The following is a 57613-nucleotide window of genomic DNA, read 5'->3' as shown; positions in this document are numbered from 1 at the left end:
GCTAGGTAATGTACCATCTCACTGATAATGAGAAAGGCTTAAGTTTAAAATTTGAGCTTTCTAGATCCGGTAGTTTCTCTGTACGAGCTTCTGCAGTGCAGACGAAGGAAAATAAGAAAATACAGGATTTTTGGCGATTTTTGCACTTTTAAATGGCTTATATATTTATTGTGTTAAAATAATAATAATAATAATAATAATTTTTATTTTTACTTAAATTTGATTAATTTATTTATCAAATAAATTCATTCATTAATTATCATTTATAATAATTTAAACTAAAAAAATAATTACATATCATTTAAATTTTCTTAGCATATTTTCTTGTTCTTGAATCAGACGAAAATTATATACATTTATTATTCTTGCTCACAAGTGAAAATTTTTCGCACGAATTACAAACAAATTACGTGAATTTCCTAAATACATCAGCAAATACAATAGAAAATGTCACGCGTAACGGCTTGGGATGACTTCTCGCGTGTGACGTAACGGGTGTGGCAAGAGATGAATCATTTGAAAATGTCAATTTATGGTGAAATCATTACATACGTCATTGCTGATAATATTAAACAAACCCAGCTGGTGGTATTTCGTGCATACACTGATATAAAAGTAGGCGTATAAAGTATAATATAAACAACGCTTTCTTTGCCTTTCTAATGTGTAAATACAGACTTTAAGTTTCTTTCAAATAGATTAGTTATGTTTGATTGTATTTTAATGCTCAACTAATAATTTTACAATTAAAGCTATGATTGTATCGTAAATTATTTTCTTAAATTTGTATATAGTCACGATGTAATAAATACTGTAAATGTACTTGAATATCAACAGCGGTTTAACTCATTACGTAGAGAAAAATTTCCATTTCACTTTCCCAGTTATAATAATAAAGGAAAATATTGCAATCGTGTCAAGTTTGACCGCAAATCTCGACGTTTTGAGATGATTTTAAAGTTTCAGGGATCAATGATCCCGCTAAGCACCACCGTCGGTTACCTAAACAAGGGCCTTGGGTGGTGCCCGCAGCTGCAAAAATAAGCCGTCAGACGCTTTAGCCACTGACCCCGATCAAATGGTGTGCTCCGACATGTCCCCACAACAGATAGGTGGGAACCAGATACACACGTTTGATCCGAAGGCCTGAACCCAAAAAGTCAAAAGAAACGGGGAAAAAATTCCGGGCTGTGTGTTGTGTTTGCGCATCTATTTCGTTTAATATCTGGGGAGGTAATATCGTGTCATATCTCGAGTGGGACCGGACTTAATGAAGATTTTACTCGTTATTAATATTTACATTTTTTTTAATTATAAAACTCATCTGTATCCCCTAAATTAAGCTTTTTACCATTTTATAATAATTAAAAATATGATCCACCGTAAACAATTTTAACTTTGAGTTAGTGTCATAGTGTTTTTTAAATTTGAATACTTTTTGAATAGCGATATTCTCATAATTCAACGAAAATACTCTTTTTATGCTTTCGCTATTACTTCGCTATTACTAGACTTTATATGAAAGCATAATTGAAAATTATCGGACTTCCTAATGGTTTCCTTAACTTTCTGTTTGAGTGCCGGAAAAAAAACCGCTTGTTTAAATAATCAAAGTCTAAATTATCTGTGAACTAAAAATGTATATTCTTTAGATCTGTAAAGTTAAAGAATCTCTTACAAACAAAACTGTACGAAATATAAAATAGTCTTATTTTTAGAAAGATAATTAAAGCAATGTGTAAGTCAACTATTGTTAAACCATAGATAACTTTGTATATGTTAATAATATCTATAATTGAATTGATAGATCCCTCTCAGCTATTTGTAGTATAGTGTAATGAAAAGGAACACAGTATTGTGATTTGTTTAATTTTATTTATTATTATTATTATTATTATTATTGGGATGGAGCTCAAAAGAAGTCTGCTATAATCCGTGTATATATATATATACATACACGGAGTATACATATACTTTAATATATATATATTAAAGTATATATGTTACCGCGCTAAAGCTCGAAAGTCGTTAATGTGTATATTACCTAGCTAACCTGCAGATTAACTAAGGTGATCCGTTAATTTAAAGTTGCTAAAATTGTTCTATTTCTCAAATTACCTAGGTAATGTGCAGATTATCTAGGTAATCTGCAAATTATTTACTAGGCACTCGGTAAAGTGAAAATAAGATCTTTGCTGGAACAACAGCAACGTTTCTGTACGCTTAAATTAACATAATGTTCTTTATTTAATTTTCGATATCTAAAGAATCAAGTTAATACAATCAAACAATAAACAAATTACTTGATAGAATCAATCATCAACCAATTAAAAAACATACAAAAAATCAAACGATTTAAAATATTAATACAATTAGGGAAATTATTGGTGACACTTTGAATTTGACAGAAATTGGTTTTCGCGACAAGCACACCTATTTGTGGCAAAGATCTTATTTTCACTTTACCGAGTGTCTAGTAGGTAATGTGCGGATTACCTACTAGACACTTTGAGAAATGGAACAATTTTCACAACTTTGACGGATCACCCTAGTTAATCTGCAGATTAGCTAGGTAATGTACACATTAACGACTTTCGAGCTTTAGCGGTAACATATATACATATACTTTAATATTGTTTTCTTTTGACGAGTAAACAACTATAGATCTCAAACCGAGTTAATGGCGACAAAAAGAAATCCCGGAAAACAATTCCAGGAATTTTTCGGAGGATGGGCTGTTCCGTTTCTCACCAATCGGCCACCTAATCGTAGGCCTGACTGAACCTACAATGGATATATTTTTTATTATTATTATTTAAGTTAAAGCTTTCCTCCCTGTAGGCATTAAGAGAGCATCGATAACAAGTATGAAAAAAAGCTTCATAACCGTTGTGGATGTGACTTGTTACTACCCGGGGGGGCCTGATGGCCGAACGGTTAAGGTAGCAGCCTACCGCTCTGGGGGATCCGGGATCAAATCCGAACGGGTCGAAATATCTCCAGAATTTTTTGGGGAGTGGTCCGTCCCTCATTACTCGGCCACCCCATTGTGGGCTTGCCAAAAGAGGCTTTTTTAGTGCCCACAAGGCGGAAAGAGTTTAAAAAAAACTACTTGCAGGACAGAAGGAAATAAATTTTTTTTTAATTTAATTGGTTTTTCAGCATCTTTAATAATTTTATTTTACTTTATATAAATTTTGGTATCAAAAATATAAATATCTTTTGCTTTTAATCGCATTAGAAATAATTATAAATTTATGTTAAAATTTCAAGAATTACAGTTTTAATTTACATTTAATATACATAAAGATAACAGAATTATAACTAAAAACTGATATTTTTAATTAATAATTCTTATATGATGTTTTTATAAAAATACGTAACTTTTATTATGCTGTGTTTAGATATTTCTTTTGATCGATGATTGATGGTTAATTAAAGGCAACGTAATATGTGGATGATCTGCCAAGGAGGAATGTTCCCAAAACTTTCTATGCTAAATTGGCCTCTATTTAGCTGTTAAACATATGAAGAAAACCGGGAAACTCCACCTGGCCAGCCTGTTGGACAGGTGGCATCAAATAATCAACGCACAGAGGTACTGTCCAGTACGTTGAATAATTTACATATGCCAGAGTGATATCATTGCAAGGTCTGTTTCTGACACACAGAGAAAGAAAAGAAACCAAAATCATTATATAACATATGTGTAGAAATGATAGCATGCTAACTGTTGATGTAAGACTACGCTAAACAGATACAAGTGAGGGAATTTTCTGACCAGACAGCCAAAAAGATCTAAACAACAGATAACCCGCGATAACATTAAAACATTGAAACATTTATCGCTCGCAACTTGGTTTCTCGTTCATCACTTCGATTCATTTAGTTTTTATTTAATATTTTAGAAACATTCATTTTCTAATTGTTAGCATGATATTCTTGTTATTATCGCAAATTTTGTTATTTCTGTGTTAACAAGTTGCCGTTTTGATTTTCAATAGCAATTTTTTTAAAAATTTAATTCAATTATTTGAAAAAATAAGCGAAAAACNTTCCGTTTTATATGAATTCCATGTTGTACGAGTCACTTAGATTTTACAAATACCTGTGCCGGGCTGTGAACGGCTCACGTATTTGTAAAATCTAAGTGACTCGTACAACATGGAATTCATATAAAACGGAAAAATCAACAGTGTTATGGGGGTCGACTGTATATATTTTAAACAGGGCTGTGGAGTCGGAGTCGGAATCGTGGAGTTTTGGTGTTTTAGTAGAAGTTGGAGTCGTCAAAAATCCGCCGACTCCGACTCCTTTTTACCTTCTCAATTTGTTATGTACAGTACAGTATATAAAACAGAAAAGTATTGGAATCGTGTCAAATTTGACCCTCCGAGTTTTTTGCAAATTTACGTTTGGCGATCTCCTAAACCCAAAAAATGTCAAATAAAGGAGCAAAAGCTGTACATCTTTTGCTGTTGTATGTGTTGGCGTCTAATTTGTTGAATTTCTTTATTCTCTGTTCTGAGATATTAAACAATATCTCAGAATGGGTAAAGTTTAAAAAACGAAATTTGGCACGGTAGATTGTGTATAAAGGGGCATTAATGCTATTAAATTTTAGTTCTTAATTAAAGGTCGACAGGGTAGAGACATAGAAGGGGTCGTGTGACATATCTCCTGTGTGGTCGGACTTAAGCACTGTCCTTAATTAATGGGCATGAAAAAGAGTCTCGTAGTGCCCACAGTGCAGAGAGATTAATTTAAAACAAGAACCAATAAAGTGATTATATGTATTTAACGTCACAATAGAATCTATCCATGCTCAAAAGTGTGGCTCTTAGTACAGTCACAGACGTTACCATTTTCAATGGTATAAGGTAGCCTGTTTTGATTTGCGTACTCCTTGGCAGCCCATTTTCTTAAGTTTTATTTTTATTTTCATTAACTTTTATTTAGCGTGTTAGTCAAACGGAGGCGCCATGGTCAATTATACAGCGCTGTACAATTACATGTAAAAAAGTGTTTTTCTTTTAGTTGGAGAAAGGACACAGATAAATATAATAAAAATGTAATTATGTTTTTATTTAAAACTAAGCATCGAGTACCGTGACGCTGCCAAAGGCTTTAACACAAAATCCAAATATTCTTACAGAACATCCGCCAGCGATGGCCGTATGGCCGACCGTTCAAATGGCAGCCTACCACTCTAGGTGACCCGGGATCGAATCCAGACGGATCAAATAATCTCCAGGAATTTCTCGGGGGTGGTCCGTTCGGATATGTTGGGCCCCGTCCCTCACCACCCGGCCACTCCATTGTGGGCCTGGCCGAACACATAATGGGCTTGCAAAAAGAGGCCCTCTTAGTGCCCACAGGGCGGAAAGAGTTTTAAAAAAGTATCTACTGAGAGGAAAAAGTTTTAAAAAAAAATTATTCTGATAATGCGGGCATGGTGGGGTCTGGCATATCCGGAACAGACTACAGTAGAACCTCGATTATCCGCCCTAATTGGGGACTGGGGTTGGTCGGATAATTGAAAAGTCGGATAACCGAAAAGTATGAAAAAATCCATTATTAGTGTAGTATATTATTATATCCCATGTAATTAGTANTTAAGAGAGCATCGATAACAAGTATGAAAAAAAGCTTCATAACCGTTGTGGATGTGACTTGTTACTACCCGGGGGGGCCTGATGGCCGAACGGTTAAGGTAGCAGCCTACCGCTCTGGGGGATCCGGGATCAAATCCGAACGGGTCGAAATATCTCCAGAATTTTTTGGGGAGTGGTCCGTCCCTCATTACTCGGCCACCCCATTGTGGGCTTGCCAAAAGAGGCTTTTTTAGTGCCCACAAGGCGGAAAGAGTTTAAAAAAAACTACTTGCAGGACAGAAGGAAATAAATTTTTTTTTAATTTAATTGGTTTTTCAGCATCTTTAATAATTTTATTTTACTTTATATAAATTTTGGTATCAAAAATATAAATATCTTTTGCTTTTAATCGCATTAGAAATAATTATAAATTTATGTTAAAATTTCAAGAATTACAGTTTTAATTTACATTTAATATACATAAAGATAACAGAATTATAACTAAAAACTGATATTTTTAATTAATAATTCTTATATGATGTTTTTATAAAAATACGTAACTTTTATTATGCTGTGTTTAGATATTTCTTTTGATCGATGATTGATGGTTAATTAAAGGCAACGTAATATGTGGATGATCTGCCAAGGAGGAATGTTCCCAAAACTTTCTATGCTAAATTGGCCTCTATTTAGCTGTTAAACATATGAAGAAAACCGGGAAACTCCACCTGGCCAGCCTGTTGGACAGGCGGCATCAAATAATCAACGCACAGAGGTACTGTCCAGTACGTTGAATAATTTACATATGCCAGAGTGATATCATTGCAAGGTCTGTTTCTGACACACAGAGAAAGAAAAGAAACCAAAATCATTATATAACATATATGTAGAAATGATAGCATGCTAACTGTTGATGTAAGACTACGCTAAACAGATACAAGTGAGGGAATTTTCTGACCAGACAGCCAAAAAGATCTAAACAACAGATAACCCGCGATAACATTAAAACATTGAAACATTTATCGCTCGCAACTTGGTTTCTCGTTCATCACTTCGATTCATTTAGTTTTTATTTAATATTTTAGAAACATTCATTTTCTAATTGTTAGCATGATATTCTTGTTATTATCGCAAATTTTGTTATTTCTGTGTTAACAAGTTGCCGTTTTGATTTTCAATAGCAATTTTTTTAAAAATTTAATTGAATTATTTGAAAAAATAAGCGAAAAACTAAACAATTTGAACTTTCTGTGCAATTCTATTAAAATTAATTATTGGTTAACCTTCATCATTTTTTTTTTGTAAAAACTTCACGGAAATTATGCGATAAATTTCCCCATCACATTTATTGTTATATCGCAATAACATAAAGACTTAATCACCACAGAATTTATGCTTATAATTACAAAGAAATTTTATATTATTTTCTCTTTAGATGAAATTTTGTGTATTTCCTGTACGTACAATATAATCAAACGAATAAAAAGATATCGCAACTAAAAAGGCCTACCGAATGGCCGGTGCGACTAAGGTGTCAGCCTATCACTTTTGAGGATCCAGGATCAAATATTCCAGGAGGCAAAGCTTAGAAACAAATAATTACATCAATAAACTTTTATTTAATTTTTTGGGGTTATTTTCCATAAGTAGATTGTAGAATACAGTATTACATCAGTGTCCCACGATCGAAATTGTAAAGTTACATATCTCAATCACTTTTGCGATTCTAATTCGTAGAATTTTTTACTGAATCAAGGGACACGTGCCTTATTTGCATATGTCGAATATGTCGTATCCGTTCTCCACCATTCAGCCGTTCTCATTAGTGTATCATAACCAGAAGGTTAATCCTTCATTAATAGCAGTAGTGACTGCATCCACAGTGGTACAGAGTGAATGTAGGTTTGCACGTTCTAATTCGGGCCAGGGTGTATTCAGGAAGATGCTTATGGTGCTACAGCACTCTCTCGATACTAAAGTAATCAGTTTTATTACTTTAAAATAAGAATAAATACAATAACGCCTATCACATTATTATATTTATTACCTTATTATTTTTATGACCGATTTTTATGATAAAAATACCGCGATCGGGAGAATTTAGAGGGTGAGAAGGGCGCTACTGTACCTCTCACCCGGTGTTTTTCCGAGTAAAGCCTTGTACAGTACAGTACAGTACCTAAAGTGGTAAAAATTTTGCAAGGCATATTGTTTACTTTCTTCACCCCCTCTAAAGATTTCTGGATCCGCTATTGAAGGTAACTGAATAACATTCTCTGCAAAACGGCAGAGACTCGTGTCTCGGATCTCCGAATCTATCTCGAGCAGCACACATAATCTCAAAATTCAGATTACACCACCGATTAGGGCTCTCTTAATACCAGTTCAAGTTACTTTACTGCCTGGTTGTGAACCTAGCCGAAACCCACGATGGGTGTGGAAAAATGATAGTATTCCTCTCAAAATTCACAAGTGAAAAGAACTAAAAATAAAAAGCGGAAAATAGATACACGAATTCGCTTAAATCGTTCTAATAAAAATAAATAATAATCTATTACAATATTTAAATTTGTTACGGAGATTTGTTAATTATAAAATAAAATTAATTTAGTTAAAAAATATTTCTACTTTATCTAAAAAAGAGAGTGTATACCGGAAATTACAGACAGAACACCTCCCGTATCTTTTATAGAGGCAATCTGGAGATTTTAGTTCACACCAACAGGGGGCAAAAGTGTCAAACGATCGTGTCGAGACCATAATTCTGTGCGTTCGGTAAATGAGGCGGGTTCATTAGTTAGTTACTGAAAATATTCCGAAATAGAAAATTAACAAGAAAGAACATCGATCAGCAAATGTCCTCGCTCTTCTAGCTACACAAAGCAGCTATTTAAAACATCACGTTTCTAGCTCAACTCATTCTCACTAATTGGTAAGCCTAACTCAAAACAATATTTTCCTTATTTAGATTGATAAATATTTGAACATGTTACTTTCTGGTTATTTCTCTACGCGATAATCATCTAAAATACAAAATATTTAAGTAATGTGTGTTCATAAACCAATTCAATACGAATATGAAGTGAGTTATTGTAATTGTGAATCGATGATAACTTCATCGTTATGTCTAACTGATTAATTAAACACCAATTAGCCTGAATTATATTGGATTATGAAAGATATTTGAGTCCCTTTTACATTCTGTATTACATCATCTCTATCAGTTCTAGATAAATTTTTTTTTTTTTCCCCCTACAACACAACTTTTCAAAATTATGAAAAATATTTTGATATTATTCATTGAAAATAGTTATAACTAAGATAACTTATCAATATTTGCATTTTGAGAAGAATTTACGGCTGTAGAAGTAATATATTAAGATTTATGGTTTTAGTTAATTATTAAATTGCTATATACTTCTTGCTATAATTCTTACACTAATTGCTATATGTGGCATGAAGTAACTTGCCGTATTGTGATTTTAAATACGGAATTTTGTTTTGGAATTTTACTTTGTAATTTATCTCTTTTCCGTAGAGCCAAAGACTCGGTTCTCGTAGATTTGTATTATCTCTATCGGTTTAAAGTAAGTAAATATAAGTATAGATAACTTTCCGAGTTAAATATTAATTTTTCTTTATCGGTATGCGTTTTTGTATGTTTTTACTGTATCGTTTGGATTTTCAAATCGTTTCTAAATTCTAATTTTAGATAATAGATATACTATATATATTATTTTAGCTATATTTAGATTATGTATTTATGAGTAATGATAATTTCGATTTTTATTAGAACAAAATGTCAACATGATGTTCTAGTGCAGTGTTTCTCAACCTCGAACGAATCGTCGCCCCCTTCAATAAAACCATTACGTAGTATCGCCCCCTTCACTTCAAAATTCCGATGCCAGAAGCCAAGGCTAGCGCCAAATTCGTACTGCATTGAATAGACTAGTGACTAGTATAATGTTATTTGCTTAATTATTGTACGTTTATAACGAATAAAATATCTAATTATTCTTAATATAATGTTTTACTATATGACCCAGAAAATTGTTTTTCGCCCCCCAAATATAAATTGTTACTAATCGCCCCCTGAACATGAAAAACGCCCACTTGGTGGCGATATCGCCCCCGTTGAGAAACACTGTTCTAGTGTTTCTTATAACTTGTCAACACTTTTATTTTTGAGATTTTCAAAAAACGTTATTCTTGGTTATAGATTTGTTTAATATTTTTTAATTATCTGAAAATAAGATCCTTTCACACTGATTTGTGGTTGTAGATACCAACACATTAAATACTACAGGTCATACATAATTATTTTTTGATGAATAGAACTATATTGGGATTAACTGATATAAGTGAGAAATGATTAAAAATGCTGTAACTATCTATAATTATGAGTAGAGATCAGATTTGAACTTAAATCTTGTGATGTATACTAATATCTTACTGGTTGTCATTAATGTATTGTTAGATATATTATAAATTTAATCACTTATTAAATGTTAAAAGAAATAATAGATATTGACTGAAAAAGCTAACATAGTTAATAAACATTTCCTAAAATATATAAATCACATATAAAAGGTCCTACCTACTTGACTAGTCATCGTAATTTCACACTTTTTTTAAAACTAAGGACAACTTTTAAACCATCTTTTAAGTTTATTATTCTAATTCTTAAATATCCTTCTAGAAAGAATACTTGAAACTCTACAATATTTGTTCAAATTTGACAGATTTTGTCATTTGATTTCTTAAAACATCCAAGAGTTTTTGAATTTCACTGCACTACTTCCTCTCATTCTTGATGACCCATTTCCTTGCTGGTCACGGTTTCAACATTTTTGATGTTAATAACTTCCCATTCTCTGCTTTTTCAACAATCTTTACTTTTTCCATCATGAACTACTTGTTATCTCATTTGAAGAAGATATAAAATTTGAAGTATGACATTCTGGTTATTTGAAAAAATAGGCCTAATAACAACATTGGCAGATTAGTAGTCTTATGTTCTGATGAAAGTTTCGGTTTGATGCTGTGAAGTTCAAAAATCAGGAAAGCAACTACAATCAATATATTGCAAAAGTTTATTGTGAGGAAACGTTTAAGTTGATTTACATCCCATCAGATTCATGTAATTCATGACAGTACACTAGAGTGACCTTTAAAGAAATTAGTGCATTGTGCAAATAATGTCACCACACAACAAAAAGATATAAAGGAAGAAATTAAAGTCATTAATAACATAGCACATACATATGTTGTTAACAGATGGTAAGGGTACGTCCTACGTGGCAGCATCCAGCGACTACGGGTGTGAATGTGCTTCCGAGTGGACAAACTGATTCAAGCAAATGTGCATGTCTGGAGTAATTGTGTTTAGTGTTCAGCAACCACCAGAGGGCGATTCTACATGTGCGTACAGGAAGCAGCTACCAAGCAAGTTTGATCGTCGCTTCCACTACTCATGCTTCCAAAGAAGAAAATGGTTGATTTTATAGATAAATAAAAACAGAATGACAAATTGTGTATATATGTTGTATGTACTAATAATCTTTTACATAATTTAATAATTTCTGATTTTGTATAAATGTAATGTTTTAAAAATAAAACTTTTTTTAACTTATTCTATAAAGAGTCTTTTATATTTGTTGTGTATCTATTTGAATACTTTTTGAATAGCGATATTCTCATAATTCAACGAAAATACTCTTTTTATGCTTTCGCTATTACTTCGCTATTACTAGACTTTATATGAAAGCATAATTGANTACATGTGCGTACAGGAAGCAGCTACCAAGCAAGTTTGATCGTCGCTTCCACTACTCATGCTTCCAAAGAAGAAAATGGTTGATTTTATAGATAAATAAAAACAGAATGACAAATTGTGTATATATGTTGTATGTACTAATAATCTTTTACATAATTTAAATGTAATGTTTTAAAAATAAAACTTTTTTTAACTTATTCTATAAAGAGTCTTTTATATTTGTTGTGTATCTAGTTAGTGATAACATTTACCTTTCAAATTTACCATTTTAATGCTAGTCATATTTTTCATAGTAGCATTCAACAAAGTCATCTCACCACCACCTTGTAAACAACATGCGTTCACTCTGGACAGAAGTCTCTTATGGATTGGAAACATGTACAAAAATTCTATCCACCCGCAGTCACTGGAAGCTGCCATGTAGGACATAGCCTAAGTTAATAAGATGGTTAAAGTTGGGAAATTCAAATTGGATTTGAATTGGGTATAATAGACAAATGGGTTCTGGTCCATTTTATAAAATGGAAAAGAACTAATCTTTGGAAAGTAATTGAAAGAAAATTGTCTTTAGGAGGAATAAAACTATTTGAGACCTTGCTGGATGAAAAAGATAGAAATAGGAAAGTGGATAGAGTGGATATATACTGAACATAGTACAAAAATTCCAGAAATGAGTTGCATAACTTTCCCTGCAAAAAATTTAAATTGGTGTTACCATCTGTTATGATATTTTATTTAAAAAACTTTATTTCTGTATATTAATTGAAAGAGAATTTCAGCTTTCTGACTTAGTTTGAGTAATGACAAATGTATTTTGCCTTTAATTGAGGTCTCATCAGTGGAATTTGGAGAATGTTTTAAAGGTTTAAATAAATTACTTATTGTGAATTTTTAAGTCAGTGTTTTTAGTCCTCAAAATTGGTAAAGATTGAGTGTTTTAACTCAGGAAACTTTTCTTCTATACATTTTTTAATACTAAATAACTAATTCCATTGAGAATTTTTATAAAATTAATTTTGTCAATATTGACCACAGTAATTCATCACACAAAAAAACCTTTGTAACTCCAGTGATTAGTGTTTACAAAACAGCAAACATTTTCGACCCCATCCAGGTCTTCATCAGGCTATAGTTATGAAGAATTCAAATGTGTGTGGAATGGAACAATTTGTTCCATTCCACACGCATTTGAATTCTTCATAAATTTTTTTTGTGATGAATTATATTTCCTCCAGTATTTGTTAAGAGGTTCATTTGTTTATTGACCACAGTGTCATCTATCAACTTTTAGCATCAGTTTGTTTTTACTTTACTGTTACCAGGGATGCACAACCTTTTGTGAAGAAGGGCCAAATTAGGATTAAGTTTATTGACTGGGGGCCGGACCTCCAAGCGATTAATGCGATGGCTGAGATTGGATGCTGGCTGCAATCTTCTTGATGTCTGGTGTAATGACAGATGTTGAAACAACCAGCAGATTTTCCAAATTCTCGTTCGTTAACCTGTTCCATGTTTTGCACTTGTTTAAATTCATAAGCGAAAATGCTTGTTTGCATACATAGGTACTGCCAAACATGCTTGCACAAAATCGAGCATTGTCTTTCAGTTTTGGAAATGATGTATCTGGCAGTTCTTTGTAGAATGTGAGGAGATTAGAATTTTTGAACTGTGATTTCAATTCATCACTGCACTGGATGTCTATCAACTCAAGTTGGACATCTGGAGGGGCATCTTCCACTTTCACATCAAATGGAGTTGAAAAAAGTTGCAGGTAGATCTTGTATTTCTGGAATTCACCAAACCTCTCATTGAATGATGTAAGGAGGGTGTTAACTTGGTCAGAGTAATCCATCTTCATATGTGGGTATTTCTCTTTCATGGCCTTGCAATGTGGAAAGTGTGTAAAGTTCTCTGATTGCATGTGGGACTTGAAAAGTGATAGTTTGGTCATAAATGCATTGATGTTACTTGTCAACTGAGAAACAAGTTGCATCTTTCCCTGCAATCTCAAATTAAGGTCGTTTAGATAAGCAGTAATGTCAGCAAGGAAAGCTAAATCACACTGCCATCTTTGTCCCTCCAAATTCCTTGTAGTGTTCCCCCGTTCTTTGAGGAAAGTGATAATAGGCCCCAATAGCTCCACAAATCTCTTGAGGACTGTTGCCTTGCTCAGCCAACGAACTTCAGTATACGTGGGCAGGTCAGCATAATCAGCATCTATTTCTTCAAGAAATGATGTGAAGAGTCGATGGTTGAGTCCATGACGGCGGATTAAGTTCACAGTATCATAGACATCTTTCAGCAGACGTTCAAATCCCAGCTTCTTTGCACAAAGTTGCTGTTGGTGAATTATGCAATGATACTGGACTAACTCCTTTTGCCTGTCCCCAAGGTGGTTTTTCAGCAAGGTGACCATGCCATTCTCACATCCAACCATAGATGGTGCTCCATCGGTGGCAATGCTGGATAGCTTGTCAAAGTCCAGTGCTGATTTGTTGCAAACGCTCAATAAACTAGTAAATAAGTCAGCACCAGTTGTATGTCCAGAAAGTGATGCCATGCCAAGAAATTCTTCATTCACAATAAAATCTAGTGAAACACTTCTAATAAACACAATCACTTGTGCTGTTGATGATATGTCAGTGGATTCTTCCACAGCCAAAGAAAAATAAGCACAGTTTGCAACTAAAATATTAAGTTGGCCAGAAATGTCTGATGCAATTTGCGAGATTCTTTGTTGTATCGTCATGTGGTTAAGACTGATTGTTTGAAAACACTGTCTTCTCAGGACACATCTCACTTGCGATGATAAGACACTTTTTTATCATATCGCCATCTGTGAAAGGTTTCCCATTCTTGGCTATTAAAGCAGATATTTCTAGGCTGGCTTCAACAGCCGCATCCAATTCTCCAGATTGTTTCTTGAACACATTTTGTTGGCTGATTAGTGATCGTCGTAACGATTCGATTTTCCGTTTGCGTTCCGTACCTTGCAGAAGGAAATCCTTGTGTTGGCTTTCATGATGTCGCTTCAGGTTGAATTCTTTTGGCACTGCTATTGTTCCATTGCACAAAAGGCAAATAATGCTGTTGTTCTGTTGCACAAAACAGTACTTGTTAGTCCACACTTCCACTTCTTGAAACTGATGATTCTCGCGATTGACCTTGCGTTTAATGCCCGGCGCCATACTGTTCACTCTGCAAAACAATGTCTCATTGTGCCGAAAATTCTGAGGCCCGCAACAAATCATGTTTGAGATAAGGCAAGCTAGACTACCACGTGCTTTGTTCTGTATCCACTCTGACCAAAGACTAAAGAGGCAGGGACAGAAGACTATTACGCACACGTGACAAATGGCCAGGCAGGTCTTAATTCGTTCGACCCCTGTCCGGGCGTCTCCACCATTTCTCAGAATTTGTGAGTCAGATCGTCAACATGCCAGGTGCAGGACACTAATCCATCATAAATGTGGTTACCATTCTTACCTAAATTATATTTATGGCCCGTCAGTTTTACCCCCGTGTTCAGAAATGAATCAAAAGTGATTAACGCGGTGCAGCGGAAAATCTGAATATTTTAAATATAATTATTAAAATTGCGATATCTCGTTTCAAATTGGCGCTAGAATCAATCTGTTTTTTGTTTTCTGTCACAAATATATCACAGTTTACGACTGTTAAATTTCAAATAAAATAAAAATTAAAAATAATAATTTAATTTTAAATTTACGAAAAAAAGAATGTAAAAATAAAAGTAAATAAAAAGTTCCAATTAATTTACTACTTAAATAACCTAAATATATCTGTTTTCTTTCAAACAAAAAAAACCGCAGCTTTCTAGCTACACGGAATCATTTTACAACCCTCTTTGTTGACAAGTTTATGGCTTGACGCGGTTTGTAATAATTATTAAATCCAAAATATTTTAATGCAAATGGCTTCCTTTTAGTCGTAATGACTCTATTCCAACTACAGTATTAATTTTCTTGGTCCAACTTAATAATAATAAATTTGATGTGAAAAATTTTTTTTCTATTCTTAGTCTATGGAGAGATATTGTTGTAAATTATTGGTTTTATAGCTTTTTGTACATTCCTTTTTGAACTCTGGTTAGTTTTTTTCTAGTTTGAATGACATTAGGTTGACGAATAAGCGTCTTTTCAGAAAAGATTGATTCAAATTCGACTATACCAATCAGAATCTAGAATGTAAACAAATGCTAAAAAATCGTTATTTTCATGGTTTTTCAGCGCTATTTTCACTTATTTTTGTTATTTGACGCTATTTAGACCAATAAGCAAGTTTTCCGAAGCATAAAATTGAAAATTTCCCGCCAAAATAGAAACTTCCTAATAACATCGGAAATGATGTTCTAACATCATTTTATTCTATTTGATTCTTCGAAAAATCGCTATAATACGATGTATTAAACTTAAAATATTCGATATCTAAACCAGAAAGTGTTAGCTAGAAATAGACTTATTTATAGAACAACCCCCCATTTCTCACCTCAGGGAAAGTCATAAAACAGTTGGGTGCTAATGACTTTGTGAAAGGAAAAAAGTTCTACACTTAGAAACTTCCAAAGAAGGGATTTGGCCTGTACCGTCCGCGGGCCGCATAAACATTGATAAGGGGCCGTATGTGGCCCACGGGCCACAGGTTGTGCACCCCTGCTGTTACTTTTAAAATTTGATTCTAACCATCCAATTCATTATATAATACTGATTGATGGTTTAACAAATCTACCAACTAAAAGAAAAATGAACTTGAACATACAATTGTTGGTACGTTAAGAGTTTTATAACAGGCAAGGAGATTGCCATGAGGTGGGGTGACACCACTTTTACTGTTAATCTAAACCCTGCTAATTGAAGTTGGTCAGTTTTAGGAATGCTAGATTGCCACACTGGAACTTGGATGCAAAATTGAAAATGCCATTGAGATAGATGATTGATGTTACTAGAGAACAGGTAGATGCAAATCACCTGCAAATAGCCCATAAAACACTTTCTGTATTGATGATTTTTGTGTAGAATGCTTAATTTTAAATGATCTCCTTGTGTTGTAATTGAATAAAACTGTTATTTTCAACAGGTTCCAGGTAGTTATTATTATAAAATGGCATAAAACTTAATTTTGATGATAGAAATGAGTTTTATAAAAAATTGTAAATGTTAATAATAAGTGAAATCTCCATTAATTAAATCAGATGCCACTCAAGACAGGACATGTGATTCCTTCTATCTGTTGACCTTTTCTTTCAAAAGATAAAATATGAGACACTGGGAGGTGAAATGGAGATGCCCATTATAATACCATAAGGACTTGCCTATGCCAACAGGGACATTAATAATGAGATACTGCAGGGACATTAATAATGAGATACTGCAGGATACAAGACATTTTTGTATAAAACATTGCTCCATGATATTTAGTTCCCAAGATATATAATTTTTAAAAGATTTTTTGTACAGCCTATTTTCTTGACATTTTTATATGAAATTTTTTAATTGAAGTATTAGTTAAGATTAAATATTCATCGTTGAAAATTACTCTAGTTGTGTACAATGTAAAAGTGTAAAATAAAACAAAATTTTAAAGACAGATCTAGGTTTAAGTGATTTTATTAATCTTTGTGAACAAAGTATACAGTAGAGTGTCGATTATCCGAAAGTCAATCATCCGAAAGAATTCCAGTCCGCAAATTTAAATTTTTGCCAGTGCTGTGGCGCTGCAATCTTTGGCTATGTCTTGGGCTACTCAAATATTTTACGTTTTTGATACTAAATTGACTTCTGAAGTATAATTTTTTTATTGTTTTTATATTTTTCAATATATTTATTTTGTTCGTACAAAATAAAAAAAATAATTTTTTACGATACAATAGTCTTCGTTAGGCTTAACATCGATGAAAATTCAACGCGAAGCGACATGCAATGGAGAAAAATGTCAAGATGGGATAAATTAATATATTTTTTCATACGTAACCGGTTATTCGAAACATCGAATAACCGGTCCTTTCGAATAATCTTCCGAACAACCCCAGTCCCCAATTGATTCGAATAATCGACACTCTATTGTATTAGGATACCAACCATTTTATATTACTAATAGTAAATACATATGTATAGGCCTAAATTAAATGTGTAAAGAATAAAAAGATAACTAAACTGGGTTAATAATTCAGTAGGCTATAGGAAAGGAGAGAAGTAAAAGGGAAAAATACAGTATAACACAAATTAGTAAATACACTTTTTCACAAATATTTCAAATACACTGTGCCCTCCTTCAGCAGAAGACAAACTAATACTCTTTCTCCTTTCCTATAATGAATTATTAATAAGAAACACACAAATCTTTATTCAATGGCCTGATAAAAATAATGGCCTATTAAAAGAGATATTTATATAGAAAAAGTGATAAGCCTACCACTAATTACAGAAAATTTACATAACTAGCCTAATCTAAATAAAATAGGCCTACACCAAAATAAAACATTGTAGGAACAATTGATTATTTATTTAATTAGCATGGAATAAAAATAATGAAGAAAATAAAACTATAGTCCTGCTGTTTTCTGTGTATTAACATTAAGGTTAAATTAGATATAGACCTATTACATTTCAAAAATGTTAACAGGCTGAACTTAAAAAAAGTTTCATGGAAATTAATGGTTGGTAAATAAAATCTGGTGTGTCATTTTTTACCTATGATGTGTGCCATTTTTTGCCTAAAGTGTGTGTCATTTTCTATCTCATTTTGAAATGCACAAAACTCAGACAAAAGATGATATATGCCAGGGCTTCTTAAACCAGGGGTCACGACCCCATTTGGGGTTGCGAGAATTTAATGCGAAATATTGAAAATAATTTGTGAGAGTTTGAAAATGGCATGCTTTGTGTCATAGGTTTCGTGAGTTGCACTTTGTGTCACTTCTGGTGCAGCGATACAACGATTCAGCAACACTGATTGTAGTGTGAACTAGTGTAGCGTTGTTGCTTTTCAGTGTATTCAGTTTTCTCTGTTCCATTGTAACACAAGAATGAACTGTGGTAAAACATCATTATTGTTTTTGCAAATTTGTATATATCTTTATTTTATATATTTTGGGTTGCGAAAAAAATCACAATCATAAATGGGGTCATCAATAAAAAAGTTTAAGCCCTGATATATGCAATAAAAACAACTAGCAGCTGAAAGCTGCATTTATATACTACATACAAAGTTCTAATTAAATATCCATGTCTTTTGCAGACATATACAGAGCAAAAGTTAGTTGAACTGACAGAAAAGTTTTTGCACCTATTTTTGTAGTGTTTCTTAAAAATTAAAAAGTCTCAATGAAACCATAGTCATTTTTATTCAGAAAAGTTATATGTTAAAAGCACTAAATAAACTTTATTTTGTATTAGTACAGGACAGATCAGACATAGATTAAGTCAAATTTCACAACTGTCTCATACTGTATTTGCAATTTTTCAGGCTCACATATTTACCCACATTACCCTATATAATGAAGTGTACAATTCAGCAGAACTTTCTGTCTACAATAAGCTTTGTCAGCAGCAACTTGTGATACATTGCAGCACTCCAAAAAAAATAAAACCAAAACATTTTATTATATATTTGTAGTAATCATATAAATTATTATACATGATTAAAATGAATGTTTTTTAAATCAAAATTAGTGCTGATACCACCAAATATAGGTTTACATAACCCAAAAAAAATAACTAGCTAAATCATAAAAATAACATTTTTAATTTTTCAAACTGGCTACAAGTGACTCAACTTGGCAAACTTGATTGTGTTTCATAGGAAGTCAGTCTTAAGTGTTAAATAGCTTAAGTAAGAAAGCCACTGGTACAATCAGTTAAATATGAAATTGGTTTGCTTACTTAGCTGCTTGCCATTGTTTATTCTGGGAACCTTCTATAACAGAATTACTATGTCCTGTTGAGTTCAAACTGCTTTGGGTAAATGAACCAGGGGCCGTATTCTGATCCCTTATCTCTTGTCTCGTCTTTCAGAAATGAATGATGTCAAAATGAGAGACGAAATTTGTCTGAGACAGGCAATTCTAGTCATTCATAACAATCTCATTTTTGTTCTTGATGTCACACTGTTCTATTAGGTTAATTATACGTGTTTGGGTTATCTGCATGCACAACACAATATAGAATTTTAATCAATGAAATTATAAAAATTTTGAAAATGCAGCATATGAAATTATAGATTGCATGGTAAGGAAAGTACACAGTTCAAATAAAGTGCATAATTTTTAGAAATATGTTTTTGTTTGATAACATTTTTACATATTGCAATGTCAAAAATGTCTTGAGTAATGTTCTTTTAACAAATAGAAATTTTAATAACTTAAGTTAGTTAGGAAAGTGCATACTTAGTTAAAAAGAAATTAGATGGTAATATTTCAAAAACTATTTAGAGAGACAGATGGCTGGAAGTAACATATAAGATTAGCAGCATATTCAATTGTTCAGTAATTGATGTAGAATAATTATTAAAAAAAATGGAGTCTGTGGCATTTCTGAGTAGCTGCTTAAAAAAAATCATAAGCATTATCTCTATCTCAAAATATCCTTTTCTGAAATAGTGTGTGTGACCGAAGGGTTGGTACCTCTTTGGTGCCCTGTCAGGATGACACCACCGCGTCTTGGACGACACAGAAGCCGCGTTATTTAGGTCACGTGAGCAGTCGCGTAACGGAGCAGAGTCGAGATAGAAGGGAGAGACAGCACAGGTTAACTTAACAACTGTTTAATGGGTAACAAGAGGCCATACATGTCGATTTTAAATAGACTAGTTTTTTGATAATTTCTATAATTTAATAAATATTGGCTTTATGTGATATTTCGTTTTTCCCCGATTTGTGAGAGAGAGAGTTTACATAAGTTGCGCATGGCGATAAATACCTTGTTTGTGGTCTTGCTGGAGATTCTCGAGCGTTCTTGGTGAAGGAAATAAAGTTTGAGATATCAGTTCGGGTATCCAGTAGAGGAAGTATCTGTAAGAATGATAGAATGTACAGTATTCGCAAAGGTGTTAGACAATGGTACGATGTTTTCCAATGATATTTTCTGATATTTTAGTAGGATATAAAAACGTAGAATAAAATGATAGATTCACAGATATCCTAATATTCAGGCACTTAGGACAAGGTACAGGTGAAACTTCTCTTCCAAAAGACGGGCGACGACTGCGTTACGTTGTTGTCCTGTTCTTCATGTTGGATTGTTGAAAAGGAGATATTAGGTCGAAAGGTGCTGAGAAAGCGTCGTTATTAAGCCTGAGAACTTAGCAGATGTTTAGCTCCCAGGTGTAAAAGTTGACAGTTATGGAATGAAAGTATGGCTACAATGTGATCTTATGATGTAATGATATAAACACACGGAAAGTCCGAATTCGGATCCTCACATGTGTGTTTTCTAATACATTTGTGTAATGTGAGTAACATTCAGTTGTCCATATTAGATATAACAGAAATTGAGGGTACAGTTGAAAGACAATCATATACTAGTCTCTGGGAGATGAGAGAATCTTCAAGAGAAAGTCATCCAGAATTGCATTTGGAGAGATGCAATGATCTCTCAAGACTAAACAAATGACTAGCCAATCAATGACTGGCTTGTGATGTAGACACTCTCTCTCAAAGATGAGAGATGATGACCAGAATACAACCCCAGATCAGTCAGAATCAAAATTGCTTTGTTTCTGTTCAGCCTAACTTCTTTTTAGACCTAGAAAATTTGAGACTAATATCTGTAGATTATCATTTTCTGCTTTAAACCCTTTCTACAACTCAACTGTGTCGTACAAAGAACATTACTCAATATATATATATGCCAGTTTTGATGATATTATCACTGAAAGTACTTTTAAAATAATGAACAGTCTCTATTTTATCTGAAATCACGATAAATGTGGCAATGGTAGGCTGAAATAACAAAACTCTTTATATGGTTTTCATTTTAATATTTGTTATATCATACTGTAGTATTTGATTTATATAACTATGAAGGTTATCTTACATAAAGGTTTATCATACCAAATGACCAATCTAATACATTTAAAAAATTTTTTCTTCTACCATACACAATTTAAAGAATTTTTTTAAATCTGTTAGATTGGTCACTTGGTGTAATAAATCCTTATCTAAGATAACCTTTATACTTATAGTATTTTATTTATATAATATATAAGGATTAGAAGTATGAAATAATCTAATAATTTTAATGCCTAAGCAAAAAATAAGTACAAACAATGCCAGGCTTACCTGCTTGTATGTATGTATATGTGTGTAGTGACAATGTAAAAACTGAAAAAATATAGGTCAAAATATAAAACAACTGCTTTCATTTCTGGTGCATTATGTCAGAAAAAGAAACTGAAAATGTGTATATTTAGTCATTTTAAGTGACTTAAAAGTGTAGTTAAATTGCTTTCTGCTTACAAAAGTTTGAGTGTATAAATTTCTAATGCATCAATAAAAATATAGAACAACAGAATAGAATAGAGTAATTTAAATTTATATATATATATGATATTGCAGAATAAAGAGCAATGTAAAATATATATATATATTTTACATTGCTCTCTATTCTGCAATATCTTAGACGTCAATATGCATTTTGGGCATTTGCCCTCATCTGTCAACTTTAACATATAGACATTTAGCATTTAGCTTAGTGGTATAAACCATTATATACTGTTTTTTATTTATTGTTAGTTATTACAGTACAGTGCACTAAATAGCACTCTGCTGTTTAAGTGACAAAAAGACAATAAATTTTTACATAATTGTTATATAGTATATAGGTACAACATTATCAAATTTCAAGAATTTATCACACATGGATAAGCAATAGTGATGTCATCTTTTATCTAGGTACTCAAGCTATTTATTGAAGACATTTGGTCTTTTGGATTGTATTTACAGCATAAAGTTTTGTGATAAGATTTTGTTAAGTAATATTTTATAACTTTCTGGCCATTGAGTTTGAAATTGCCAGGCTGCTAATTTTAGCAGTCTAAATGGTTGTTATGAATCAATTATATATGTATGTACTTGATATATGGTCAAAAATTAAAAAAAAAATTGATTTACAGCTGCTGTGTAGAGTAACAAACACACCAAAACAACCTTAAAACACAGCAAAAACTTTACTAATTTAAAAAAAAAAAAAAAAAAAACTTATCTGCTTTAAATAGCCTAAAATTTCAATGAGTATGAGAATGGAAAAATATTAATGTTTTTTTTCTTATATCATCAGTAATCATTAAGATATTAATTTAAAAAATACTATTTCATAATCAGACATAATTCATATTTTTTGGTTATTAAAAATTACTTGCTTTGATGAAAGCTATATTTTAGAATAGTATTGAGAAAAAGATTTCATTTTTGAGTTATTCAGCATGAATCATGCATTTTGCAATCTTCAAATACTTTGTAGGCAATATAGCTATTTAAGTTTTCATATTTATTGATTTTAAACTTTTTATTTCATTATAAATTCACTAAATAAAACAGATTTTTATCAGAAACATTTAGTTCCAATAAAAAATTTTCTCAGCTGAAATTATTTAATAAAAAAGATATTTATAAATTTTCAGATATAATATTTACTGTATATAAATGCAAATACAGGTAACCCCCGTATAACACGGTAGTTACGTTCCAAAAAATTGCCGTGTTATGCGAATCCGTGTTATACGAAACAAAGAACTAATACGAAAAGGAGGGTTAGGTTCCAAAAATTAAAAAACATGCTAGTATATTTTCATAATTAAGATAAATATCTNCTAGCTCAGAATTTTTCATTACTTATTCTGTGACAAAACTGAATTTTAGTCTTTTAAATTGAGATACCTAAATAAGGGGATGGCGAAATTTTCCTTTGCCCCTGGCGGCTGACACCCACGCTACATCACTGCTTCAATCTCTACTTTCTCATTGAAAGTAGTCTGTCATGCTTGATGGGGGAATTTTTAGTGTGTGTGTGTGTGTGTGTATATTTGGTCAATTTTTCAAAATGTGAATTATGAATGCATTAATTATTGATTTCAGCTGATTATCAGAAGTTTTAAACTTAAATTGGCTGATATTTAATAATTATAAAATGTTAATTTTTAAAACTGAGATGCAGTTATCTTCAATTTTCTATTGGATATTTTTTGTTGTTTTTATAGAATTTAAAATTGAAATATTAAGTGAATTAATTGTAAAAAAATTTAATATTTTAATGAAGTTTTATATTAAAAATAATCAAATAGCATTAATTATTGATTAAATATGAAAATTTTGGAATACTTGTGTACACATGTACACTAGATACCGTGTGTGTGCAGGGGTGTGAACCAACTTAATATTACTCAGATCAATTATAAAATTTATGAAATAGTAGTGTTAATTTTTAGTAGTATTATTTTTAATTTTGGACATTGATCTTGGTTTTTTCTTAAATGGATCTTTTGAAGTGTTTCTCAGATCAATAATGATTCACAATCATTTGAACTGTGATCTTCCTTCAGTGTTCCTACAACGATTTTTTATCAGGTTCAAAATTACATTTTTCTGGCTGCAATTAAAATGCCTGTTTACAGTTAGGCTGTGTTAATGACCACTTTCTTATTTTGCATAAGCCGGACATTGTCCTTTTATCATTAAGCTGCAAGTTGTTATTTCACATGATCAGTACTTTGTTAGTAAATGCTATGTATATGTAAAGGCCATGACAGACTAGGTGATTTCTTGCCCTGGAGACATGTCTCTAAGTAACAAAAACCTGTTGATGTTTGGTGATGATCAGACACAAGGAGATAAATTGTCGGAGTCATATACTTGACATTTTGTAAAATCGTCAATGCAAAAATTCTTTACGCTCAAAACAAGTGTTTGTTTGCAAACAAAAACAGACTATGATGTTTGCATTGCCCTAGATGTCATTGAAAGTCATACCAAATGGCAAAAAAAAAAAATGACAACAATACTCTCTTGCCCATACACAATTTAAATGAATTACTGTATTCCTGATAGTTTTTGATCACAGTAGTGTGTGTGTGTGAATTTTTGTAACCCCTGCAATTTTTTTTCAACCCAAATGTAATTTTGATTATATTTGATTTGTGTTCAGATGGAAAGTATAGGCTACTTATTTTGTGGACATATTAGCTATAGAATAAATATTTTATTGATTTCAGATTGGTGATAGCACTTATGTTACAGTGACGTCAGTGGCCTCATGTAGTTCGTGCTTGACAATGGAATTTCCCTTAAGTTTAAAATTTTTAAATATTTTAGCAAATTGTGTATTTTAAACTTCTTTAAATTTAAATTAAAAAAAAAATAGCTGCATCATGTCGCTTCTATGATAATTAATTAAAAGAAAAAAATTTTTATAGTGGCCACACGACATTCTACCAGGTTGTTCAATAAGTTTTGTCGTTCGATAAGAAAAACACGATTTTATGGTTTGAAATACATTTTATTATTCAATATAATCTCCCTGAACTTCAATACACTTGTTCCAGTGATCTTCTAATTTATGGATTCCATCCCTAAAGTGAGAATCCGGAAGACTGTCGAAATACGCATCCACGGCTGCTATTACCTCTTTGTTCGATGAAAATCGTTTCCCACGCATGAATTTTTTTAGATGTGAGAACAGCCAGAAGTCAGAGGGAGCTAAATCTGGCGAATAGGGAGGATGTTGCAACAATTCGTATTTTAATTTACTGATTTTCGCAATGGTTTTTTGAGCTGTGTGAGAGGGGGCGTTGTCTTGATGAAAAATGATTTTTTTCTTTTTTAAACCAGGTCTTTTCTCACGAATTTTTACATCTAGCTGGTCCAAAAGGTTACAATAATAATCTGAGTTTATTGTTTTACCAGTTTGGAGGTAATCCACAAACAAAATTCCTTTTGCATCCCAAAAAACTGATGCTAACACCTTCTTGGCCGATTTCTGGACCCTAACACGCTTCGGAGCCGAAGTACCGGGTTCACACCACTCTTTAGCCTCTTGTTTTGATTCAGGATCATGGTGGTAGACCCATGTCTCATCCATAGTGATGAAACGACGCACAAAATCCTTTTTATCCTTTCTAAAACGCTCCAAATGTTGCTGAGAAAGTTGCATTCGAATGTGTTTTTGTTCCATAGTTAACGAATGCGGCACCCATTGTGCACACAGCTTTCTGTAACCCAAAACTTCGGCCAAAATATTGCTCACACTGCCTAACGAAATCCCTAGGGCTTCTACTAAATCTCTCTCGGTTAATCGACGATCTTCCAAAACCATATGCTGTATTTTTGCTACGATTTCTGGTGTTGATGCACTTTTTGGACGCCCTTCACGTGGATCGTCTTCAAGACTCGTACGACCACGTTTAAATTCAGCAACCCATCTTTCTACTGTTCTGATTGAAGGTGAAGAGTCCTTATACACTTTTAACAATCGTTCATGAATTTGTTTTGGTGCTACACCTTCCAAAAATAAGAATTTTATCACTGCACGATATTCGATTTTTTCCATCGTAAAAAAATACAATGACACGTCGACTTTGAACAGCTGCAAATATACAATGAGTTGACGGATCTACTTGAAACTTGACACATGTTTATGAAATAGTAGTACTATTTATAGAATAATAAAGTGACGCTCCTAGTAGCGCCACCTCTTATCGAATGACAAAACTTATTGAACAACCTGGTATTATCCAATCAGAAGAAATGATCTAATGAGACTGTTATTTAAAATGTATTATCACACTTTAACTATGCTATAGGCTACTTAATTTATAGAAACATCAGCTACTCTTCCTGAATTTCTTGAAATTTGTACTCTTCTCAATTCTTCAATCCAGTGGTGTAGCATAGTGGGGCGGCCCACCTCGGGCTGCACTTTTAGGGGGCAGCAAAATTTCACAATAAATAATAATAATAATAATAATATCTTGTAAAAATTTGAACCAGTTCATTTAATAGTTTTGTCGCACCTACAATTTGGACTGATTAAAATGAGCACAGAATAGTGTTACCACCCGGACAGTTTGGAAATTGACTCACTGTCCAGGTGAACTGTTAATTTTTGTCCGAGTATATCATGCGCGACCTGTCGATCTTTTTTTTTATTTTTATTATTTTGCTTGTAAGATTCATTTATATTCGTATAAAGCTCCAATATCCAATAGAGCTAAGTCATCTAGGTTACTTATGTTACTCCTACCCAAGTCTCCCTAGTCCTTAACTGTAACTGATTTAGAACCAGCATGCACTGCACATTATTCTTTGCATTGCAAAATGACATTACGCATGTGTCAGGAACTTCTGTTCGAACAAACCTCACCTGCCCTCCAGGTCAGCGATTTTAAAAAGGTGCAACACTAGCTCAGAATTTTTCATTACTTATTCTGTGACAAAACTGAATTTTAGTCTTTTAAATTGAGATACCTAAATAAGGGGATGGCGAAATTTTCCTTTGCCCCTGGCGGCTGACACCCACGCTACATCACTGCTTCAATCTCTACTTTCTCATTGAAAGTAGTCTGTCATGCTTGATGGGGGAATTTTTAGTGTGTGTGTGTGTGTGTGTATATTTGGTCAATTTTTCAAAATGTGAATTATGAATGCATTAATTATTGATTTCAGCTGATTATCAGAAGTTTTAAACTTAAATTGGCTGATATTTAATAATTATAAAATGTTAATTTTTAAAACTGAGATGCAGTTATCTTCAATTTTCTATTGGATATTTTTTGTTGTTTTTATAGAATTTAAAATTGAAATATTAAGTGAATTAATTGTAAAAAATTTTAATATTTTAATGAAGTTTTATATTAAAAATAATCAAATAGCATTAATTATTGATTAAATATGAAAATTTTGGAATACTTGTGTACACATGTACACTAGATACCGTGTGTGTGCAGGGGTGTGAACCAACTTAATATTACTCAGATCAATTATAAAATTTATGAAATAGTAGTGTTAATTTTTAGTAGTATTATTTTTAATTTTGGACATTGATCTTGGTTTTTTCTTAAATGGATCTTTTGAAGTGTTTCTCACATCAATAATGATTCACAATCATTTGAACTGTGATCTTCCTTCAGTGTTATGAATCATAATGCTAAAAGTGAATGGATAATTAAAACAAACAGAAAATAATGTAATCAACAATATATGAATTTTAAATAAAATATAATATATTACTTTTTATTTTAATCTAATTTAATTTTTTGTAAACCAGCATTTTAATATTAACATCAGAGGAAATTCTTTTAAAAGATTGATGTAGTAATCCTAAATAAAAAGATTGAAATTTATTTTTGACAATGGTTGAATTTTAGTATTCAGAGACAACACTTAAGAGTTAATATTATAGATTGAAATTGTATATTTAATTTCAATATATTTTTTAAAAATCTAACTTAAAAAACTTTTGTAATGTAAGTTATATTTTTAAGTAATAAAAACTAAAATATTAGATTTTAATCAGGCTATTATATGGCTAATTAATTAGCTATGCAGTGTTAAAATCGGGCACTGAATACACACTGCCAGATTTTAACAATGCAGTATGTAACAAAAGTATGTTGTTCAATAGGAATTCAAATTTTTAATATACAGTGAAGATAGATAGAAGAAAAAGAATAGGTTGGGAATTTTAGAAGTAATTTCTTTTGCCAAAGGCTAATAGTTCTCTTGCTGTGTGTTTTGAGTTTTCTTTGGGACACCTCTACCAAATGATATCATTATAACTAGTGCAATAACGTTTTTATGTACAGTTTATTTACAGAAGAGATCTGTAAAAACACATCAGTAAATGCAAAAACACCATATCGCACAAGTCCGTACTGAACCTTGTAGCAAGATTTAAGAAGGGTTTTAATTTTATTACTAATAGCTGTTTTAAATTGAATTAAAGAAATTTTTTAATTAAAAAAAGGAAATAAATAGTATTGTTGTGCAAACAAACTAAAGTTTGAAGTCTGAAAAAACCAAAATTACTTGGATTTATATATTTGGCTTAGATATGCATATATGTATATACAAATGCATGCACTTCCACATACACAGTATATAGATATACAGAATATCACGGAAAGGTTGTGCCTAGTTTTTCTGGTCATATTAGATGTAGTTTAAAACTTTTGGTATACTAAAAACTGCTTTTTCACATGATATTTTTATTATTTAATCTTTTGAATTTTTAAGATCAAACAGTTGTAATTTTAAAATTTCAAATGACAACCCTTAACTCATAGCACACAGGATTTTTAATGTAGAATCTGATGGTACTATCAGATTGAAATTGAATGAATGGATTTAGATAACTAAATGAAACACGGAAATTGAAGAGAATTAGGGAATGAGCAAACAAATTTTTTTTTCATTCCTTAATTAACTCAATTTAGTCAATTAGAATCTCATATAGTTTTTTTCAATTATAACTTTTGAATGTTTCATTTGAATTCAAATTTGATAGCACTGTTGGATTATGGGTTGCCATTTGAAATTGTAAAGTTATCAAAATAGTATGTGAAAATGCAGCTTTTAGAACTATTAGTATACCAAAATTTCAAACTCTTGTATCTATTATATTTACTCAAATGTAAGATGCAAATATTAAATAACTTGAGACAAATTTGTCTCAAGTTGTCTATTTAAAAAAAATCTGAGTGAACATGTAGAAATTAATGTGTCTTAGATTTGAGTAAATATGGTATTACAACCAGAGATAAGTCTGGCATTGGGACACATTGTATAACTCCAAAAAATTCCATATTTGGTTGCCATGTTAGTCTTTTTCTAGATTTTATATTATTTTAATAATTGTTTTTTAGTTTATTATTGTTTATTTTATGAATAAAATATAAACATTCATTGCAGAAGTTTGATAAAATATGACTGTTCTCTCATATAAAGTTTGTTTATATAGACTAATATCTATTCTTATTGCTTATAGACCAGCCATTTTTTGGTAAAACTCATATTACATTAACTTAATTTGTTCTTTATAATTCTTGGCTTTGTAAATTGTAATATTGCTACATTTATATGAACTTTCTCTTTTTTCCAGGATTTCTGCATTTGAATATTTAAAAATATAAAATGTCAAAAGTGAAAAATGCTCAACCTGCATTGCATAAAGTTATTATGGTTGGAAGTGGTGGTGTTGGAAAATCAGCATTAACCTTACAGTTTATGTACGATGAGGTAAGACATTTGAAAATGGTTAGTTTAAAATATCGGAAGGTTTAATTGTACATGAATTTATTTTTAAGGAAAATTCATCAAATAAGCTTTTGTGGTTAAAAATATTTATCTGTAAAAGTATCTCATATTCAAGTAAATACAATTTTATATGTTAACAAAATCCTAATTTTAAGATTAGGGTATGCATGTTCAAATCTATTTATCTAGAAAGATCTTGACTTGATTTCTTAGTGGAAAGTTTTTCCTACTTAAAATTATTATATATTCAACTGTATATAAAACTCCTTTCCAAAAGTTTAGAAACACTTTGATCAACAATTGCATTGCCATAAAGTTAAGAATAAAAGCTTTTTGTGAAATTGTTAGTTTTATTGAAACTATTGATACATGCAAAATACTTTATCAAAATTTGTCATAAGTGTTACTCTTGAATTAATTAAATTTATTGCTATTAATATAATTCAGGGGTTGGCAACCTTAAATGCTCAGAGCCATTTGGAGCTATTTTCCATAGAAAAGAAAACACTGGGAGCCAGAAAACCTTTTTGACGTCTAAAATGAAGCTAACATTTTATATACTTTTTTTTACTTTTATACTATGCTTTTAAAAACTATTGTGCTGCCTTTATGAAATAAACTGCTAAAGAGAAAACAAAACTTTATTTCTGCATGCAATAAAACATTTTGAACTCAAAAAAGACATTGGTTTGAAGATTACTGTCAAATAAAATCCTTTGAGTTTACGTTGTATTTATGAAATAAAAAATGAACTTAAATTATCCACCTGTAGTGAACAAAACTGGCATATGTAGTTGAATTTGCAGACTGGATTCACTTTTTGAAATGATATTTGATCTGATCAATCCTCTGTATCAGTTTGAAACAGCTTCTTTTCCTCTCATCTCCATTCTGATATTTTTCAGCAAAGACTGTGTTTATTGTGGAAATGTCTTGCAACATTTGACTTTTGGTTATTTGACAACTTCTCACCACATATCAAGCATACTGGTAAGCCATTGTCATCAGCACTAAAAGCAAATAAATCTGCCACGTAGCATTAAATGTTCTGTTTTCTTCAGAACATTTAATGCTACGTGGCATTAAGAAATTTTCCTTTTTTATGATTTATCATAGTTTGCCTACCTGGAGTTTAAAAGCTCTACAAATTGCACATTGCCAGTTGTGATGCATATTTTGAGTGACCAAAAAAATTAAATATGCTTTATTTTAATGCTACAAGAGCACAATACTCTTCAAATTTAGAATTACATTTAAAAAAACTAATGAATTAAAATTAAATAAATTCAAATTAAATATTTGCTATTTATTTTCTAAAGCCACAGGGAGTTGCAGCAGATGGATGAAAATATTACATGTGACTCCAGAGCTGCAGGTTGTCAACTCCTTGTATAATCTGATCGAGTACAGTACATGTATCAAAAGTACAGAAATACAAGTAATGTGTTGAAAACTTTAGAAACATGGGAATAAAACATTTGGAGTTCAACTGTGAAAAAATGTACTCGAAGTATACTTCTGTTACACACCGATGTCTGTTACTTTTGTGTCATGATCATGTGTTTTCTGTGCTTTTTTTGCTTTATTTTTGGTGTTTTTGTTATATATATTGTCTGTTAATTTTAAATAAGTTCTTCCTATAATTTTTTTTTTTTTTGCTGACAGCTTTTGTACACCCCATACATTTTGTATCATTTAGTTTAAAATTTCCTAAACAGAACTTTTCAAACTACATTTTGACATAAATAAGAGCAGAGGGGTCGGGCATCCACACACCTGTTTTCTGTAAACCAGGTTTGATGTCCGTGTACATACCGGTGGGGTCATGTGACCCTTTTCTGTATAAGATTGCAGCATACAGCACTTTAATTAAGAGGGCATTTACACATTTGTCTACTCCACTAGCTCTTGCCACTGAATTAATGCTTATACAGCGCATAGCCTCCACACGTGGGTATCCCAAGCTTACCCATAAATTGATTGAACGGTATCACCACACATGCTCAGAACTCACCATCATGGTTGACATGTGGAGGGACAACCAGCCCGATGAGGAAGAATGGGTCCCTATCACATTTTATCGATACATAAAATCATTATGTACTGAGATCACCAAGAAATGCCGCATTCAGATCATGTTCAGGAGTGTCTGACCATCTTAGATATCTTCTGCAATGGGAAGGACCTCCCAACCAGAACAGACTCCCTGGCATATACAGTATCCCTATTAGGGACAACAGGTTTGGTAGGGACCTCATTTACATCGGCTCGACTAAGCACTCCTTGGGAGTCAAATTACAGGAGCACCTCGCGGACATACAACATGTGAGAAATACCACTGCCCTTGCCACATACACCGCGGATCCAGACATTGTGAAGCTTGTCCTCACTTCACCCCGCATGGAACACCTAAGATTGTTGGAGTCTGTTCACATATATAAATCTAGCCTTATCGCCACTTGCATCAATTATAAAGAGGAATTGGTTTTGTTGGTAGCCTGGTAGGCACTGATTGACATTGATCCTTAAATTCAAGATCTGCTAGCCATATGAATGCGCATGCGCGACATGACAAATATTTTTTCAGCATCGGATTTGAACGAATCTTCAAATGCTCGTATTCCAAGTGTTTTATGTTTTATCAGAAATTCCATTTAACACCTAAAGAACAACTTGGGAGTTCGAAAACGTTAGTGGTAAATTTTCTCTTTTGTTTTTTTTCTCTGCACACATGTCATCTGTTTATAGAGTACATTTTTTACTACACCCCGGTGTTGTGTGTTGCTTAAAATGAGTATTGTTTGGCATCTGGAAATGGATTAATTCACTTTCCATTATTTCTAATTGAAAAATTGATTCAGATTTCAAATGATTTCATAGTTTGAACAGCCTCCTGATATGTATTAGATTTGAAATATGAGGTGCCACTGTAGTTACTTTTTACTTATTATAACATTAATAGTTTTAATTTCACTTTCTTTTCTAGCAAATGACAGCTCTTCATGTATCCAAGCTAGACCACACAAAAATTTTGAGAATCTAATTAATTTCATCAGTGTAGTGTTAGATGTCTAAGCTTTATTTATCTGTCAATTTTGTTCATGGTTGCTTAACATGCTAACTAATTCAATTGCATATCAAGCTCAATCATAATCAATCAAATAATGATTACATAGTTCAAGTAATATTGTTGTCAGAAAATCCAATTTATCCATTATGAGTAAAATTACTATCAACATGATCAGCATTTAATTGATGAACAAAAGTTGATAATGAAGTGTTAAGATTGATTATTGTCTTAATTTTTGTGTTTTTGTATATAAGTTGCATATTTTGTTTTATGTCATTATGTATTACATTTGTGTTTTCCCCAGGCTTGTTTTGCCAGGTGCCTGGATGATTTTTCTTCAAAAATTTTTAAGAAGTGTGTGTTTGGAAAAGTTGACTTTTCTTGAGTGTAGTTCAATCCAAACTTTAATGTATCTTTACCAGAACACATTCAAACTTTAAATAAATACATGTTCTTTCAAACAGATCAATTAACACCTCTGTGAATATCTTTAAAATATTTTCACCCATGTACAGTAAATTAAAATTTTTAAAAAATGTGAATTCTGACATGTCATATAATTTTTCTTTTGGAATACGATTTGAAAAACATTAAAAAATTTAATTTTTAGAAAATTGTACTGATGAATTTTTTCAAATATTGCATAATTGATAAAGCCTTAAATAGGCAAAAGTGCTTTTTTTAACATAAAAATAATATAGCATTGTTCTGTTTGTACTTGCATAATGTGAACAATTTTTTTATTGAAAATTAATAAAAATTCCTAAATAAGCAACATCAAAATCAATTCAGAATAATTTACTTTGTTTTAAAAAAAAGTAGCCAAAATGATAACATTTCACCAACATCAAAGCTGTTGACAATAATCTTGTTCAAGATAGAATAATGTTATTTATTTAAGGAGAGAGATCCACCTGGCAGTTTTTATTGACCATCTGGCAAAAAATTCTGGCAAGAATACTATTTTGTACACTCAAATATTTTGTAATATTTTAATGTAGTATTGTTTACAAAAAAAAATTGAGTTTAATTTGGTTTTGTAGTGGGTAATCAACAAATGCAAACTGTTACACAAAATGCCTGAAAATTGCCAGTCATTATTTCATCAAATTCAGAACATACAATATGACTAATAGGAGTCAAAAGAATTTAATTTGCCTAAAATATCAATATTTATCATATTGTACAATGAATAATGAATTTGATAATGTCAGCATTTTGTAATTTGCTTAGGCAGGTTTATAAAATGTCTAATTATTCAATATGTCTGCAACATATACAGAAACAACCCATAAGTATCTAAAAATACGGGTGTCTATTTACTCTCTTTTATTTCACAATGTCCCTATGATCCAAGTGCCACATATATACATATTAAAACCACAAAGTCTTAATCCATTCAGGCATGGAATTAATGAGTTCTGCTATCTTGGCTTGTTGGCCCACTCAGCATGCAAACAATCTAAAAGTTCTCCACAAGAAACAGGTACAGTCGACCCCCCCCATAACACGGGTTCATATAGTTCGGATTCCTATATCACGGCGAAAAAATTGCGATAGTGTTCATACAAACATGCTAAAAAAAACTTGTATAATTCTGTAAAACGTCATTGCCGACTCGTGTTGTGACAGGATTGGTTGAATCTTGACCAATAGCGGATATTGTACAAACCATTGAGTTTAAACGAGCAGTGGACCTACTAAACACCATTTATTGTTTAATATCTATAAAAATTATATTTATATTAATGATGTCTCCAAAGTTCAGCGAATTTTTCGCAAAAAAAAATAATTTATCAGGAAGAATGCAAGCGCCATTCGATGACAAGCTCCACAACGAAAACAAGCTTAAGCAATGGCGTAGTCGAATGGTGCACGCTCGGTAAGTAATCCTACAATTTTTTGTTTATAGCATAGTTTATCTGGATTATTCCCAAAAAATTATACCTATTTTGGAAATGTTGAGTCAAATTAGTCTAGAATCGATTAATTTTATGGAAGAAAACCTTTCAAACAGCCGTAGTCCATAAACTGCATACGTGCTGGGCTGTGATTGGCTTATGTATTTAAGGACTCTTAGAACATCAATTCCATAAAGAACGGAACGTATCTACTGTGTTATAGGGGGTCGACTGTATTTGCAAATATCATTGTGTCACATGATTCAGCAGATTCCAGATGTGTTCAATAGTATTCAGGTTGGGAGACTGGCCCTTGGAAGCTTGTGAATGCCTTGTGTTCCCAGCCATTTCCAGGTCTTTTCGACAGTGTGTCAAGGAGCTTCATTGTCCACAGAGTGAATGTTTTGTCAATTGGCTCATCAAAGAATATTGAAGACTCTTCTCCAACATGACAATGTATTTTTCAGAATTAATGTTGTCTCATGCATTTTCTGGCATTCCCAATGTCTATTTTCTTATGGGTTGTCTGTATATGTACTATGTATTGAACTTCTAAAATCATTTTTGTGAATTGAAAAAAATTTACTGCTGTGATTAGTTTCAATTATTATGTATAATGCATACAAATTTTTTTTCAAATGTACCTAATAAAAAAATTGATAATTTTGTAATAATGTTTTGTGCAGTTTGTAGAAGATTATGAACCAACTAAAGCAGATTCTTATCGTAAAAAAGTAATGCTAGACGGAGAAGAAGTTCAGATAGATATATTGGATACAGCAGGTCAAGAAGATTATGCAGCAATAAGAGATAATTACTTTCGTTCAGGAGAAGGCTTTCTTTGTGTTTTTTCTATCACAGAACATGAAAGTTTTTCTGCTACAATGGATTTCAGGTAATAAATAAATTTTATTATTAGAATGACTTAAGAAGACTGCCAAATAATTGATACTTTTTTCATTATTTTAAAATGCTTGATGTTTATTACATCAAATGATCAAATTATTATAAAATACTAGCAGATAAGCCCGGCATTGCTTGGGCAAAAAGTAACAATAGCGAAGATTAAGATAATTACATTACAGTCAATCTTACCTGTTTTCACAGAACGCAAGAATTAGGTTATCCTGTTTGCAGACTAATTAGAAAATTTTTAGATGGGTCTAAAATTATGTTCGATTTAACGCAAAAAACCGCATCTGCGCCTGTAAATTTTGCACGTTGTTTTCTCTTAACACTTCCATTGTTGAAGCCTTAATCCTGTCCCTTTCCCTGTGGGGAGGGATTTCGAAAAATCCCTTGTTANCGAGCATTTCATTGAGAGCATTTCAGCACGGTTAGGAGTTGAAACTTGAAGTTTGGTACACAGTTAGGGCACACCATGAGAATGCACACTAACAAGGGATTTTTCGAAATCCCTCCCCACAGGGAAAGGGACAGGATTAAGGCTTCAACAATGGAAGTGTTAAGAGAAAACAACGTGCAAAATTTACAGGCGCAGATGCGGTTTTTTGCGTTAAATCGAACATAATTTTAGACCCATCTAAAAATTTTCTAATTAGTCTGCAAACAGGATAACCTAATTCTTGCGTTCTGTGAAAACAGGTAAGATTGACTGTAATGTAATTATCTTAATCTTCGCTATTGTTACTTTTTGCCCAAGCAATGCCGGGCTTATCTGCTAGTATTTTATAATAATTTGATCATTTGATGTAATAAACATCAAGCATTTTAAAATAATGAAAAAAGTATCAATTATTTGGCAGTCTTCTTAAGTCATTCTAATAATAAAATTTATTTATTACCTGAAATCCATTGTAGCAGAAAAACTTTCATGTTCTGTGATAGAAAAAACACAAAGAAAGCCTTCTCCTGAACGAAAGTAATTATCTCTTATTGCTGCATAATCTTCTTGACCTGCTGTATCCAATATATCTATCTGAACTTCTTCTCCGTCTAGCATTACTTTTTTACGATAAGAATCTGCTTTAGTTGGTTCATAATCTTCTACAAACTGCACAAAACATTATTACAAAATTATCAATTTTTTTATTAGGTACATTTGAAAAAAAATTTGTATGCATTATACATAATAATTGAAACTAATCACAGCAGTAAATTTTTTTCAATTCACAAAAATGATTTTAGAAGTTCAATACATAGTACATATACAGACAACCCATAAGAAAATAGACATTGGGAATGCCAGAAAATGCATGAGACAACATTAATTCTGAAAAATACATTGTCATGTTGGAGAAGAGTCTTCAATATTCTTTGATGAGCCAATTGACAAAACATTCACTCTGTGGACAATGAAGCTCCTTGACACACTGTCGAAAAGACCTGGAAATGGCTGGGAACACAAGGCATTCACAAGCTTCCAAGGGCCAGTCTCCCAACCTGAATACTATTGAACACATCTGGAATCTGCTGAATCATGTGACACAATGATATTTGCAAATACAGTCGACCCCCTATAACACAGTAGATACGTTCCGTTCTTTATGGAATTGATGTTCTAAGAGTCCTTAAATACATAAGCCAATCACAGCCCAGCACGTATGCAGTTTATGGACTACGGCTGTTTGAAAGGTTTTCTTCCATAAAATTAATCGATTCTAGACTAATTTGACTCAACATTTCCAAAATAGGTATAATTTTTTGGGAATAATCCAGATAAACTATGCTATAAACAAAAAATTGTAGGATTACTTACCGAGCGTGCACCATTCGACTACGCCATTGCTTAAGCTTGTTTTCGTTGTGGAGCTTGTCATCGAATGGCGCTTGCATTCTTCCTGATAAATTATTTTTTTTTGCGAAAAATTCGCTGAACTTTGGAGACATCATTAATGTAAATATAATTTTTATAGACGTTAAGTAATAAATGGTGTTTAGTAGGTTCGCTGTTCGTTTAAACTCAACGGTTTGTACAATATCTGCTATTGGTCTAGATTCGACCAATCCTGTCACAACACGAGTTGGCGATGACGTTTTACCGAATTATACGAGTTTTTTTAGCATGTTTGTTTGAATACTGTCACAATTTTTTCGTCGTGATATAGGAATCCGAACTATAGGAACCCATGTTATAGGGGGTCAACTGTAATTTTTACAATAGAATAAAAATACAACCATTCTCACATTATATGGATATATTTTTATTGTATTGTAAAAACTTATATGTTCATATTTTAGAACAACCAAAGAGGGCTTGGACCTAGTGTTCACAATATGCATTTTGGATGAACAATTTAAATATTTTTATTTAAAAAAAATAAATAAAAAAATAAAGCAGTTCTTTGATAATTGGTGTCAGCATTTCATTTTTCAATAGTATAAGTTAGTACAGTACATGTCTGTAGAATTTAATGGTGTGTTGTATTGGTCATATTGAACATTATAATTTATTTGACAAAATTTGCATAAGTTACCCTGTATATATACCTGTATATAAAGTAATTTGATAGTGTTCTATTGCTTTATATTTTTATTAAAAACAATATGTTTAGATACATAAGTACATCCATATGATATACAGAAAAGTCAGACAACTAAAAATTTTTCAGCTCAGTTATAAATTAAGGAACTGCTGTTGTTAAGCAGTGCATACCTGTATGTGCTTATAATTAAATTACTTTATGAACTTAAACTTGTTTCTAATTATTCTTAAATATTATCATTTAAAAAGTGTTAAAAAACTGATTATTTATTATTAAAGGGAGCAGATTCTTAGAGTGAAAGGTGATGATAACATACCATTCCTCTTGGTTGGTAATAAAGCAGATTTAGATGATAGAAGACAAGTCTCTTTAGAAGAAGCTCAAAATCGTGCTAAACAATGGAATGTTCCTTATGTAGAAACATCAGCCAAGACTCGTGCCAATGTTGATAAAGTAAGTTTTCTTCTTGGATCTGATTTAAAATAGATATCTTTTTTGATTTTCAAATATTAAAAATTACTCTGTTGTTAATTGTATATTTGATAATTGTATGTTAAAATAAATTAATTCATTAATACATTTTGAACATTCAGTCTGCTTGGTATCATAAATGTGATTTATTAAGTTTAATTTTTAAATTTTTAGTCTTAGACACAATTAAATTGAAGTAAATGTAATAACTGAAGTTAGAATGAATGTTTGCTTTACTTTATTATGTCAACTTTATTGTGTTTTGGATTTTCTATAAATCAATTAATAACATTCAACTTTGAATAATTTAAGAGTTTCATATAATATTACAATAAAAAAATTCTAATATTTTACAGTTATTTAAGTATGAGGATAATTCAATAAATAAAGTGAAAAATATTTATACTTGTTTTTTTAAGTTATTTAAATAAGCAGAACAAACATTGGGCAATACAATATCAACACATTATATTTGTAACTATCAAGTGTGCAAAGTAATAAACAAAATGGCTGTTCTACTCTCTGATTATATTTTCAAAACATGCAGGCCTTTGTTAATGCTTAAAGTAAAAGATATTTATGAAATGATGAAAAGTTTAGAGAGATCATTATTTGTTTAAAAAAATTATTTGTTTTTTATAGGTGGATTAACAACTTAAAAAATAAAGGCCATAATTTTATTAAAGATTATGCATGGCCTGGTTGTTCATTTTTAGTCTCAATTTACATCATGGGAAATGAAATTTAATCTAAGTTTGGAAAATAAGAAAATTTCCATACATGAAATAACTGATATTTTGTCTACTAGTGTTAGGACTGTACACACCATTATCAGAGGTTATCAATAATTAGAAGAGTTTCTATAGATGTGGGCAATAGTGCAAATATTTTTATGAATAATCAAAAACATTTATAAATACTATATATTACTAGTAATAAAACAATGGAAGACAAATACAGAAATGAAGGAAAATTGTACTGATATTGTTGTCTTTTTTAGATAAATACACCTTTTGAATTTTAATAAGTAATTTCTGTCTTATCTTTAGTAAATTAAGACTGTCATTGTTTGTTTAAAAGTTTTGCATATAAGCTTGTTAGAAAACATTACTCATTATAATGAACAAAATTATTTGCATTCTCTTTGAAATATGTTACACCATTTTGAGCACAGTGTCCATTCATAGTTTTGCATCTTGATAGTATATAAATAATTTATACTCAATAGATATTAAACATCTGACTAAAAACAATGCTTTTCTTAAAAAAATTTAAAAGTTTAGTAATTGTTTGAACTATCATAATTTTGTTGTCATATTCTAAATATGCAGTATCAAATAAGAATGTTATCAAAAACTTTATTCAAGTTACCAAATGTTTCCTTACATAATTTTACAGTAGACTTTACAGTAGGCTGTAAAGTGAGTTTGTGAAGCTGGTATTAAAAGCTCTCTTGGTTCTGAAAGAATATATTATTGCAACTATCTTAATCAGAATATCAACAGCATCTCTAAACCCAACTTATTAGTAAAGCCAAAGTCCAAATTATCAAGCTATCATATGGCTAAGTTAATTATTAGAAACTAATTAATTTGTCTAGAGCACTGGTTCTCAAAGTGGGTTGTGAGTAAATCCAGGGGGTGAAAAGGAGGAAGTGGCTAGCAGGGATGCACTGGGGACAGGTACTGAATAGTGACAATAAGCAATGGTTGGGATCACTGAAAACTTTCCCTTTTCGTGTTAAAATGGGTAAGAAGAAATGTTGCATTTAATGGTTATCAGATGTGGAAAACAATATATGGTAAGGACACAAAGTGTGAGTTTCATAGAAAAGATTTTCTAAAAATATTTTCAAGCCCTCCTCACACAGGAGAAAATGAGTTAGGTGGTGTTAGGGTATGGTTGGGGGTGTTGGATATAATTTTATGGAACCAAGGGGGTGGTTCATAAAAGTTTGGGAATCACTGGTCTAGAGGAAAGACAAAATTAGTTCCTAATCATCAACTTAGCCATATAATAGTCTGATAATTTGGCATTTTGGTTTTACTTAGAGTAATTTTATGTAAATTTATAATTAGATATTAATGATTTATGGTAGGCTAATTATGGTGACTTAAATGATAAACATTTATGAAGTAGTAACTTGCATGAGTGCTTGTGCGGTAGTAAATTTCCACATAACTAAGAAGTACAAAAAATACTACTTTTCACCATGATTTCAACAATAACTAAAGCAATACAGTTTAAAAAATTAGGATGAAATATGGAAAAGAAAAATATAATAGTTAGACTGGATTTATTAATAATGAAAAAATCTTTGCACAACAAGTAAATTTCTTTCTATAACAAATAAATATTTTTTTCTAATTTACAAGTTGCCAGTAGATTTGATAATATGAAGAAACAATTATAAATTTCAAATATTAAAAAAAATGGAGTAGAGATTTTTGTTGGTATAATTAACCACAGGTTAATATGATAACATAAAAAAAATTTTGATACTTTGATTTCAACTGAAAGTAGAAATTACAATCAACTTGTTGGCCAGTTCTGTAATATTTAAAATATGCTTTAACATTTAATTTTCAAGTGTTCTGTGAGCCCAAAAAGATTGAGAACCATTGGTATAAACTTTATATATTTTTTAATCTAAATTTCTTTTCTTATAGTTCAGATTTACATTTTAAGAAAGCAGATGTGTAATACAATATAATTTATCAAGTATTTTGAAAGTATTAGATGACTTTTATATTTTGTTACATAATAATGAAAATTTAAAAACAAAATTTAATCAAAACTGCTTAAATACTTTGCTGATTAGGAATTTTTAAAATGTTTTTAGCTATAAAATACTTTCATTAATGCAAATTTTATTTTAATATAGCTATTTTTATTTTTAAGGTATTCTTTGACTTGATGCGAGAGATAAGAAATCGTAAACAGACAGAAAGCAAGGCAAGTAACGGGCCAAGAAAACCTGGAAAAGGCAAAATTAAATGTGTAATACTATAGATCTTCCTGAACTTTTCAATGCTACGTCTATGCGTAGATTTGAGTCTCTGCAGACTCCTAATTGGCATTTTTTGATGGGAAAACATTTAATTCCATTAATATAGGACACTTCTGGGTGTAATATATGAATATAAATTTTTTTGAAAGATAGAATATAATATTAATGAATAATTTTTTAAAGAAAATGTTGATTTATTTTTCAAATCATTTATTTCAAAATATGAACAAAATAGAAACAGTGATTTGATTTGAAAGTTCTTTTTTCTCCATGTAAATATTCTGTACAAATATATAATTTTGAATTTATTCTCCTTGTAAAAATTCAAATTGTGATGTTTTTATCTTCAATCTCCTGGAAATGTAAACTAGAAATCCTTGTACTTTCCTGTACAATGTGATTTAAATACAGTATTGTCACGATATGAAAACTTTACAAAAAAGACATCTGATTTTTACATATTTGTAATTTTAGTAGAATTTTGTAAAAGCAATTGCATTTTTATTGCAACTTGAAATGTGAGAATATTTGGGCAGTTGACAGCGAAACATTTGGGGGGAAAACAGTTTTTCCAATTTTTATGTATAATGCTGAATCTTGTCCTCCAGTTATGTACTCTATCCTGCCACTTTGTAAGAGGGGAAAAAATGATTTCATGTGGAGTATTATAAATTTTGAAGTTAAACATTTTTTTATGGTTATGTTCAGTTTCATATGTTATATTTTGTTTGTATTTCAATATAAATTCACTTTAAAAAATATATATATAATTTAATTAATAGGACAATATGCATTATTGTTACTTATATTTAAATAATTTCAGATAATCATTTGAAATAAATACACACTGAAAGTTTGAATAGTCATGTTATATAAAGGAATGTTGAATTTTTTACTTTTGTAGAAATTCTATAGTTATTTAGATCAATGAGCAATTGCCAGTATTATTTTTGTGGCACATTATTTTACATATTAAGAGTACATTTCCACTAAAAATTTTTATATATCTGCATATATAATATTTTGTAAATTTTCAATAATTTTTGATTGTTCTAAGTATTCTTATTGATTTTTGTCTTCAAAATTAATTCTATTAGAAATTAGAAAGTACAATAAATACCTAGTTTAAATTATAGTCACTTTAAAACAAGCTTGTCTGTTTTTAATTATTTTGTCATTAAACCAAATAAAGCATATTTCAAGACAGCAATGATTTACAAAATTGCTATGAACTAATTTAATTTAAAATGTATTTTTAAAGTTATCATTACAGTTAATACAGTAGAATAGTGTTTATCCGTTTCACATTTATATTTTTATTCCCAAACAGTGCCATTTTTTTCAGTGGTGAAATATTTTGTTTATGCATTTAAATTCACTATTTACCCTCATTTCCTTTCTGATTAAAATAATATATTCCAATATTATTTTATAAAACATACATAGAATTTCTAGAACACATTTTATTCTGTACCTAGTTTTTACATTCCCAGAATTAAATGGCATAAAACTTGACCCCACCAAATTTGTTTTCTCAGAAATGGAGGATTAGTGGATTATTTATTATAGATATCTACATGTAATATCTTGTAATAGCTGTGGCATATACAAAAATTTGTTAAAGTTTTTTAATTTCAGGAACTATTCTGATATACAATATCTTAATGATTCTAACAACTAAGGGTTCTTAATGGATATTCTAAAATAAAAAATTTTTTTGTAGATTAATATAGTATATCATCCATTGCCAGTGTCATTTAAATCCTGAATACTCTACCATTGATCACCACAATTTACAGAGATGTCTGTGGTTAGCATCTCTAAATTATGATCACATCCGTCAGTGAATCTCTGCAGGCTTGAACCTTCAGCCACCAAAAACTGTAACTGCCCAGTGGTCTGCTTTGGACAGATTTGGTGTGTGTTACAAAATCTGTAACAAAAAATAAGTTACGAGGGCTGTTCGGAAAGTTTGCGGCCTTGCCTATATGCGGCGCTGCGATCAATTTAATTTTTGGCGGGAATAATTCAGCCATCTTTGCTAAAGATACGATACCAATTTCCGCTTGATTTGTCAAAAAGTTTTGCCACGACAGCTTAGCAGATAGTCAGTGTGCACATGCTTTGTCAAAAATGGAGAAGACGGAGACTCGTGCGGTCATAAAATACCTGACGAAAAAAGGGTTGACCCCATCTCAAATCAAAGCTGACATGGATGAAGTTTTAGGAGAGTCTGCTCCTTCGTACACCACTGTGAAAAAATGGACAGCCCTTTTTAAATCTGGCAGAGAAAGTGTGGAAGATGACCCTCGCAGCGGACGGCCGTCAACTGCTGTCACTGAAGAAAACATCGACAAAGTTCACGATTTGGTATTAGCAGATCGCCGTTTGAAAACGCGTGAGATAGCTGAGACAACAGGCATCTCTGTCGACCGAGTGCACCACATCCTAACCGAAGATTTGGGTATGACGAAGGTCTCAGCAAGGTGGGTGCCGCATCTGCTGACCGCCGAGCAAAAACGTGTTCGCACTTTGATGTCAAAGGAGTGTTTGGACTTCTACCAGAAAAACCCACAGGATTTCTTGCGTCGGTTTGTGACTACTGACGAAACGTGGATCCATTACTACACTCCTGAAACAAAAGAACAGTCGAAGCAATGGAAACACCACAGTTCGCCACCACCAAAGAAGGCAAAGACAGTTCCATCAGCGGGTAAAGTGATGGCCTCGGTTTTTTGGGATGCTAAAGGCATCATCTTTATTGACTACCTAGAAAGAGGAAAGACCATTAATGCTGTCTATTACTGTGAACTTTTGGAAAAACTGAAGAAAGAAATCGAAGAAAAGAGGCCACACTTGAAGAAGAAAAAAGTTCTGTTCCACCACGATAATGCACCTGCACATTCCGCCAGAATCACTGAACAAAAGATAAACGAACTTCGCTTCCAATTAGTTCCACATCCACCGTACTCACCTGATTTGGCCCCCAGTGACTTCCACCTTTTTCCAAACCTAAAAAAATTCTTGGCTGGAAAGAGATTCCACTCAAATGACGAAGTCATCTCTGAAGTGAACGAGTATTTTGCACACCTTGACAAATAGACCTATTGTGATGGCATAAAAAAGCTAGAACATCGCTGGAATAAGTGCATTGCTAACAGAGGAGATTACATTGAAAAATAAAAAAAGTTTTAACATTATTTTGTTTGTTTTTCTATGTGAGGCCGCGAACTTTCCGAACAGCCCTCGTATTACTATTATCTACAATAATTTTCTTCAAAACAATCATCATACTCTGTAGTTAATGCTACACTATAATACACATATAGATGAACATAATACTATGAAGGGAAACTTTTTGATTTGCACCATAAAAAATATAATTAGTTGTAATTCCTATAATTCCTTTTTATAATGACAAAAAGATATTCAGGATAATACATTATTTCCATTAGAAAATAAGATGTATGAGTAGAAGAGAATTCAAATTATTTATCCTCTGTCATTTTTGTTTCTTTTATATTTTTAGTTTCATTTCAAGTCATGTTTTGTTTTTTGAAAATTTTGAATTATTATTACTAGATTCATGCTATCCTTCTCATCCAAATTATTTATATTTTAATTGTTTGGATTTTATCATTAAAAAAATGTTTGAAATTAACTTGCATCTGATTTAGAATATTCACAATGGTATTTCCTTTTCATTTGCATTAGTGTGACATTTTTCATTCTCTGCTATTACCTAACATTTGTTGTTCAATAATATGTACTAACAATCAAGGCTGTGAACTTAGAGCAGGAAACAAATTCATTGCTAGAGGAATTGGAATCAGTCTGTATTTACAAATACTTGTTTTATTTTGTGCCAGTGCTTTATATTAATCTCCTATCTTGCATTATAGGAGCCTTGTGTAATGAAAAATCTTATTTTATGATGATTTGCCTACTTCATTATCTTTTATTGCATATTATTAATTACAGAAATTTAGAATTAGCAGACATAAAATGTATTCTAATATAAAGTTTTATTGTTGAAAAACCAATACAACATGGCTAGAAAGACTTTGGTTAAATCTGGAATTTTTGAATGCTTTACTATAACCATAGATGAAATTTAGTGTGTTGATGATGATAGTGCTAATGATAAACTCTATGAAAAAAACAATATGTATGTTCAGTGTCAAGAGGAATGCTTGATGGTTTGCTTAAATGCTTAAAAAGTACAAAGGAAGCACCATAAGTTTCCAACCTAATCTACTGTGCATGACTGAAAAGTCATGCACGGTAGATTAGGTTGGAAACTTATGGCACATGGCATGGCAGGACAAGTATGAGAGAAGTATATAAAAGATTGTTTATTAGTGTTTGATGCAAATTTAGTGGCTGTAGTACTAAAAGGTGATTTATAGTAGACTTCTGTATAAGACATTGTAGCAAATTTTAAATTACAGTACACTGGAACCCCGGTTAACGAACGTAATTTGTTCCACGAGTACGTTCATTAACCGAAGCAATTTTTCCCATAGAAATTAATGCAAATACAATTAATTCATTCTAGACATCAGTATTTTTGTAATTTTATTTGTAAAATGAGTTTTCTTTAATGAAAATATAGGAAAACGTGCTCCTAAACAGTCGATCTAGGTTAAATTTTTGGAAAAGGGGAAAGATTTGACGGGTATAAAAACATTACATACAGTCGTTAAAGTTCTAAAATGACAGATAGCAGAAACAATAGGCTAAATTATGAGCAAAAGGCTTATAGGTTTATCAACAATCTCTGATCAGAGTCAACGAACAGGTGTCAAATAAACGCCTCGGAACAAACCCTTCTCGTGACCTGATCTGGTTTCGGTTTCCACCTGGAGATAAAGAAGACAACAATCGGGAAGCGAGGAATGGGACGCAGGACTAATCGTAAGGTGAGATTCAAGAAGAAATATTATAAAAACCCCGAATCTCAAGGTCAAAACACAGTTTTCCTAAAAATTCTATGCCGATTAATCTGTGTTGTCTTCATCTGGATTAAGCCTGAAGTCGTGCCCGCTAAAATTTGTGTTGTCTCACACGGACCGCTCCAAGTTGTTGCAGCTCTGTCATCTACCATCGCTTCTGTGACCAAGCGAACCCATCTTGTCCACTCTGGGGCTATGACTTCTGGAGCTTGCACTATCGTAGGACCAGCGATACGCCACTCCTCAGTGCCGAGAGAAAACACTGTAGATAAGCCATTTCCAACTACCTCAAATATGTAAGCATCTTCCTGTTCTAATAAACGATTTTCACTGTAAAATATTTGTCATCTTTGTCTCCTCCGCCACACCAACGTACGAATGACCCTACACCATCACCGACACACGATTAACTGATTTCCCCTAAAAGTTGGCAAGCTTACAAATTTGACACAAAAAGCCGCTAAGTTCATTATCCGAGACAAAAATTTTCCAAAATAAAAGTTCATTAACCAGGACGTTCATTAACTGGGGTTCCACTGTATCAGGCTGTCATCAAGTTTCTTACAAAAGAAGGCCAAGCACCCATGGAAATCAAGCAATGCTTAGATTATGTGTATGGAAAAACTTTGTCATCATATACCACTGTCAAAGAATGGGCTAAAACATTTTCAATTAGGACAAGAATTTCTTGAAAATCATGAGATTTGGCCATCTAGTAGAAGTGGTAAACCTCAAAAAGTTGGTGTGATGGAGGAGCTGGTTCTTTTAGATTGCCAGTTGAAAGTGGAAGAAATAGCAACAATGAACAACTTATCAGATAAGTGTGTTCTGTACATACTTCATGAGCAAAATTAGTGCAAGACTGGTTTCTAAACCCTTTTTTGTTGTGTAACAGCAGCAAAGAAAGTGTGCGGTCGACTTTGGACTTTTATGAAGCAGGTGGAGTTGATTTTTCTTTAATCTTTTGTTACTGGAGATGAAACTATGATCCTTTATTATGACTTCTATTCCAAAATGAAATCAGTGGAGTGGCAAAGACCATGGGAGGGAGCAAAAAGGCTGAAGTGTTGCCATCAACCAAGATCATGGTTACTGTTTTTATTGGTGGATTTTAAAGAAAGGAAAATACTACTGTAAATGCAAAATATTAATGCTATTTTATCAGTTGCATACAAAGAGATGGGAAAATTAACAAGAGGACCGATCCACATCACAGTACAGGTAACCCCCGTATAACACGGTAGTTACGTTCCAAAAAATTGCCGTGTTATGCAAATCCGTGTTATACAAAACAAAGAACTAATACGAAAAGGAGGGTTAGGTTCCAAAAATTAAAAAACATGCTAGCATATTTTCATAATTAAGATAAATATCTTCATTAAAATTTTTTTAAGTGATACATATTAATATAAATTAAACAATGTTTTCTTCGTCATCACTAAAAACACTATTAATTAACCGAGAGCATTTTCTTTTTGGCAAGTTATCCTTATCCTCTGAGCATTTTTCTGCATTATCTTCAGATCCATGCTTTACCTTTTGCAAAATGTATGTAATTTTAGATTGCTTGCTTCTAGTTAAAAGGTCTTTATAAATTTCCTTATATGATGCTAAGCACTTATGAAGAATAAAGCAAGTATGGAATAAGGGAAAAACATTCGGCAACATCAGAAGCAGAAGCGTCGCGATCTGGCAACATTGAAACAATTTTCGCGAAGGACCATGTGTATCGACAGAAGGCAAGAAGAGAAAATTTACATACTTAAGTACTAATAGTTCATGAAAATAATAATTTTCGTGAACTATTATTACTTAAGTATGTAAAAATTTATTACATTTCATGTTGTACCAGGGTTTTACCCAATTCTCGAACCGTGTCAGAGTGAATCCGTGCTATAAAAGTACCGTGTTATACGGAGGATGGTACCAATTCTCGAACCGTGTTAGAGCGAATCCGTGCTATAGAAGTGCCGTGTTATACGGGGGTTACCTGTACTTGCTCAAGCTGCCATTTGGGACTGTAGCTTTGTGCAGCTCACTCACCTGGCCCTGTCAGACTATTTTTTTGTTTCCACATTTAAAAAAAATGAGAGAGACATTTTGACAGTGATGAGAAGCTGCAGACAACAGTAATGCACTATTTTAAACAAAAATCTTCAGAATATTTTTATTAAGGAATTGAACTGTTTTTTAAACATTGTCATAAGTGTGTTGAAATCAAGGGCAGTTATGTTAAAAAATGATTTTTTCTCCTTGCTATTTCTCACTAGATTGGAAACATATGGTGCAGTCTAAGTAATTTGATGATTCACTTGGTAATGATGAAATTCCATTCTGGATTAGTATAATGTTTATTACTTAGAGGCAGGATTTGGACCTTGCTTAAAATCATTAGTTCTGTAGTAAGTTCTCTAATCCTGCTGATAAGTTACTTGTTATACTTTTTCTTCCTTCCATGCAGTTCCATTTCTCTGTTGTTATTGCATTACATTGATAATTTAAGTAAAATTTATTGCTTGTTGACATTAATTTATTTATTAATTTTTTCGATTTGTTATTTTTATAGGCATTAAAATTATATTTCTTAGATTTTATGATCTACAGTATTTGACCTATTAGTTTCCCTTGTTCCAACTTAGCACTTATTTCTCTTAACCTATCAACCACTATTATTACTAAGGATGATAGTTTTTCAGGATAATCTCTTCTCCTAAAACAGGGGTCGGCAACCTTTTGATTCGGAAGAGCCAAAATTACAATTTACAAAATTTCAAAGTTTTTAAAGAGCCACAAAATTTTTTTTTGCCAACAATAAATAGTACTCGCATAAATAAAGTTTTTTGATAAAAAAAAAACTAATCTATTTATTCATAAGAGAAAATATCTATTTATTCATATTATAAGTAGTGTTTTTCACAACAAATTAGATAATAGAAACATCTGACGACGGCATCATTCGAGAGCTTTCGATGGACTGACGACGCGTGCCACGGGGGAGGGGTGCGGTGAAAAGCGAGTACAAGTGGCTGAGAGATAGAATCAGTGCCTAATCCTCGTTAATCGATTCAGAACGATTTTTTTTTTTTTATAAAATAAATACTTGCATATGGAACTAAAGAGCTGCAGCTTCACATCCAAAGAGCCGCAGGTTGCAGACCCGTCCTAAAATTATAAATTCAAACTTGGAGCCACCAATAGTGATTGAAAACATTGCTCCTTTTTAATGAATAGAAAAGTGTGCTTTGTAATTTTAGCATTGGTGGATTTAGAGATTCATGACACTAAAATTTGTTCTTAAAATGATTATATTAACTGTTACAAAAACATTTTTTACATGCTTTTATGGAAAACAGCATTTATTTTTATATTTTTTAATAATAATTCCAAAACATTTCTCAAAAACTTTCTAGACTATTGAAACTTAACAGTCAACTTTATATGATTATAGAAAAATCAGCATTTTATTGCTTAAACTTTTTATACATAAAATATATAGAAAATTGAGTGTTTGAATATTTTTTTTTACAAATTACTATTTACAACAACTAATCAATAATAAAAGAAACAACTTGACAAAATAAATTGGAATGCATAGTGAGATCTTAAGTAATTGTTTAATTCATTATTGATAAATTCACTTTTGAATTTTAGGAGGAGGAATGATACAGCAAAGACAAATGAATGTGATTTCTGGTCATCTTTTTTCTAATATCCTGATGTGTTATACTTTGTATTTTTCTAATATCCTGTGAAGTTATACTCCTTATTTGAAAATTACTTAACAATTTTTAAAATACAGTAGTGTGTGTTTTCAAGGATGGCAATTGGTTAATGAAGTACTAATGCCACCAAATCTGACCTTAAGTCATAAAACCACACTGCTCTAGCTTCTAACATTTTGCACACACAGCTACCAAATGCCACTTGCTGTGAACATACCATGGTTTCCATGTATTTTTCTCAATGGTATATTTGATACAGCATAAGTAAAATATTTTATTCTAATGTTTTTATGTTGTTGTTATGAACACACGCATCCATTTACAATTAACAAAATTAAGATTTTGAGACAAAGTTCACCCAAACAGGGACCACCATTTATTAGCTCTGTGTTTCAGACAATACAATCCTGGCAACGACCTTCCTTTTTAGGCTACTAGCCGCCAAAACGCTAAAAAGTCCTTTTAAAAAACACAAAAATTTCCAATTAAAAAATACAAATTTTTCTAAAATAGGAACTAGTGATATACGAACGTCTTCTTGATAATCATATAACCTTGGGGTTTTTCGGCTTTTTATCCACTATGATGAAGCACTGGAAAATGCAGATTTAGAAAAGATCTGGCCCTTTCAGACTATTTTTCTATCTATCTTCCCTTTTAATTTAATTAATATTTTGAGACAAAGTTTGCCCAAACAGGGACCACTTTATTAGCTCTGTGTTTCAGACAATACAATCGTGGCGACCAAAAATTTCAAATATTAATTAAATTAAAAGAACCATCGGACGAAAAATTAATCATAATTGTAAAATATCGTTACTAGGGGGAAGCTTTTCTATTTTATAAAAATTTTATATTTTTTAATTGGAAATTTTTGTGTTTTTTAAAAGGACTTTTTAGCGTTTTGNTTAGCTCTGTGTTTCAGACAATACAATCGTGGCGACCAAAAATTTCAAATATTAATTAAATTAAAAGAACCATCGGACGAAAAATTAATCATAATTGTAAAATATCGTTACTAGGGGGAAGCTTTTCTATTTTATAAAAATTTTATATTTTTTAATTGGAAATTTTTGTGTTTTTTAAAAGGACTTTTTAGCGTTTTGGCAGCTAGTAGCCTAAAAAGGAAGGTCAGTCGCCAGGATTATATTGTCTGAAACACAGAACTAATAAATAGTGGTCCCTGTTTGGGCAAACTTTGTCCCAAAATATTAAATTAAAAGAACCATCGGACGAAAAATTAATCATAATTGTAAAATATCGTTACTAGGGGGAAGCTTTTCTATTTTATAAAAATTTTATATTATTGGAAATTTTTGTGTTTTTTAAAAGGACTTTTTAGCGTTTTGGCAGCTAGTAGCCTAAAAAGGAAGGTCAGTCGCCAGGATTATATTGTCTGAAACACAGAACTAATAAATAGTGGTCCCTGTTTGGGCAAACTTTGTCCCAAAATATTAAATTAAAAGAACCATTGGACGAAAAAATTAATAATAATTAAATTAACAAAATGTTAGTGTCTAATCAATCATCTAGGACTACTAGGAGTGGAATGCAAGTTTATGTGGAATTTCATTTTACATGATATTTTTCAGACACCAGTCTCCACATGAAATAAGACCATACTGTATTCACATAATTTTTTACAAAATTTTTATAATTGATTAATTTGGAGGAAGATTTTGCAAGTTTAATCATGACATATAATAATGTTAACTGAGAATTAAAATCTCAAACATTTGATAAAGTAGTTCAGAAACTAACATAAAATACAGTAATTACCTGTAATATAAAGTGTAGATCATTTCAAAAAATTTTTATTTAGAATACTGATTTCTTGGGTGTTTTAAAGAAGCAATAGAGTATCCATTGTTAATTCATTTCAAATGTTGTCAGATAATGAATTAGCAAACTTCATTACTAACACTACTACATTTTGAAATAAATGTTTTATGGCAAGTTAAAATTTTTTCAAATGTTTTTGCCACAATATTTGCAGTCACCTATTCTAATAACAGAGTAGGAAGTAAGTAGTTTTCGTTGAAAAGGAATATGAATTTAAGACTAGATGTACTAATTAGAGAATTTTAAATATACCAGTAATTATTTATTTTAAAAGACCAAATTGTTGACAAGTTTAATACATCTTCATAATCATCCATTAAGCAATTTAAGGAAAACTGGTGTAAGAAATTATTACACAAATGCCAGTTAAATTTATTGAGCTGCAATTTGAAAAAATTTTAAACCTATAAATTCCCACTGTTGTCTGTCCATCCATCTCTTTCCTTAATCTTGAGAATGGAATTAGATAGATGAAAGATGATACCAGATATGGTAATCGTAGGGGCAGGAGGCCCCGATTAACTTATATGAACTTCCGATGCAAACTGGAAGTCATGTTATTTCAATTCAAAAATTTTTCTCAAAAGGTGTTAGATTGATGACCAGGACGACTCTATTGTTATAGGAAAAGTATGATGTACAGGGGAAAGCCACTACTAATTTAAAGGTGGAGAGCATATATTTTAAATTAAATAAATTAAAAATATTATGATAAATTGCACCCAGTATTGTGATATTACAGTAAATAATTGCTTGTTAGGTGTCCAGAAGCTTTAAAGTACAAAGGTTACTTCTTGTCAGATAAAAAAAGATTTCTCATGTTTCTGGATTTGAAAATGGCAGACCACATTAGTTTCATAATTTTGAGAGAGATAAGATTCAAGAGCAGATGATAGGTTTCTTTTTATTCCCTGGTTGGTTTATCTTTTTTTATTATTACGTCTTGTCACTGTACAGTGGTACCTCGGTATACGTCTGCTTTAGAATATGTCCTGTTTGGACGAAATAAATTTTGCTCGGTATACGACTTAATTTAGATCCCTATATAAACAGAGTATTGCCACTCCAACGCGTGGATGTCATCTTGAGGCCAAAGTTGCAGTGTCATAGCACTGTTTAGCATTTAAATGAGCAGAAATCAGATTCAGAAAGAAATTATATTAAGTTAAACGTTTTTAGAAATAATTTTTAATTATGTTCGGAATAATTGTAGTTTATAAGTGATNAATTTGTCAAATTACTTAATTTTCCTCAATATAACAACTTATTCAGTAATTATTTCACTTTGATGACCAGATGGCTAAGGTGGTTAAGACATCAGCCATTGCCCTTGGAAACCTGGGATTAATTCTGGATAGTCAAAAAGTATCCCATAAGTTTTTCATGTTTAGTCCATCCCAAATACCTTGAATGTTCCTGTTATGTTCTTGGATGGCAAACAATGATATGGTCAGCTGTGTGCGCGCGCACGCACGCGTATGTGCTTGTTGAAGGATCGGGCAGTCCTCAGCTAGTGGTTTGTCCAGGGCATCCCAGACCTGGCCACCATGTGTGCAAGCTCTTTCTTGAATACTGGTTCTGATATTTCTTCAGTGTTGTCAGAACAGCTTAGGCGGGGGCTATTTGGTAAGATGACCATCCGGCTTCTCTCATCCTGATGATCCTTCCCCTTTCAAACTTTGTTAGTTGTTCTAAAGGTCTTTGATTGTGTTGTAAAGGCATCTCTAGTGATAGTGTCCCTATGCAACAGGTAAACTACAGACAGGATGCCTTTGTGCTTTTTTTTATAGGCTAGGAGGATGCACTTTAATGCCCTCTGCTGGCATGACATTATAACTAATCATTTTCATATTTGCTTGTGACTTATCTGCCTGCCAAGTTTTTCAGCAATACGACAACTCCTCCTTGGTATACTCATTTTTATGGCAGTGAGTATATTTAAGTTATGATTTGTCATCCTTAATACTGTAAAATACTCAAATACTCAATTGTACAAACATTAAAAATAAAATATAATTCAAGTAAATTCAGTATCCATTCTTTCTATAAAAATAAAAAAAGATTGTCATCTGTAGTTTATTTTTGGTATTTAAAAGCTTTTATTAAATATATTGTGTTATTTATATTTGTTAATTTTTTGAAAGAATAGTATTTAATCACAGTATACACTGGATAAACCTGTAGTTTTGATTAGTTTTCTAGCAAATTTTATACTGTTAACTCTAAAGTCCAGAGGCAATATGGAATTTCAAAGTCACTGGAGTCGACAAGAACGGCATCCAGTTTATAGTTGGACTTTGCCATTGTCTAACTCAATGTGGCATTGGCATCAAACATTAAAGTTGATAATCATTCAACCTTGGAATTTGTAGCTACACTAGAAGTATGCATATATAGTTCGAGAGTAATAAAGCATCAAACCGTGAATGTACTGGAACTCTGTTGTTGCAGTGTCATTCTACTACTCCTTGATTAAACCCATCTTTAATTAATAATCCTTACAGTTACTTTGAAAAAAATTGATCTGAAGTAATTTATAATCAGTAGTAAACTATTATTTATCAAGAATAATGCTAATCAGTATACCAAAATGCCTATGGATGCATCATTATATCGCTCCCAAATTAATTTGAATTGTCTAGTTTGGCAAGGAGCAGGAAAAGGGAATTACGCACTTCTGAAATACTTAGTTTATTACGAATAACTGCACAAAGTAGATTTATGCATTTGTTTTTGTCACATTTCTTTTTTAATTTACTTCTTTTGGTGACTGAAGATAAGATTTAAATGGTACTGGGTTAACCAGGATGGCATTTTATCCATTCATTTCCAATAATTGAGAGTCTGCATTACAAAATACAATTTTGGAGTTTATTGAAAAAGTTAAGCAAATGTAATGGTCAGAATATTTGATAGATGATGCAAAGTTTCTCATTTTCGGTTATTTTTATTTCTAGTTAAGTCCAATGTCTCGTTTAATGGAAGAATATGCAAAACAGAGAGACATTTCACTGGAGAAACTGAAATTTATGTTTGATGGAGAACTGCTGAAGAGTACAGATACTGCATTCGATCTAGAAATGGAAAACGATAGTTGTATTGATGTTGTTGTATCTCAATAAGACATTCTGTTTGTTAAATCTGTGTATTTTATTATCTGTTCAATATCTTTTATGTAAAGAATACAATAAAACTTTATTTTTTAGTAAAATGTAGAAATAAATTATTGTTTTAAGTCTTTTTAAAGAAAGTTATGATGTTTCTTAGTTTCAGTAAAAGTAATATAATATAATTGTTATTTTGTTAATATGAAAGAGTAATGTATATCAAATTTGTAAATTTAGATGTGTTGGTCAATCAAACAAGTGTAGAACTTGCAAGAAGTTTAGTGACATGAGGCAGACTTGTAGCATTACTAAAATCTTTATGCCTTATCTCACAAGTTCCACTGTTGTTTGATCACTTAGCAGTAAAGTCAGAGCTACTTTTGCACGTGTGATATATGTAGGAAAATGTGTGTAGCCGGTTATATTCCTATATATGAAATTTATTCATGATACAAATATTTAAGTTTTAATCCAGTTATTTTAGGCATTTTTTTTCATTCACATGGAGGATGTCTCATTTTAAAACTTGCCACAAGAGAAATGTGTGTGTCAGAAAAGTTACCATGCAGCAAGAAATTTATAATGGCATCAAAGTTATGCATACAGTATTGCATAAAGAAATTAGGCTGAAAACATTTGTGTTTCAATAAATATATCTCGGCATATAAGGTGTTAAGTGTTTTTATTAAAGGTTTTATTGCATACAAGAATTGTATATTGTCCATTTGATGCCAGTTGACTGTATGTTATCTCATACAACATACTGGTTGGCAATGCTATTCCATACAACTTTCATTTCATTACAAATTTCTCACAGCACAGTAACTTATCAAACTCCCTGTATATAAATAAGCATTTCTTGGAACATACTTTGTATATCAGTTAGTCCATCAAGAAGTGAAATTTGATTTAAACAGATTGTCCAACATGTATCGATCTTCCAAACACTTCATATATAGCATCCTGTAAATAGAATTTGCTTCATTTTATTCATGCATATCAGATAAATTGTTCTCATACATAATTGTATATAATTCATTAGTGTCTTTCACTGCCTTTTACTGTTGACGTTTTTAAATTTATGTGAATATTTAATATAATTAATATAGCAAACCATTTAATTTTTTTGTATAATATGTATCATAACTAACTAAATTTTGTAATTACTAAATTCTCTGAAATAAAGCCAATTTCTTTATAGTTTGTTGTTTATTTTTAACCTTTATTAAATTTGATAATATATGTAAAATAAATTGTTAATAAATTTTAGTGCTAATTACAAGTATGCACTTCTTAAATGATGGACTAGGTGTACAACAGGGATCTAATAAATGTATAAAGAACCGAAAAAGTTGGTCACTCGTACCATTTTTATGTTCAGATACCTAAATACATTGCATTACGTACAGCCTATACGAGCGGTAGACTGTGCCCTATAGGTTTCTAAGTATTCTGTGCGACGTCTCCCGTTTCTTGTCACCCGACCCGGCCAAATCCGTAATGGGTTCCCATAGAGCAGACGGAGTTAAAAATAAAAGTCTCTCGGTGATGTATTTTTTAGAATGTATTCCCATCATTAAGTAATGCGTACCCATATTTATATTATACAGATATTTGTCATCACTCCGACATAAATTCACACACCGTAATATTCAATATCCATATAAGAATTGTCAAAAGCGAGTGGAGTAAATCAGTTTTTCTAAATAAAAAAAAAACTATGTTGCCACCGAGTTCAGTTCCCAACAGCATTATTTACATATTAGTTGTAAAGAAGGGTGATTGATCATTGTACAAAAGAAATTTTATCACTTATTAACAAAACATTTAATGTGTGTACCTACTTGTAAAATGTGAATTCTCAGGAAATTCTGTTTAGGAACTAATGTAAATTTATTGCAAATTGTAAACTGACTCAATATCTCAGGAAGCATATTTAAAATCATTCATATTAATGGAAAAGATTGATAATTTTGATATTCTTGTAAATTTTATTAGCATAATCTTTGTAAATCCTTTTAATCCCTTCTGACCACTTATGCTGCAACAGGTTGGTAAAACCCGATCTCTGATTGTCGGATGGCTTAGGAGGGCAAATCAAATGGGAATGGCGTTGGTATGTCGGCAAATACAACGATAGACGACTTTTATACATTCTTCGTGGGAAATGAGTCACATATAGGGTTTCTCATTTCCCGGTCTTTTGCTTGTCCCGGGATCCTGGGATAGAATTAATTATTTTTAAGGTATACGAAATATCTTGAAATCAAATGATATAATTATTTTCCATTTTTTAAAGTAATTTTAAAGTTCTGTAACCTCCAAAATCATATTAATACTGCTGTGTAAGGTCTATAGGCCTATAATAAAAATTACCTTTAAATAACGTAGAAATTTTCACAAATAGAAAAAAATTAATTAAAGTTTGCTGGAAACTGCATACAACAACAACAA

The 57613-nt window shown here is 31.6% G+C and overlaps 3 protein-coding genes across 3 annotated transcripts; 2 read left to right on the top strand and 1 right to left on the bottom strand.

Annotated features, from left to right (window-relative positions):
• Positions 1–8309: 8309 nt before the first annotated feature.
• LOC111618409 (ras-related protein Ral-A-like) lies at positions 8310–42089 on the top strand. Its single transcript, XM_023359939.1, has 5 exons — positions 8310–8526; positions 29481–29617; positions 35293–35501; positions 38331–38505; positions 41425–42089. Exons 2-5 carry the CDS (start codon positions 29513–29515, stop codon positions 41533–41535), a joined length of 600 nt encoding a protein of 199 aa, XP_023215707.1. The 5' UTR covers positions 8310–8526; positions 29481–29512; the 3' UTR covers positions 41536–42089.
• Positions 12770–14561, bottom strand: LOC111618376 (general transcription factor II-I repeat domain-containing protein 2-like). The gene is made up of 3 exons (XM_023359888.1): positions 14174–14561; positions 13176–14058; positions 12770–12875 (listed from the first exon to the last, which is right to left on the bottom strand). The coding sequence occupies exons 1-3, from the start codon at positions 14559–14561 to the stop codon at positions 12770–12772; spliced, it is 1377 nt and encodes a 458-aa protein (XP_023215656.1).
• A 1577-nt stretch (positions 42090–43666) lies between the features above and the next one.
• Positions 43667–55174, top strand: LOC111618375 (putative uncharacterized protein FLJ37770). Its single transcript, XM_023359887.1, has 2 exons — positions 43667–44152; positions 55010–55174. The coding sequence occupies exons 1-2, from the start codon at positions 43667–43669 to the stop codon at positions 55172–55174; spliced, it is 651 nt and encodes a 216-aa protein (XP_023215655.1).
• Positions 55175–57613: the final 2439 nt, after the last annotated feature.

The sequence above is a fragment of the Centruroides sculpturatus genome, unplaced genomic scaffold (genome assembly GCF_000671375.1).
Source record: "Centruroides sculpturatus isolate CEXI.00-Female unplaced genomic scaffold, Cexi_2.0 scaffold10, whole genome shotgun sequence".
Lineage (NCBI taxonomy): Eukaryota > Metazoa > Arthropoda > Arachnida > Scorpiones > Buthidae > Centruroides > Centruroides sculpturatus.
This window is presented reverse-complemented; position numbering and strand designations above follow the sequence as displayed.

Coding starts and splice junctions, on each gene's coding strand:
- LOC111618376 (XM_023359888.1), bottom strand. CDS start 14,561: ATGGCGCCGGGCATTAAACGCAAGGTCAATCGCGAGAATCATCAGTTT. Junction 14,059..14,173: donor AAAGTGTCTTATCATCGCAA/GTGAGATGTGTC, acceptor TTAATATTTTAG/TTGCAAACTGTGCTTATTTT. Junction 12,876..13,175: donor CTTACATCATTCAATGAGAG/GTTTGGTGAATT, acceptor AACATGGAACAG/GTTAACGAACGAGAATTTGG.
- LOC111618409 (XM_023359939.1), top strand. CDS start 29,513: ATGTCAAAAGTGAAAAATGCTCAACCTGCATTGCATAAAGTTATTATG. Junction 29,618..35,292: donor TACAGTTTATGTACGATGAG/GTAAGACATTTG, acceptor TGTTTTGTGCAG/TTTGTAGAAGATTATGAACC. Junction 35,502..38,330: donor TCTGCTACAATGGATTTCAG/GTAATAAATAAA, acceptor TTATTATTAAAG/GGAGCAGATTCTTAGAGTGA.
- LOC111618375 (XM_023359887.1), top strand. CDS start 43,667: ATGGAGAAGACGGAGACTCGTGCGGTCATAAAATACCTGACGAAAAAA. Junction 44,153..55,009: donor CTACTGACGAAACGTGGATC/CATTACTACACT, acceptor TTTTATTTCTAG/TTAAGTCCAATGTCTCGTTT.